A 72,089-nucleotide genomic window follows, 5' to 3' on the forward strand; every position below is an offset into this window, starting at 1 on the left:
TTGTTAACTTTTTCTTCTGTTTCCCTTGCCCAAATAGACATGGTATTTGAAAAGATGCTGCTAAGATCAATGTCAAATAGCATACTGCCTATATTTTCTTCTAGGAGTTTTATGGTTTCAGGTCATTCAAGTTTTTAATCCATTTTGAGTTAATTTTTGTGTGTGGGACAAGATAATTGTCTACTTTCATTCCTTTATTTGTGGCTGTCCAGTTTTCCCAACACCATTTATTGAAGAGACTTAGTTTTTTCCATTGAATGCTCTTGGCTCCTTTGTCGAAGAATAGCTGTCCATATGTGTGGTTTTATTTCTGGGCTTTCAAGTCTGTTCCATTGATCTGTGTTTCTGTTTTTGTGCCACTACCATGCTGTTTTGATTACTATAACTTTGTGGTATATTTAGAACCCAGAGATTGTGATGCCTCCACCTTTGTTCTTTTTTCTCAGGATTTCTTTGGCTATTTGGGATCTTTTGTTGTTCCATATAAATTTTGGGATGCTTTGTTCTATTTCTGTGAAGAATGTCATTGGGATTCTGATTGAGATTGTATTCAATCTGTAGATTGTTTTAGATAGTATGGATATTTTAACTATGTTTTTTCTTCTGACCCACAGGCATGGAATATCTTTCCATTTCTTTACGCCTTCTTCAGTTTCTTTCAACAATATCTTATAGTTTTCAATGTATAGCTCTTTCACCTCTTTGGTTGAGTTTACTCCTACATAATTTAATCTTTGTGTGGCAGTTGTAAATGGGATTTTATTCTTGATTTCTCTTTCTGCTAGTTCATTGTTAGTACATGGAAATGGAAGTGATTTTTTCAATTGATTTTGTACCCTGCAAATTTTTTGTAGTTTTTGATCATTTCTCATTTTCTGATGGATTCTTTACGGTTTTCTATGTATAGAATCATGTCATCTTCAAACAGTGAAAGTTTCACTACTTCATGTCCAATTTTAATTCATTTCTTGCCTAATTGCTCTGGTGTAAACCTTTAGTACTGTGTTGAATACATGTGGCTAGAGTGAGTAAACTTGTCTTGTTACTGTTCTCAGAGGTATGGCTTTCAGTTTTTCCCCATTGAGTATGATGTTGGCTGTGGGTTTGTCATATGCGGCCTTTATTGTGTTGAAGTACTCTCCTTCTATGCCCATTTTATTCAGAGTTTTTATCATAAATGGATGTTGGATCTTGCCAATTGCTTTCTCTGCATCTATTGAGATGATCATGTGATTTATTTTGTTAATGTGATGTATCACATTGATTGATTTGTGGATGTTGAACTATCCCTGCATGCCTGGTATAAATCCCAGTTGATGATGGTGTATGATCCTTTTAATGCATTTCTGTGTTCACTTTGACAATATTTTGTTGAGGATTTTGGCATCTATGTTCATCGGTGATATTAGCTTGTAATTTTCCTTCTTTGTGTTGTCCTTATCTGGTTTTGATATCAGGGTGATGTTCGCTGCATAGAAAGAGTCAGGAAGCATTCCATCATCTTCAATTTTTTGTAATAGTTTAAGAGGGAGAGATATTCAGTCTTCTTTTGAATGTTTGGTAGAATTCTCCAGAGAAGCAATCTGGTCCTGGACTTTTACTTTTTGAGAGGTTTTGATTACTGTTTCAGTCTCTTTACTCGTGTTTGGTATATTCAGATTCTCTATTTCTTCTGGATTCAGTTTTGGGAGGTTGTATGAGTCTAATAATTTATCCATTTCTTCCAGGTTATCCAACTTGTGAGCATATAGTTTTTCATAGTAATCTCTTATAATCCTTTGTATTTTTGCAGCATCTGTTGTAATTTCTCCTTTTTCATTTCTAATTTTATTTATTTGAGTCTTCTCTCTTTTTTCTTCATGAGTCTGGCTAAGGGTTTGATAATTTTGTTTATCTTTTCAAACAAACAGCTCCTAGTTTTGTTAATCCTTTCTACCATTTTTTTAGTCCATATTTCATTGATTTCTGCTCTGAATTTTATCATTTCCTTCTTTCTGCTAACTGTGAGCTATGTTTGTCCTTCATTTTCTAGTTCTGTTAGGTGATTTAAGATTGCTTGTGAGATTTTTCTTGTTTATTGAGGTTGGCCAGTATTGCTATGAATTTCCCTCTTATGACCACTTTTGCTTAATCTCATGAGAATTGGTATGCTGAATTTTCATTTTTGTTTGTCTCCAGGTATTTTTTAATTTCCCTTTGATTTCTTCATTGATCCAATGTTGTTCAGTAGCGTCTTGTTTAGTCTCCACATGTTTGTGACTTTCCAAGTTTTTTTCCTGTAGCTGATTTCTAGTTTCACAGCATTGTAGTCAGAAAAGATGGTTGAGAAGATTTCAATCTTCTTAAATTTATTGAGGCTTGACTTGTTTCCCAATGTATGGTCTACCTTTGAGAATGATCCATGTGCACTTGAGAAGAATGTGTAATCTGCTGTCTTTGGATGGAATGCTCTGTCTGTATTATTAAGTCCATCTGATCAAGTGTTTCATTTAAATCTACTATTTCCTTGTTGACTTTTTCTCTGGATAATCTGTCCATTGATGTAAGTGGAGGGTTGAAGTCCCCTATATTATTGTTGTGGTTATTTTCTTCTTTAGGTCTTTTAATAATTGCTTTAGGTACTTTGGTGCCCCTGGCTTAGATGCACATACATTAATAGTGTTATGTCCTCTTGATGGAAAGTCCCTTTTATCATTTTATACTGCCTCTCTTTGTCTTTCATTGTATTTTTTAACTTGAAGTCTGCTTTGTCTGATGTAACTATGCCAACACCTGCTTTCTTTTATTTGGCATTAGCTTGGAGTATTGTCTTCTATACCTCCACTCTGAGCCTATGTTTGTCTTCAGAGCTGAGATGTGTTTCCCAGAGGCAGCATATTGTTGGCTCTTGTTTTTTAATCCATCTGGCACTCTGTGTTTTTTCATTGGAGAATTCAATACATTTACATTTGGAGTGATTATTGTTATATGAGGGCTTCATGCTGCTATTTATCTCTTGTTTTCTCATTGTTCTATGTTCCCACTGTTTCTCTGCCTTTGTATTTCTGACAGCCATTTCATTTGGGTGTTTTTCTGAGGATATCTTTTCAGTTTTCTCTCTTTTTGTGAATAGTGGCTCTGCTCTGATTTTTTGTTGAGTGGTTATTGTGGGGTTTTTATAAAAGATCTCATGGTTGAAATAGTCCATTTTTTCATAGCGTCTTATTTCCATTGACCTAAGCAGGCTCCATTCCCTCCCTGTTCCCCTTCTGTGTTATTGCTGTTATGAATTATTCTGTTTCTAATGTTGTGTGTTTGGGACTAAGTTGAAGAGTTTACAGTTACTTTTGATGTTTTCTTTCTCTTTATATTTTAAGTTATAATTGAATACTTTCCTCCCTGTTCTGACAGAGAGCTGCAGTTTTCTGATTATGTCTGTTGATTTATCTCCTTGCCTGAAGCTTTGTAGACTTTGCCTTTTGTGTGTGTGTGTGTGGTGTGAGGGCATGTTTAATTGTTTCTCATAGGGGAAGTCTTGCAGCAATGAACTCTCCCTAGTTTTGTTTATCTGGGAAAGCTCTTATTTTTCCATCATATCTGAAGGAGAGTTTTGCTGGATAGATTATTTTTGGCTGAAAGTTTTTGTCTTTCATTGTTTTGATTATATCATTCCATTCTCTCCCAGCCTGTAGGTTTTCTGTCTAGAAATCCACTGAAAGCCTGATAGGGTTTCCTTTGAAGGTTATTTTCTTCTGCCTTGTGGCCCTTAATATTTTTTCTTTGTCATTGGTCTTGCCAGTTTTGCTATTATATGCCTTGGAGAAGGTCTTTTAGCATTGATGTCATTAGAAGTTCTTTTAGTTTTGTGCATTTGTAAACCTACTTCCTTCCCCAGGTTTGGGAAGTTCTCAGCTATTATATCTTTGAACAAGCTCTTTACTCCTTTCTCCCTCTCTTCTCCCTCTTGAATAAGTATAATCCATATGTTACTTTTCCTAATTGAGTCAGATATTTTTCAAAGAATACCTTCATTTTTGTAAAAATCTTTGCTATGTCTCCTCCTCTGCCTCTAGATGTTCTATATTTTCATCCTCTATTTTACTAATTATTTTCCCCATAACATCAGCTCTCTTTCTTAAGGATTCTGGATTATTTTTTATTTCATTAATAGCATTTTTAATTTCCAGATTTTCTGCTTGATTTTTTTTAATAGCTTCAATCTCTTTGGTAAAGAGGTTCATCTTATTCCTGAGCTCATTGAACTGTCTTTCTGTGTTCTCTTATAAATCATTGAGCTCCTTTATGACAATTATTTTGAATTCTCTGTCATTTAGGTTGTAATTTCTGCACCTTCAGGGTTGGTTTCTGGAAAATTATCATTTTCCTTCTGGTCTGAGTTTTTGCTCCAGTTTCTCATGGTGTTTAATGAACTAATCTTTTGTCAGAGCATTTGTGGTAGTATTGGGTCACAGATTCTGCCTTCTAGACTAGGGGGAAGCAGGAGCAGTATTTTTAGTCACAATCTATCTTCTGCAAGCTGTTGGAATACTATGGGCACTTGTGCTGGCCTAGGAAGTGTTCAGGCACTTGTGTGGACTGTGCTTGGTGGGCAGGGCTTACTCTTGGGACTGAGCTAGGGCCACTCCTTGGGGCCTCAGGGGCATGATGGGATTCTCCCCACAGGGAAAGTGATAGAAAGCTAGCTAAGGGCTGTTGCACCCTAGGATACATTTCCTCCTTTGAGGCTCAGCAGTACTATGGGCACTTATGTCGACCTGGAGTGTGCTTGCCCCAGCATGTAGATCTGTTGTCGTTTCTGCTTGGTGTCCCACTGGCTGCTGTGCTTGGTGGGCTAGACTTTCTCACCAGAACTGAGTTAGAACCACTCCTTGGGGCCACAGGGGCACAGTGGGCACCCCTACACTGGGGAAGTGATCACAAATGGGCTAAGGGCTGCTGCCACCTCTTCCTACAGTTGCCCTGTGTGTTTTCTCACTTTCAGGGTGCTCAAAGCAGGCTAGATTACGTTCATGTGCATGAACAGGGCTGCCAGAGGAAGCTCACCTATGGCCACCACTTCCTGCAGGGCCAGTCAATCCACCCTTAGATTTATAGCTGCGAGTGTCTATCAGGCTTCCTGTTGTGCTATGTGGGCTTCCTCCATTGGTCAATGAATGTCCATTTACTTTTACTTCAAAAGGGGGAGAGACAAAGAGAACAGCTCACTCCTCCATGTTGCTGATGTCCTCATGTGTCTTTGCCTTTTTTCACAAGAAAGTAAGTACTCTTTTAACAAAGCACAGTAAAACTTTTCATTTAAGTTGATTTAAATAAACTTAAGTCAGATATGTAGGGAAGTTATTTGACATCTTTTAGTTCTTATTTTGAATTACTGTATATACTCATGGATAATCAAAGGTCTTCATCTCATTATATATTATGTATCATATTATTTATTATTTTCTTTACGTCAGATTATTCATTTTCCCCAGTTAGCTTTAAATATTAACATTTTATGACATTCTTATTATTCATTTTCTGGTTTCCTCCCCATTCTACATGTTCAAATATTGCAATGTGTAATTCCCCTTTATGTTTTATCCAAGTTTGAACAAAAATATCATGAAAGTTGTTTAAATTAGTTCTTGGGATAAAAACAGAATAGGAATAAATAAGCAAATAAAATAAATGCTAATTATATTTGGACTTTTTCCTAACTTGTATGGCATATTTATTTTTTCTCCTTTGGTGTGGTATATTCTTATATATAAGTGAAAGTCTGAAAGAATGAACATTACAGATATGTTGAATCTATAATAATTGTTAAAAACTACCACTAAGATATATTCAACAGAAATATCACAGCTGTTCCCTCTTACATTAGAAAATCTAACAGTGTTAGTAAAACTTGCTCTTATTTCTTGCTTTTGACACTAATGGGAGTTTTCAGTAAAGACTTCAAATCCACTTGGTGCATCAGCCTAGTAGTTCTCTTTAATTGTGTTTGTAAATTCAATAGCCATTATAGAAAGAGACATTCTTGGCTGCACTTTACAAAAGTTATTATACCTCCTAGACCATACTTTGTTCATTCTTAACTTCTACATGTTTTAAAACTGTCTTGTGTTAAGAGTAACTCAGAAATGTATACTTGTCTCTCACTAACTTTGGAAGGCTTGTGCTCTGGCTTTTGTTCTGTTGCATGGTTCTCTGTTAACTCAATACGTTTTGTCTAAATTTAACACAGTGGGCTGAGAGTCTGCTAAGAAGAATGAAGAAAATTCTTTATATATAAAAACACAGTAAGAGAAATAGAAATAAACAATGTGTCCTGGAATTTTTTTTGAAATGAGTTCTTAATTGAAAGAAATGGAAAAGCTACTGTTGCAAATTTATATCAGTAATACTTATTTTTGAATATAAAATATTGACATTTTTCCAATATTGGGGAACATTTTAAGTTCTAGATCCTCCAAAAGTGTTCTCACTGTCTGTATAAACATATATCATGTACTCAAAATTAAGGTATGGGATTTTAAAAAAATCTTGGTTTGTTGAGGAGCAGTAGTCACTTCTTGTACATACACTCCTTTTTGCTATTGCCCCTCGTTGATGCTGCCCGGCAACCTCTGTGAGGCCCACATTACCCTCACCCTGTTCCCCCTGTAGGTTGACTACTAATGCTGTCCTCTCAGCCTCATATGATAAACACTCAGAAATAGCTATCTTTAATAAGGCAAGCAGAAATGGGGAAGTGGAGAGAAGTGGGCAACCTAAAGATACCAGGATTTGATTTCTACATCATGAGACAGGAAAATATGCTGGGCAGTTTTCTTCCAGAAGTCAAAATTATAAGTGGTACTCTCCAGCCCCTATTTTGCTGGCTTTCCTCTGAAACAGTTTATGTTTTTTCTATTCTTTCCCACTTTAAGAATTATCTAGAAGGTAAATGGGAAGAATTGAGGATACTGGCATTTAATCTCATTTAATCTCTTCACCTTCTTTCCCACTTCAGACTTCCATTTTTCAGTAGGCTGGATGTATCCATTAAATCTATCCTTGTTTCTCTCTTCCATATGACTTTGTCTCAATTAGAGGTGCTTTTGGCTATGACTTTTGTCGAGATATTCTAGAAAACGAAATATAAGGCAAATGTTTGGATGATAATAATTTCCTGGGAAAGATTCAATCCCAAGGAAGCAGGAGTGAGGAAACAGGGAAGTGAGGCAGGGAAAGAAGAAAACATATTAGAGATTTTGTTGCAGAACTAGCCACAGCATCAATACCTGCTAAGAACCCATTCTTGTGAGACTTCCACACTGCAAGAAGGTACTTGGTGGGAAGTGAGAAGAGTATAGTATACTGCACACAAGGTGAAGCATGGTTGAATTCTGCTGAGTGACCGAAAATACTAACAGAAAACATAGCAGCAGCAACTTTGTCAGCAGCAACAAATAGGGGAAAAATAGCTTCCAGCTCCACAGCACAAGAAGGGTATTATCCTTTAAAAGCCCTCTCTGTCCAGAAATAAAGGATGCATAAATCTGGACTGATGCATAAACTGAATCTGGGTCAGCCTACTACTTACATAAATCAGATCCAATTGTATACTCTTAGGATATTGGAATTTCACCATGAAGTAAGATGCTCTAACCTTTTCCCAAAGCAGGGAGGGAAGATCCAGTTCTTCAAGTTTGTGGCTAATTGTACTCTTCTAAATCAAGTATTAGCAAATGAGGCCCACAGCCAAATCCAACCCACAGGACTGTTTTTGTGTGTCTCTGGGCAATGGCTGTTGCATATTTAAAGATTATGGCAAAAAAAACAAGAAAGAAAAATCTGTGATAGTTTCCCATAAAGCCTAAAATATTTATAATATATGGCTTTTTACAGAAAAAGTTTACCAACCTCTCTTCTAAAAACACTGTAAAAAGGATGACAGCACACTAAGCTATAGCTCCCATTACTCCAACTAGTGCTGAGATTGTAATTTCTTCCCATCATGTTTTTTCCACCCTCCACTTCAGTTGGTCTGGGTTGCTTCCCTCCTGGGATGACCTAGCCCTTCATTCCTGAGAGTCTGAAATTGATTTTCTAAACAAGGGAACCATTTTCCAGAGAGGACACGTTCTTTGTCCAAGTCCTTCACGGTCCTATATGAATTGGGAACTGGATGGGATGCCACATGAGAGTCATGTTGAGTTTCCATTGCCCAATGGTGCAGATTTGGAAGCTTAGGATTGTTTTAGGAGATAGACACTCATATTTGTCTGTTCTTCAGACTTGAACCTTTTTGATCAACATTGTTTTCTCAATCACTTATTGAGATCCCCAAATATTTGCATTTGGTCAATTTGAAAGCTTAAAGCCAAATGTCTAGATGTAGTCTACAAGACTGATGTGCCTTTTTTATCTTTTACTCACTGGGTTCTGAGCTCTGCAGTCTGCTAGTCCCTCTAGCAATTCTAGCAATTGCCTCGGGTGGGAAGAAATTATCCTTCATATGGTGTTTGCCAATTTTCTTATCACCTTTGTCTAGACGAGAATAATTAACAAGTAGCGTGGGAAAGAATTGGGAATCTAATCCTGTCAGTATTTTCTTCTGATAGAGAATTCTTTCTCTCCTGACTCCTCTTGGATAAACCAGAGTCTGGGATATAGAAGATGGCTCTTGCTTGTTTTTCTCCACAACTTCAAATGACATATTTTGGGGTCTTTGCCTTGAAGGCTCCAGTAGAAAGGTCTTAAGCTGCTACTAGTGGAAATCCATGTACCAGTGACTTAAACGAAATAAGGTCTTTTTTTTCTTACCTAATAACTCTGTACATTGGTCCTTGCTGGTATTTTTATCTATCTTTCCGGTCTGTTTCATTATAAATACTGACTTTTTACTTAAGTGTATTGCCTCATTATGAAAATTTCCACACACAATCACATTCTAAAGAAGGAAATTGAGATATTATGAGATACATAGATTTTCCTTTTACCTGAATGCATTCAGAAATTTTCCCAGAAGTCCCCAACAAACTGCTCTTTCCACATCACTGAACTGCATTGACTGCCTTCCCCCCATCTCCCACAAGGAACTGGGAAAATGAGTACCTGGCTAAGAGGAAAGCAGTTGTCATAATTGGTTAAGACCAATGGTTATTCACTGCCTGGGACTGGGTTAGATGCTACACTAAACAAAACAGGAATATCATTAGTAAGAAACAAAGATTAGGGGTCTCTTATGTAGAGTCTGCCTCAGTAAAACTCTCTGCTGAATTCACTGGGGTTACTTCTTGATATGTAAAAATACGCTCTTAGAATTAGACAAATTCTTTTTCTCTCTGGCAAAGCCTCACTGATAAGGCTATCATCATAGTATGAAATAAGAAAGAGTCAAAATTGACTGTTAAAAAGTGAGTAACGAATTCTTTATTGTAGCAATAAGTTTATTATTATTAAATTAAAATTATTGATCTTTCTGAGATATAGTGAAACCCATCAATTTGGTGGTTGATGAACCAAACAGCATCAAGAATTAAAGAATGAGAACATTTTATTTTATTTTTAAAAAGTATTAGACCAATTACCTAGCCTTAGTGACAGCCAAGTGATAGGCAGTGTTACTTTAAAATGGGAATGATGTTTGAGGACAATTAATTTAAGAGCTCAGTTAATTTTTCATCATTAGCACATCCTCTGAATTGTTGTCCTGATAGAAGTGAAGGAAATGCATTTATTTAATCTTATATTGTCACCTAGATACCTTTATGGTCATTACAAAAAACTCCCTGGGTATAAAGTAACACTCTGTGGACCTGAGACTCATATTGTATTGCGCCAGTTAAAATCTGATCTTGACTTCCTATCTTCAGATTTTGTTCAAAGAGTTCCACGGTAGAATAATGCCAGATTTTAAGAGAGTTCTTTAAGAGACAAGCTTAGTTTGTGTTTAATATTTTAATGAAATTGCATGTTAAAAATAACATATTTTTGGAAGATTTTTAACAGAAAAATTATACTGCATTAATATGAGGGTATATAAAATTAACCTTGCTGCTTGAAAAATATTTTCCAAATATGTTCTATTTTTCTGAATATTTAAAATTCTTGCATATGTCCTATAACTTTTTTCTCCATATATTTATGTGTGTGGGAAACATGTAACTTACGTGTGTTATTGAGAGATATGTAATTGGATGGTGTAGAGGAGGCAAATTGTTCCCTCTACCCTTTCCCAGATTCTTGGCTGAGCCTAAGACTTAAAGTGACATAAGACAGATCAACCGGAGAAAAGCATCCAAATTTATGTTCTCTTACACGACTTGGAACCCTCACAGGGAATAAAGACCCAAAGAAATGGCAGAACCCACATGCTTCTCTAGCAGGTTGAAGAAAGAGAGGTGTTTATGGAAAAGTAACTAGACTATGTGGAGAGGCTAAAGAAAGACAAGAATTACTTTAATAAGGTCTGTTCATATAGAATCCTCTAGGTCTCAACTGCTTGTCCTTGATGATAAGAATGTTACTTTCCTTCTGGTATAGAAAGGACATCTTTTATACAGGAATTTCCTCTCCTGCTTTCTAGAATAAAAAGGAGGGTCAGAGTGCCCTTCTGGCATCTGCTGTTTCTCAAGTGACTTTAACTGAAAATAATCAATATGCCAAAGTGGCATATTTTGGGGTGACATGCTCTGAACTTCTTCAATGTTTATGTTAATATAAGTTGTGGTTTAATTCATACAGGGTGATAGACAAGACTTGAAATGGCTGGAGTATAAAGCTTATATAATTTTCTTACTGGATAAATGCTACCATTCTAACCAATGATTTTATCTAAATTATGTCCAGTTTTTATTCAGTAACTTATTTAGATAGCTGCTATTTTCTCCAATTGCATCTCATGAATTAATTTTGTTTACTAAAACTCTTAAATAATGTGTTCTTACTGATACTATTCATACTAGATATTTTTAACTTTATAAAAATCTCATTTTTAATAGTAAATAAGTGTCATATAATATTTGTCACCACGGTAACTTAATTCAATGGTAAGAACAAATTTTTTCTATTTTGATGAGGCAAAACTTGGACCAAATGAGGGGAGAATAAGGGCCAATGGCCTAACATTTAATTTTTTTTTTCTCAATGAGATACAGGAAAATTCAAGCAGGGATTTTGACTATTTTCTTGGGAAATAATACTAGCATATAGTAGACGATTTACATCAACTTAAAAGCTCAAGTTTCACAAAGTTGAGTTGAAGCACTTTATCTGTTACTATATTATTCTAAATATCATACAAAACACTTTTAGTAGAGGAAGCTTTTTGTTTTTGCTTCAACTTTGACATGACATTACTGGAACCAGAACAAACAGAAGTAGATTATCCAACCAATAAAAAGAATGAATATGGCATGACCATCCAATAGGAGTAAACACCACAAGAAAAGGAAATTCCAGGCATTATATTTTTGGGCGTTGTTGTCTTGTTTTTGTTTTATTGGTGCTGCTCAGGATATTTGTTCGTGCTCTGCTTTAATATACTACATTTTCTAAGATCTATTCTGTAACTTTTGGCACAGATGTTACAAAATACCATTGCACCTAAGCGTATGGATTGTGTGTATATGTGTTCTAATGATCATAAATCCTCACTGCTCCCTCCTCTGAAAGGTGGGGTCTACGTCCCTTCCCCTTCAGTCCCAGTGGGCTTTTGACTGTTTTGAACAATAGAATTCATCAGAAGAGACGATGGGTAACTTCTGAGGCTAGGTCAGAAAAGGCTATGAAGCTTCTACCCAGCTCTCTTGAGAGGCTCACTGTGGGTGAAGGTAGCCACAAAAGAAGTCCAAATAACCTTATGTGCCAATTTCCAGAGGCCACATGAAGTCATCCTAATCTAGTAGGAAATACAGCTGAGGTCCCAGCTGAAAAGCAGCATCAATTGCCAGCCTAGGGAGTGAGCCTGACTGGAAACTAGCTCACTTGTGCCTTCAGACGACCACAGCACAGTGGATTTCTGACTGCAACTCCTTCTCAAATTACTGACCCCAAAATCATAAACAAATAATGTGCTGTTGTTTTGCGCCACTAAGTTTTGGGGTAGCTTGTTAGCAACTGTCTTAATCAGCTTTGGCTGCTATAAAAGCATACCATAGACTGGGTGGCTTAAAGAACAGAAATTTATTTTGTCACAGTTCTGGAACCTGAGAAATCCAAGATCAAGATTCTGGCAAGTTTCAGTCTTTATTTATTATTAATTCAACTTTATTCAACCCTATTAGGTGATCGCTTCTTTATTGCTCCGATGGCAAAGCATTCCCAGTGTATTGATGGGATGGATGAGCCATTGCAACATATTCATCAGGAATGAACTAATTTACAAGTAGAATAAATGTACTTACCAACAGTTATAAAATGAATATGTAAAGAAGCAAAAATAAAAAGCATGGGGTAAAAGAAATTTAGAAATAAAATTATAGAGAAAATTGGAAACAGATAAATGATATCCTGATGACTCAAACAATTCAAATGATCATACTTCTAATTTGTTATTTCTCAGTGAATCTTGCCTAAAGAAAAATTTAAAAACTTCCATTTTCAGAGGATAATTAGTTCATTCAAGATTTTTGTAGTATTGATTCTCTTATTTTGTAATTAAAATTTTTGAAATTAATTTTTTCCCAAAGTCTCTATTAGAGAATTTCAAGCCATAATAAAGGAGAGAAGAAAAGTTGAGCTATTCAGAGAAATTATTATGTTTTCTATTTCTCTTGATTACAAACATATAAATTGAGACTCAATCATCAGAAGCCTGGAACCATCTATCCAATATGCTTCCCATCTTTTTCAATGATCTACTAGTGATCAAATGTCAGCCTGTCAAGTAGATAATGGTGGAAATATAGAAAGATGAAGGTGCATCTTTACACATATTGACACCATTTTATAACTCAGATAATCTTATGAGACAAGAAATATACTGTATTCATTTGGAAAATGTGCATCAGGTGTTATGTAAAATATCCAATTTTAGAGAGCTAGTAGATGAGCGAACTAATTCTGGTTCGAAAACTCAAATGATTTTATTTTGTTGTTGTCAAATGTCTATCATGAGTCAAGTTGTGTGTGTTTATATGTATGTGTATAATTCCATATTTGTTTATAATTAACTCAAAGTGTTACATTTCCTAGGGGTATTTGTAGTTTAGAAAATACCTCCAACTGTGACTATCATTTAAGGAATTTGTCAGGAAAGAAGGACATTTTCTTGGCAGAAAATAAATCCAAGAGCCACAAAATTTCATTAAGTATAACTGCATTTTTTCCACATCCATCCTTTGGCAACTGTAACCTGACTCGGTTAAACTATATCATGTCCTCTGTTTATCACATTGTTTTCACAGTATTGCTATCAAGGCTGTTATTCTCATCAATAATAAAGTTCATTACACACCTAATGTGCAGAGACATTTAACAAGTATTGGAATAAAAAGAAATCATTTAAATATTCTTTGTTTCAGAATGACTTTCCATTTAGTTGGCATTTCAGATCACATACAGGGAAATACAAGTTCCAGCACAAAATAGATGTTACTAGACTTTTCATGGGTTAGATAAAAAAATAATTACAATTAGTGTTAGAAAAAGTAGTGAACATACAGGTTTGGGATAGACAAGGAAAACTTTGAAAAAACTAAGACTTTATCTGTATCTCATTGGAAAACTAAGAATGGAAACGTGGAGTTTGGCAACAAGAATATTACACACAAGGGAAACGTTCTAAAACAAAAGAGAGAGAGAGAGAGAGAATGAGCCTTAACAGCTTTGCAAGTGTTTATTTTGTGAGAAAACAGATTATTTTCTTATTGTTTTGTAAGAAAATAGATCAGCAAATAATCCTAAAATAAAGACAGACAAAAATGTATAATTTAAGTTGCCTAACAATCACAATGTTGTACTTTATCTGTGCCCTGTGCTCCTGAAAAACAAAAAAGGGTGAGAAATCAATCATTCTTCTAAGTTCCTGGAAACACTGCAAAGAACCCCCCTTCCCATATTACATAGTTAAGACCTGCCTGTTGCCCCCTTGTTTCCCATGACAAGGCCAGACACAGACCCTACAAATTCCCATTCTTTGTTCCATAAATGACTGGTTGAACTCTTTGTTCTCCCTCCAATCTGGACAAATGCCTGCTAATTTGACTTGATCAAATTCTGCTTAGACTTCTCTCCTCCCCACAAGCCCTTGCAGTTAAGCAAGCTTACTGGTCCTGCCAAGAATCAACTGACCACAGAGAAAAACATTTCCTGCTCAAGTGTTCTGTCACGTCACCGGCTCATCCCATAAACCCTGTCTTCCTGACCTTTGAGACTTACAGATCTCACGGTGGGAGTGTTCTCCCTGTTGCAACAGCACCCCTCTCCATGTTACAATAGCCTTTCAAATAAAGCTTCCCCTACCTAAGTATAGATTTTGTTTTTTTTTTGTTTTGTTTTCTTTTCTTTTGTTGTTAAGGAAGATTTGCCCTAAGCTAACATCTAAGCCAATCTTCCTCTATGTTTTAGTATGTGGGCTGTCAGCATAGCTTGGCAGCTAACAGAAGGGTGTGGGTCTGCACCCAGGAACCAAACCCAGGCAGCTGAAGCAGAGCATGCTGAACTTAATTAACCACTAGGCCACCAGGGCTGGCCTTGTAGATTTGTTTTTTATTTAACAACAGAGAAGTTCTGGTGTGATCAAATATTCTGGGCTTAATTGACGACGTGATTAGTTCAGAAAAGAAGTAAAATAATTAGAGGTGATACATGTATCATCACATATAGATAATATTTATTTTAAATGTACTACCTATCAGGGCTGTGTTTTATGTCTATTGACAAATCTTAAAAATACATAATGTTCTATTATTATCAACCCCATTTACAAATAAGGAGGCTGAGGCAAACAAAGGTTTAGTAATCTGTCCAGGGTCACACAGTTGTTAAATGTTAAGCACGCCATCTGTACTACATTGATTTGTCAGTCAAATCATATAGTGGGAATAGAAAGATGAAGATGGAGAGAATGACTTAATCTAGAAAAGATTTTGGAATGTTCCTATATTTGGGGTGGTTAAATTTGGAAGAGTTAAATATATATGTATTTCAAACAAAAATATATATCTTTCTTAAAAGTAATATTGAGAAGGCAGGCAGTGAGGGGCAGTGGTTATAGATAGAACTCACTATTGACATAGGACCTCTCCTAATCTTGGGGAAAATATTTGTGTGTGCATTTCAAGAAAGAGCTATAACATGAAAAAGTAATGGTTTTAGTTTTACTACCTAATGAGAGTTAATATATTTAGAATATTGTGAAGATATTCCTTTCTCATCAGCTAAGTAATCCCACAAGCTATTGCAAAATGATGGAATATATGAAATGGATTGGGATTTCAACTATTATATATGCTTCAAATTCCAGGTTTAACTATGCTTCTTTCTTCCATTTCTTTATTCAAGATCGGAGATTATATCATCATGATAAATAATTTTCTGAGTGGGTGTAGCCTTTCTGGTGGATCACAGTGTTGTGGGCCCAGAAAGGAAAGACTGGGAGGCAAACTGCCACAAAAGCAATTTGGCAAGAGCCTCTGAAAATCTCGTTATTTTGCAAAGTCATTATTTTTGAAGCTCTGTGTCCTGTGATAATTAACAAGGGTGCTCCCTCTAAAGGAAGTTTGTTTAATTGAAAGATTTTAGAAAAACTCATCACTGTATGCTCTTTCTCCTTCAGTCGTAGTGAACGTTGAAAACTAGCTTCTATTGTCAAAAATAAACCATCAGCAGAACGGCCCATGAAATTCACAGCAAAAGTGCCATTGATGTGGGCAGTAACTTTGTAAAATGTGAGAGCGCTTCTGTTTGTGTATGCATAGTCTGTATACATTGAACAGGAAGCATTCAAAATCAGAAATTTAATTAGTGAGCATCCTTACTAGAAATTTCTTATATAATTCTAACCAAACGAATTTTTATTTTGTGGGATTTTTAAAGATTTGTCTTACTTTATGAGATTTTATGTATTTATCTTAATTTGAAAGGAAGATCTTTTATTTGTGAATTCAGCTATTTTTCATAAAAATTTTATAATTTAGTGATGATTGTATAATCTAATTCTCAGCAGAAGATAAGATGTCCTGTGTTGTTATGCTGCTTGATGAAGGCAGAATGACTAGAACAAGATGAATAAGAACATATCCACGTATTGTGATATATACTAAGAAAATTCCCTTTAAAGTAATCCTTTAGTCCATATCTTGTGGCGTGTCCTCATTAATGTTCCTCGCTTAGATCATCCCAGGATCTTTTCATCATAGAATCTTCTTTCTGGAAGGGAACTACAAACTTTGAAAATAAAGAATGCAGGTATTGAAAATTCTATTTTAAAAAGAAAAAAGGAAGCACTGGAAATAAATTATGAAGACATAAAATTAAAACTAATGTGTGGAGGGATTGCTATAGTTTTATCTGTCTGTAGAGTTTTCAGGTTACGACACTCTCAATGTGCAAGTCATGAGGCCTGATGTAATCAATAACGCAACATACATTAAATGAATCTTCAATCTGTTTCTTCCTTTTTAACATAATCAAAGACACTGCTGGCAAATTCCATTTAACCACTCACAGCACAGCACATCAACCTACAAATATGCTGATAATTTCCCCAGCCTAAAGGAACAAACGATCTTAACCGCATTTCTTTATTAATCTACTGCCTCATCTCTCTGCTTACAGGTAAAATCCTGACAGGGATGCCATTATTTTCTATCTCCAATTCCTCTCTTGACCCACTTGAATTCAGCTTTTTACTCCACCACTCCACCAGAAGAGGTTGTACCAATATTATCGATGATCTCCTTGTTATCATATCCAAATTCTTGATTCTCATATCATATGAACTATCAGAAGCTTTTAAGATGGATGATTTCCTCTCGGCTCTGATAAAATTTCTACATTTAACTTTTAGGGAACACTGGTCTCTGGTTTTCCTCAATGGCCATTCCACGTGAGCCTCCTTTGCAGATTCATTCTTATCTTGCAGCTTCTAAACATTTAAGTATCCAAGGTCTTAGTCCAATTGAGCATTGGGTTGAGTGTAAGAATTTTGAAATTTTAGCACTTTCTAAATATCAGGTTTCTCATTTGCCCAATGCAATAAAAGCTATCTTTCTAGTAGTGTTGTTATGAAAAGTAAACAAGTTAGCATGCTGCAATTCAGTGTACCTAGGAAGCTGTTAATTTTAAAGAGGGACCACCATTTGTGTATTACTAAGAAAGAAAATACACCTCCAATTAAACTATGAGAAAGAACTTTGAATTTTTATTTTTTACGTGAAAAATAACTTTAGACTAAATAAATGTACTAAACCCCCCAATAATGAATACATTATATTTCTGTTTCCATGATTTTCTGAATACCCTGTAACTTCTCATCTCAATGTAAGCCATAATATACAGTTTTTAAGAAAATTTAAGCAAATGATTTCAACATGTGCAATGTAAATAAAGCACATAATTCAATTGATTTGCTGACAATGTGAACAGCAATGACCAGACTCGGGAATGTGCATTCAATGATAACTATGCCCATGACAGCCACCTGAGCAAGAGCAATAGGTAGACACCAAAGATTTTAGAATACATCCAGTTTCAAAGGGAACAAAATGGATTCAATGGTTTACGGGACAGAAATAGTACAACTCAAAGAGATTACTAAAAAAGTCAGTTCTGGGAATGGTATGAGCATACAACTTTGAGAGCACAACTTTGATTTTGTATTGTGACAATATCCATCAAATATTTATTGTACGAATTATATGTCACATTTGATTATAACATTTATTGAAGGTCTTTTCCATAAATTATCTCATTTAATCCCCTCCCCCTCCCCCAAAACCTGCATTATATGAAGTTATTTCATTTATTTACAAATGAGGAAACTGAGCCTTGTAATCATTAGGTGACTAGGATCACATAGACCTTAAGTAGCAGAAACAGCAGAGCTGTTTTTATTTCTGAAATACCAAAATTTCCCTTAAAATATACATTCAGTTATCCAAAATCTAATATTGTTGGAAAAAAAATTGTGCTTCAGTAGAAAACTATGTATTTTCTAGAGGACACCCCTGCATTTTACCTGATTCTGACTATCTGGGAGCTATTCTACAACTCTGGAAATGATAAAAAACATTAAGCAATGCAAATTGTTCTTACCAATGGACTTGCAAATTCTGTCCTGCCCAGGAGAGGTTCAAATGACTTCCCTCCCTCAATGTGGAAGAAGCTAATTTTGCCTCCATTTGCACATCCTTTTCAATATTCCTTGTCTATACATATGTCTTTTCTTTGGATTCTTCTTTGAACCAGTTACAGCATCCATCTAGTATTCTCAAGTTCAATAACATCTTCCACACATGCTCATTTTGATATCTTTATAATAGTCAATCTTTTTTTTGAAAATTATCTTTTAACAACAGTCAGTAAAATATTATACTATTTTCATTTTTATTTATTGGATAAATAAATTCACTGACTTTTATATCCTGACTTCAACCTATATCTGTCTTTCACTCGTCTCAAAATGATAATAATGACAACTTGCCTGAGGGTGGATGCGGGTTAGGAGCAGAGAGTACAAATATACTTTCTCACCAACTTCGTGACCCTGAAAAACATATGAAATATTTGTGAAAGTAGCTGCTAAATTTTGCTGTTTTTAGCATTTGCACTCTGAAAGTTAAAAGCACGCCCTCCCAAAAGGTCATCTATTTCATTCCATCACAACTTGACCAGGCTTACTTCCTTGTAGACCCACATAATTATTGTATTTTTAAAATTAGGAGCAATAGTAATCCACATTTGTTTTCATTAAATTTTATGAACTTTATTAACCTTAATTTTGCATAAATAATAAGAAAACACTGCACATTATCACTACCATATTAAGGAATTCTCATGCTTATAATGATAACCTTGTGAAACTATTTTAAAACAGAGACATTTAATATTTAGTCTTTATAGAAAGGCATGAATTTCAATGACTTCTTTATTTATCGTTTTTACCAAAAATGAATGTTAAGTTTTGGCACATCATTGGCACCTTTTTCTTGACTTGTCCCTGTGATTTCAAGTTGGTAGAGTGACCGTCACTTAGGATCCACTAAATTTGATTTGAAACCAAGGCTAGAAAAAGGTTAGAGTAAAAAACCTGACTTCTTTAACACTGAAACATGACTAAGTTAATTATATTTAAAGCAGAATTATTTCATAGAAAGAAAATCAGATAATCTTGAGGCTATATTGAAATGAGTGATTAAGAAAATTGTTGTAGTTAAATAAATAGCTACTTCTAGAATCTGTCTGATATTGCTAACATAAATGTATTTAGCAATGAATAGTTTGGATACCCTTCAGGTTCTCTAACAACTTGACTGCCTTCTCCTTCTATATTTCAATATTAACTTCCCTCCATACAAGAAAATTTGTGGATTGGTTACAAGCAGTCTTAAGTACCCTACTGAAGAAAGAAAAACTTATCGTCAATATTCTATACTCTCCATTTCTTGCTCTGCCTGCCTCACTTGTCCAGTCTCCTAATTCCCTTCCCAGATACCTCGGTTTACTGAGGTTGAGCCGTCATTGAAAGCAAAACACGGATTAAAATAAGCACAGGCTTTTATTGCTGAATTCTGTGCACACACTTAAAAGGCAATTTCCCTCTGATCTAACATCCTGAGACTAGTGTGTGTTTAGTGGTCTCATACTAATTTAGGTTAGAATTTACATTATCAGACCATGCGGTAAACAAGACTGCCTTTAAAAAAAATATTTCTGAGCTTTCATTTATAAGATTCATATTCATCCACTTTTCTAGGTGCTACATTTAACAGATTTTATGAGACATTATCTCTCTTATTCCTGGACTCCTATGATGAGTTTCCATGATTTAAGAATATAAGAAAGAATAATGTTGGACTGGACTCTAATCATCTATGAACAATATTTGTCTGGTCCTGCGTACCTTTGGCAAAAAGTAAATTTATGTAAAAATATTTTGAGCCACCCTAAAATAACAACACCTCTATTCTCTTCCTGTATATTAATTAAACCCATCTTAATTTTTATGTAAATTGCTAAATGCAATGTACTATTTACTTTGAGGAGAAAGAAATCTTAATTAAATAGAGCAATTTCTTAATCCCTAAATTTTTGAGAACATGATTCCAGATAAAAGACAAACAAAGGATTTTTAAAGAGGGCCATTCTGATTAAACGTAAGTAACACAAGGATGTATCGTTGGTCATCAGTATGACACAACCAAAAGATCTGTAAATGATTCATCACTATAATCCCTGCACCAATTAGACATGCTGTTTCAATACTTAAATGTCCTTCCCTTTTCTTTTGTAAGCCAATTTCAGAACCTCTCATAAAAACAAAGTTTTTTTTCCTCTTTAGAAATTTTCACATGCACAGAAACTACTGTCTTTCCCAATGTCTTTGATTGGAAAAGTCATTCGCAAGCACTTCAGAAACTACCTGTTAATCCCCCAAAGAGAAGGTATAAGTAAAGCAACATTTCAGGGGGTCACTTATAATCCAAAATGCCAATCCATCATGTTGGAAAGGGTACATTAGGCTTTGTAGTTCTCTTTTTCTAAAATTAGATATTTTATTTCATTTACTAAATTATCACATCAGTCAGGAGATGAAGTTAAGTCACTGAATAACATGCTGTCTGAAGATGGATGTTTCAGGCTACTTATCACTTTCTTGACATTGCAATAAGAACTCTTATAGAAGAATAGGTTAAAAGAGCCATCCCGGATGCTTGGAGCTAATTCACTACTGAAGGTAAACACTCAAAAACATCAAAGGGCAAGAGCTATTCTTCTGATATATTTTATCAATAACTTTAGGATAAAATAATTCCTAAACAACTTTTGAAATTATCATTAAGGAGCACTGTGTTCCCCAAAACAAAACATATCCATGATACGGGAGAGGCACTTCTTAGAACAGACGGGGTCCAACAAAGGACTTGTGTGTTTTCAGTTAGTCCATTATAGCCCGGCAGTGCAAGAGTTCATTTATCAGGACTGTATTCTGGGAGGCTGTTTTAAAATATCCAAATGATAGATATTCCCTTCCAGTTTCTAGAATAAATGGCTTACTGTAATGGTGGAAATTACAGCCCTTGCTTCAAAAACTTCTGGGAAAATGAGCCATCATAAGCCTTTAAACCCATTTGTCTATTTCTTAGGGCTTTCTTTTCCCTCAAAATTCATCTTAGGAAAGGTCTAAACAGTTTTTAAATGTTAAAGATCATGTTTTGCAAACATAATACCTGTGTAAGAGTAAAGATAGGTTTTTAATAATTAAGATATACTCATGTTCAATAGCTAAATTGACTAAATCTAGAATAGGTCACTAGAGATTGATAGATGTGGAAAAGAAATTTCCATGATAATACTACTTACATTGAAATTATGGCAACACATGCTTCACATTTTAAGGGATATTACAAATATTAATTATATAATATTGCTATATGAATATATATATTCATTCATCATTTTAAAAATATTAAATTGTTTGCTACTGTACAGAATGACCTCCACTTTTACTATAATGTGTGAGCTTTTTTTAGAGTAGAAAATAACTTTTTTAGAGTAGAAAATGCAACATTTAGCAACATTTACCAAACATTAAATATTGAACAGTAATATATAATACCTGGCGTTCACAGAAAATATTATCTGTAGGAACTGCAAAATTTTATACTTAATTCGACTCAACTTAAGTTTATGGCATATTTACATAGGAGAACATTAAGATTTAAATAAATGTTTTGAAGCCAGCTTGGTGCAATTCAATGTATACTCCAAGATTTATTTATAAATCTAAGAATAATATTTAAGAAGCACAATTTTTTCTTTTGCTTATAAAATGGTAAAAGTACATGACCCACTTAACAATAAAATGAATAAAAGAACTATAGGTAGTGCAATGACTTTATTTAACAATTAAGTGATTAATTCTTGCTTAAGTATTAGAGACAGTAATGGCTATTAGGCTAACAGAAAAATAAATTACTTTGACCTGAATTTACTGAAAATACTTCTTAGAAGAGAATGTACTTCAGCTTAGTCTTAAAAAGCATAATAAACTTTGAATAAACTCGAATTCTGGATGAGTGCCCACCTTACCTTTTCTGAGAACTCCCACCAACTATGAACTTGTTCCATTTATTTGGTAAAATGAGTCTCACAGACTAGGAACAACTGGTATCTGCTGATGATGCTGTTTCTTTCTGGATCTCTGAAATCGTGTCATACTTATTCTTTCTCTTACCATTGTATTTGGGAGATGCATCCATGACATGGAGTGTAGCAGCACTTTGCTTATTTTCATTACCGTGTAGTATTCCACTGTGTGAATATATCACAATTTATTTATGTGTTATGCTATTGATGACCATTTGAGTTGTTTTCAACTATTTTGTTGTTGTTTTAAATAGTGCTGCTATTAACATCATATTGGCATAAAGGTGTGCACAATTCTGCTGGAAACATACTCAGGAGTGGAATCGCTGTGTATACAGTAGCCATGTGATCTGCATCAGTGGATAATGCCCACTGGTTCCCAAAGTGATGGGAACAATCTACATTTCCAACAAGTAGGTATAAGAGTTCTGGGTGCTCCACTTTCTTTCTAACACTTGGTATCATCAGACTTTTTCTTTGTAGCCAAAGAATATCTTTGTAGCACAAAGATATTACTTTATGCAGTAATATCTACTCACAGTTTCAATTTACATTTCCTCTGAGTATTAATGAAACTGAGCACCTTTTTATATGCTTAATGAACATTTTGTATTCCCTTCAGTGAAATGAGTGCTCAAGTGTCTGCCTATTCTGGGGGTGGGGTTACTTGTATTTTTCCTATTGATTTATAGATATTCTCTATGTGTTCTGCATATAACTCCCTTGTCTTTTGTATGTATTCCAAAAACAGATTCTTCTTGTTGCCTTGCACTTTCATTTTCCTAACTGATTCCTTTGATGAACAGAAGTTTCTGATTTTAATGTATTAGAAGTCATAAAAATTTCCTTTATGGTTATGGCTTTTTTGCCAAAATCATGCGTCTATTTCTCTAAAATGTACTAATTTTTTTTCTATCACTTTCTTTCCTTTCTGCTTCTGCATCTCAGGCTTTCTCACGGTTCATTATTGTTGCTTTTATCTCTTGGATATCAGCTTTATGGTTTGGGCTTTATAGTCCCTTTATGGTTTCTCCAGTGTTGATTTTTGAGGGAAGAAGCAGGCAGCCTTGCAATTTGCCATCTTGTCATAAAGTTTAAAAAATGACATTCATTTTAGGAAATTAACACTTATTGGTCATCCATTATACACAAGATAACAAGGATAGATGATGAAGACATATCATTATTTCAAGACCTACCTTCATATCAATCTACTTACGGAGAAAGACATAAACAGGAAAAGATAAAGATGCAAATGGAACAGAGCTATGCGTATGTGAGTGGGAATTTAGAAGAGCATCATTTAGCCAAGCCTTGTTGAGGTTGGAATGTTTGAAAAGGACTGCTGGGAAATAAGATTACTCTTGACGTTAGACTTGATGATTTTTCTTTCTTTCTTTTTTTTTTTTTTTGAGGAAGATTACCCCTGAGCTAACTACTACCAATCCTCCTCTTTTTGCTGAGGGAGGCTGGCCCTGAGCTCACATCCATGCCCATCTTCCTCTACTTTATATGTGGGATGCCTACCACAGCATGGTATGCCAAGTGGTGCCATGTCCTCACCTGGGATCCTAACGGGCAAACCCCGGGACGCCGAGAAGCAGAACGTGGGCACTTAACCACTGCGCCACCAGGCCGGCCAGATGATTTTTCTTGATATTAGTTCTCAAGCTGGAGAAGCATTGGTGGGGAAGCAGGTGGAGAGTTGCCTTGAGTTGTCAAATACAAACCCATGTGGAGAAAAACTGAGCCTTGAAACATTGAATATTAGGCTTGATTCTTTTCATTTCTATTAAAAAACAAACAAGTTTTCAACAGATATAATTAGTCTAATTGTAATAAGATCCAATAGGAATTGTATTAGAGCAAATGGAAATCAGTTAATTTGTAAATTATCATCTATTCATTTAATATTCACTAGATAACTAGTACTGAGGTAATTGTACATATTTTTGCAATTCTTATTTGGCTTGACTTCCTCTGAAATATCTACCCATTGTACGTATTATTGTTCATATTGCTTCTCTCTCATTAATTAACTGGTAGCCATCAAGAATTTTCACTGATGTTTGATAATCAAACAACATATGAAAGAAGGAGGGGAGGAATTTCTTTGTCCTGATTATTAGAACTCCTGCATATTAGAGTTGGGGCTATGATTTGGGGAATCTCCTGAGTAGTAATGATCCATTATATCCCAAAAGTAAAAGCTACTAACCAGTCACCTAGTCACTACTGCTAAAGCTTTCTTTTGGAGTAATTAGTCAGAAATGTTCTCACACTCTTAGTAAAAACGATGCAAGAAAGATGAACCATAATCTGTGAGTCTGCTCATTAGTTCAGCTCTTCTCTCTACTCTGATATTGTCCAATATGCCCCTTAATAAAATTAATATAAATTCCAATCAAATCTTGAAATTTCAGAGCCATGCTATGTTCTAATGTATACTTAGTTCTCTCATAAGCATATCTAAATACCATAATCTTTCTGGTTTCCATCTTACAGAATACAATAGAAGTGAACAATTTAGTGCTATCACATTGATTGAGGTGAAAGGCTGAGAGATGTTACTTCAGAAGGACAGAAACTGTTAGAAACACGGTTGTGAACGTCTCCACTTTAGAAACAAAAATTGGATTTGAAAAGACATCAAAACATATATGAACACACGAGGGGTTGATTGTGTTCTCTACAATCTTCAGAAACACATCAAAGGAAATCTAACAAGCAACTTCAAAAGGCTGTTAGTCTCACTGCAAGCTGCAGGTCAGGAAAAAAGGGCCTGTTAAAGGCCTTATTGAGGAAAATGACGGTATCCAAGAGAAGATGAGGAGATTGACCTACAAACAATTTTTTGAAAAATATCTCCAAAAGCTAATACAAATTTCACCTAGAAATTGAAATAACACCAAAGTGTACTATGGTTACAGGAGCTATAAAGTAGAAACAAGGAATATATACAGTGAGGGAGAAACTCAGTCCTTTGAAATTGTGTTCACAAATATATAAAATGAGAGAGGTTTAATATATACGTAACAAAGAAGCAAGAGAATGACTGGGGATATTTAACTTGAAATGAAACGGAAATAAGATAAAAGTAAGTCCAAGTTCAATTCCTTTAATTAAAAAGATTTGCTGAATATGTATATATAAACTCATTAGGGTTTTCTCTGATTTAAAAAGTAAAAGCTCATAGGTACTATGCTTTACAGATCTCCAGAACTTACCTTACATGACTGAAGCTTTGTACCCTGTAACCATTACCTCCCCATTGCCTATAGCAAACAAGACTGTATTGTATACTGAAAATCTGCTAAGAGGGTGGAGCTTATGTTAAGTATTCTTACTAAAGAAACAAAAACAAAATGACAACAATGCAAACACCTAATAATAATAAAGGGAGCCAGAGGAAACTTTAGGAGGTGATGGATATGTTTATGGCCTGGATGGTGGTGATGGTTTCATGGGTATGTATTTATCCCCAAACTCATTAAGTTGTATAGATTAAATATGTACAGCTTTTTATGTCAGTCCTATCTCAATAAAGTGGTTAAAAATAAAACCCTAAAAACCTAAAAGCATACTAGAATTTAGTGGAAAGCATGATCTAAATCCTTTGTTGTTTTTTTAATTAAGAAAATATTTTTACAATAAAAATAGGTATATATCACAATCTGATTACATAAAGATTGGTTGTTCATTTAAAAAAAAAAAAAAAGAACATACAGGATATAGTGAAAATGTAAAGAATGCCAGATAATTCTATGGCCTTGAAATAACTAATACTGACATGCATAACTTAAGCAAAAGTACATAGGCATGCTGACGTGCTTTTGTTAATGCTACCGGTGTGCTTTATCATTTGTTGAAAATATGAGGGATCAGATGCTATGGTGCCTTGGTCAGACAGCTCTTTCAAGATCCTGGAACTTTTCTCCAAGCTGTCAGAAGTGTTCCCTTACAATGGCTTGGAGCTGAGTACATCCCCAGGGATTGCTTTCCTTTTAAGGGAGCTTTTTTGCTCAAGGCTTTACCCACTCTCCAAACAAGGGCTTCCCACAGTCATTGAGTGTTTGATGTCTATGTAGGACTGTCTGGATCCCCTCCTCTGCTGGCGATATATCTGAAGGGCCTTCTAGGCTGAAAACTTCACATCAGATCAGCTGAGGCCTCAGGGGTTATTGTATCACAATCCACTTGTTTTCTTCTGTTCCATTCTTCTTCCCTCAGTCTTACTGTTTTTGTTCTTGAGAGTAATTCCTAAAAACCACTGCTATGCAAATCTCTGATTCAGACAGCTTTTCCCGGAGAATCTCCCCAGTATCAGTCTACCAGGAGTGGTCCTTGGAATGGATTCCAAAATGAGAATTTGAGGCAGATCACCTGCTGGCTGGCGACAACGAGGACCCCATCCCTGGGGTACTGATAGCTATTGGAAGAGGGCAGTAGAGCCTTTGTAAAAATGTGCTAGTGGTGAAGCAGGATGGAATGCCTTTGGAAGCACCGGCATTGATGGTGTAATATATCAAGCTTTTGAGATGCTTGAGGAAATAGAATTTTGAATCAAATGGCTGGTGCTGAAGATTATTGATTCATTAGAAAAGACATTGAAAGGCCAAGGAGTATTAATAACCAATTTAAGGCAAAGCTAGGCAGGGTCCTGAGCAGTATGTAAAGAGATGTTAATCTCCTGCAGTTGGAGGGAAGAACAAGCTGAGGATCAGGTCCAAGTCTTAATAATAGGTGTCAAAGCCCCAGAGAATACTAAATTCGGAGCTTGGGCAAGCTTTCCATTTCAAGGTCAGAGCTGCGGGTGAGCAAGATTTGGACTCTGGGACATGGAACGGGGCATCAATTTCAACGCACTTGACGATCTTAAATCCCCAAATCTCTTGAAACTTTGTAACCTACAGAAGTAGCCTACTCACACTCTGATGAAGCTTATTGTTTTGTTTCTCCTTTTTTTCAAGATGATACAAATTTTCCTGCCTTGCAAGAAAGCATTTATCCGTATTAGGAAATAGCCCTACATCTCATCCTAATCACAAGACAAATAAGTAGGATTGAACCACGATGTATACTGCCAGAAATGTGCTGGCTCTGCAAAGGGAAGAAAGAAAATATGTCTGGCAAAAGCTGCAGGAGCTAGACAATATGTTTTAAAAGAAGCCAGGAGAACAAGTATAGGATTAGAACTTAGGGTGCTGCATTGGGGGAGGGGCTAGTCAAACAAAAAGTTAGGTGAAGGAAAGTTTGTTGATATAGAAATTCTGTTCCCTGAAATAGAATGCATTACCCTGGCAAGTACCCCAAGAAACAGTTCTAACATGTCATTAAGATGGCTCTCAGGGGGCCAGCTCTGGCGGCCTAGTGGTTAAGTTCAGTGTGCTCTGCTTTGGTGGCCTGGGTTCAGTTCCCAGGCACAGACCTATACCACTCTGTTGGCGGCCATGCTATGCTGGTGGCCCACATACTGAAAAATAGAGGAAGATTGACAATAGATGTTAGCTCAGGGAAAATCTTCCTCAACAACAACAACAAAAAGTTGGCTCTTAGAATCTTGGGGAAATTTTTGCCAACTATAGATGAAAAATAAATGCTATGACTTCCATAGTAGACAGTGGAGGAAGAGATCAAAATTTTCAAGAAGGTTACATGTTAGAATGGCTATACTATATAAGGTTAGGAAACCTAATAGCCAATTAAATCCTGTGGAAGGCCCACAAAATACTGTCTGTGGAGGGACACATCAAATTGCTAAGCAACACACTAGTAGGAGTTGTACCAGTGCTGCTGAGAATCTCAATGTTGGCTGTCTTTTTCAGGTTACAACTGTTAATAAGAGATATTCTCAAAAGATTGGGCTCCCTAATAGTAATGATAACAGTAGGACCTCAAAACAATTGAGGGTTGATTATGGAACTTTGCATTCAGAAGCCAGGTACAGACAATTATGTATTGAAGAGCAAAGTCAGAGTGGCCGCCAATGGGGTGAGATGTGGTTCACATGCGGAGAGCCATGAAGAAGGTTAATAGAACTTGGCTTCCCTAGAGACAAGATAGAGAGGCAGTCATTGAGAAAATCTCTCAATTTTACAATCAGAAGAAATCAAGGATGAGAATCCCAACAAAAAAGTCACTATTGCTTGCCCAGTTTCCAGATCTGAGTCAGTTTTCAGAACCAGATCTCAATGAATGAAAGAAAATATGGGTCCCCAAGAAGAGAGAGATTGCAATAACATGGCAAATGAATGTGTTAATAATTCTCTCAGTCCTTCCCACAAAGGACCTACAGTCATTTAATCAGGCCCATACCTCAGGAAAAGAAGTATACATAGATGTCCCATGGACCACTAAACACAGTGTCCAAGGTGGCATTGATAAATAGGGACCTCAAGGGCCACAATGGCCTCTTTGAGAATGGTCATTTAGTAAGAAGACTATGTGACATTCTGTCCCAGATCCAACATAGCATAGGTCTCAAAGATACACACATCCAACCAGGGTTCATATCCCCTTTAAATGAATGAATAATTAAAGTCGACTGACTTGTTAGCTGGAAGAATCCCCATTTGGTTCCTTGGTCTATGGTTTAGAGCATCTATAATGGAAAAGGGCAAGTAGAAGTTCCTGAAACTACTTGTATCCCAGCAAATACAGTAAATAAAAAATGATAACAAGGCCAGCCCCAGTGGCCTAGTGGTTAAGTTTGGTGCACTTCCCTTAGGTGGCCCAGGTTCGTTTTCCAGGCACAGAACTACACCACTCATCTGTCAGTGGCCATGCTGTGCTGGTGGCTCACATACAAAATGGAGGAAGATTGGTAACAAATATTAGCTCAGGGAGAATCTTCCTTTCCAAAAAAAAAAAAAAAAGATAGATAGAATGATAGATATTGGTACTGCACACTTAAAGATCTAAAGGCTTCAGAAAGCAGATCCTAGACAATGCCAGTGTTCCACTGCAAACTCCACTTTGTAGTAACCCCAATGACAGCTATGATACCTGATATAGTATTTTGCCCCACCAGGTTTATGTTGCCTCAAGAACATCGTATACATTCATTGAACTATGTAATGCATTTTCCAGAAGCAATTTGCCTTTACCTAGTATAGACAATAGTACACATTTATGGTCTTACCTCAGGGTTATATTACTCTTCCTACTATTTATCATAATTACAATCCAAAGAAACATGGAACATCTGGACATTCTACTGAATATCACATTGGTCTATATGATGTATTGATAACATCATTTTCATCAGACTGGATGAGCAAGAAATGGCAAATATGTTGCAGGCCTAGTAAGACACACATAGCCCAGAGAGAGGGCAATAAACCATATGAAGTTTCAAGGACTTTGTTTCGTCAGTAAAGTTTTTAGGATTAGACTAGTTGGGTCTTTTTGGTAAATTATCCACAAAGTAAAGGACAAAATTATTCATTCCACACTTCCCTGCACTAAGAAAGCACAATGCCTGGAAAACTCCTGTAGTTTCTGGAGGCAGAAACTACACTTGAGAATATGTCTCAGACCCACTTACCAAATGAGGTGAAGGGCTTTCAGAGGCATAGCAGCAATGGAGACCGCAGTGGGTCCAGGTGGTGGAGCAAGAAGCCTCACCACTTGGGCCATACAACTCAATATATGGTATAATTGGCTGTGGTGGGAAAAGATGCTATACAGAGTTTGCAGTAAGCCCCAATGGAAGATATGGGGTTCAACCAACCTGGAGCTGAGCAACAAGGTCTTTCCCTCTATGGAAGAGAATTATTCAACGTTCAAAATGCAAATCCTGGCACTTTAGAAATGGAAAGCCTAGCTATGGGGCGTCAAGTAACCATGTGACCTGAATGTATCATCAACTAATTTTAAGGTTGAATAAACCCAACAACAATCCGTTGTAAGATGGAAGCGGTGCATCTGGGATTAGACACAAGCGGGTGCAGGAGGCACAAGTAAACTGAATTTTCAAGTAACCCAGAATTCCCTGTGGGCTAGTGATTCTCACTCAGCTAATAGGTATAGCTATTATTAATAGTTATTATTATTAAGTTTATTATTATTTAATACTATATAAAATATTCTATAATTATGATTAGTTATTGTTATTAAGTAAATTACAATCCATTGGCAGGAGAGGAAAAGTGCAGAGTTTTTTGGTTCACAGATACATTAACTCAGAAAGTGCAAGCCACATACGGATTCTTGCTCTACTACATTCATACATGGCCCTGAATAGAAATAGTGAAGAGCTGTTCTTCTATGGTGGGACTTTGGGTAGTGTGCTGGATCATCCACTTTGTGTAGAAAAATAAGTGCCCAAAGTAACCATATATAAGGACTGACAGGTACTGGTGAATGGCTTAGTCAGTTGGTGAGAAGTGTGGAAAGATTAAGAACAGAAGACTGAGGACAAAGAGGTCTTGGAAAGAGTCTTGTGGACAGACTTATGGGAGCAGACATAAAGAGTGAAACTCTTTTTTCCACAAATTAACACTCACCAGATAGCATCCAAACAACCAAGTAGACAGGAGCCACCAAGCCCGAAAAGGCACCAAACAACTAAGTGAACAGAATTACTCAGCCAGTTAATGTCAGTAAGTCTCTGCTGACACGATAGGCTTATGAATGGAGCAGCCCCAGTGCCAGGGATAAAGGATATAAATGGATCAACAGCATGGGCTACCATTCATTAAGGCTGACCTATCTCCTGTCACTGCTGGGAGAACAGACGGGCACTAGATCACATGGAGAAACAGACAAGGTCATTCTAATATTTATATGGAAATGCAAAGGAACTAGAATAGCCAAAACAACTTTGAAAAAGAGAAATAAAGTTGGAAGAATTATACTCTGTTATTTCAGAACTTGTTATAGAGCTATAGTACAAGTCGGTATGGTATTCTAGTAAAGATAGACATGTAGGTAAGTGGGACAGCAGAGAGAATAGAGAAATCGAACCACACATATACAGACAATTGAATTTTGACAAAAGGGCAAAAGCAACTTAAAGGGAATAGAATAATCTTTTTAGCAAATGGTACAGAAACAATAGGATTGCCATATGCAAATAAATAAATGAACGAAGGAATAGAACCTCAAACCTTACCTTACATCTTATACAGAAATTAACTCAAAATTGGTCACATACCCAAATATACAGCTAAAATCATAATGCCTCTAGAAGTAAATGAGACAATTTTAGTGATTTTGGTCTGGCCAAGATTTCTTAAGTAGGACACGGAACTCATGAACTATTAATAAAACATCAATAAATTAAACTCCATCAAAATTAAAAATGATTGTTCTTCAAAAGACACTGTTATGAAAACAAAAGGCAAGACACAAACAGGGAGAACATATTTGGAAAAGTTATACCCAACCAAGGAGTTTATCTAGAATATGTAAAGAACTCTTACAACTCAATGACAAGAAGATAAACAGCCTAATGAAAAATGGGCAAAAGATGTAAACAGACACTGAACAAAGAAGATGGAAGGAGAGCAAATAAATTTGTGAATAGATACTCGACATCTCTAGTCCCTAAGAAAATGCAAATAAAACAACTACACACCCACTAGCATGACTAAAATTTAAAAAATTGACCATACAAATGTTTATAAGGATATGGAACTAATTGAACTCTCATACAGTGCTACTATATACAACTACTTTGAATACAGTTTGGTAGTTTAGGTAGGAAAAGTTAAATGTACACCTAACATGTAACCCAGCCATTCCATTACTAGGTATTTACTTAAGTGCAATGAAACCATGGATCCACATGATGACTTTAGCACAAATGTTCTTTAGCAGCTTTATTTATGTTAGTCAAAACCTGGGGAAAATCCAATGTCTGTCGGAAGGAGGATGGACAATCAAGTGTGGTATAGCAATAAAACCAAATACTTCTCAGCAATAAAAAAGAAAAACTATGAGTGGTTGACTGGAGACTGGTGAGGGTTGGGAGAGAGCCATAGGGACAGATTACAAAGGAGCAAGAGGGAATTTGTGTGGGTCATGGATATATTCACTATCTTGATTATGGTAATGATTTCAAGGATGCATATTTATGTCAAAATGTCTAAATTCATCAAATTTTGCAATTTAAATATGTTTAGTTATTATATGTAAATTACACCTCAATAAAGCTGTTAAAAAAACAATAACAATACATTTTAAGATGCTGTCTATTATATAACATGTATCTACTGCTTATTTTCTGAGTAGACTTGTGTAAATTTATCTTTCTAATATCAATTTATCATGCAGAGTATGAAGAATGCTTTTCTCCATTCAGGGAATAAAAAAACTTGGAAACAGGAAGTAGTGTATGAAAGACATAAACGTATATTCTGGTAGTTGTAAATATTTTAGTATGGCCTGTGCACAATAAAAAATTCAGACCAATTGAACTCAACATATATTAAATGGCAACCTTGGGCTGAGAATTTAATCAGAAGCTGGAATAAGGAGTATAGCATTTTCAGTTTTACAGTTATCCACTGCATATATAGTATATTGAGGATATGGCACATAAACCTCTAAATCCACTAGCCTCAAGAGAGGTTCCACATGTGGGCCATGTACCCAACACAAATCAAATATTTTATTAATAAGAAATAAGAGGAGAGCAACAAGATGATCTCTCCCAGAGAACACCCCTCTGGCCAGTTAGATATCCATGCACACTATTCTTTGTACACTTAAAATACGTTCACTATTTTCTAAGGGAAATTCCCCTAAAGTCCCATTATTTACTTTCTACAGTGGAAACTCTAAGTAGAGATGCTCTTCATAGCTTTGTGAACTAAACACCATTGGATAAATATGGAGTTCTTCATACTCTATGAGGTAAATTATCTGACTATAAAATGCCTAAGATACGACAGTGAAGAAAGAACAGGATGCCCAAGGCAAAAACCCCTATCAGAACACAAGGAGACTGGAAAACAAATAGCCATTGGAAGGCAGGCATTATCAAGTCTCATGGAGAGGAATGGAGAGCATCTCCTTCTCTGGCTGTAGTGTAAGCTCCTTATACTGGCAGACTCTGCTTTGCCTTCTTCAAGATTTGTCCTTGTCTGTCATCTCCTATTACCATGACTTAGGTGGACACAGGGTTTATGATCCCCTTGGGGGCTATAGATCTTGTAGATGGCCTCCTTCTGTGTGTGTTTTTTTTTTCTTTTGCTGAAGAAGATTCACCCTGAGCTAAGCTCCACTGCCAATCCTCCTACATCTGTGCTAATCCTCCTCTATTGTTTTGTATGTGGGACACCTCCACAAGGTTGTTGGTGAGTGAAGTAGGCCTGGGATCCAAACATGTGAACTTGGGCCACCAAAGCAGAGCACACAAAACTTTAACCACTCGTTCATGGGGCCAGGCCCTCCTCCTGTGTTTTTATATATTGTTGATATCATATATTAAAAAAACACAGATATAAAGAAGTCATTTATCTAGTGGCTCGTGAGCTTGTATTGGGCTGAATAGTGACCCCAAAGATAGGTCCAGATCCTAATCCCCAGAGCCTGTAAATCTTGCTTTATGTGGCAAAAGAGTGACTATCGTGTTATATGATGAAAGATGTTATTAGGTCAAGGTTTATTCAGGTGTGCCCTAAATGTATTTCACATGCACCCTTACAAGAGAGGGTGGAGGGAGATTAGACACAACAGAGAGTAGAAGACACACACAAGAGGAGCGGGAGATTGGAAATCGGAGGCAGAAATAGGAGTGATGTGGCCACAAGCCAAGGAATGCCAAGGAATGCAGGGAAGCCATTAGAAAGTAGAATTGGCAAGGAATGGATTCTTCCACCAGAGGCTCTGAAGGAAGTGTGTCCCTGCCACAACTTGCCTTTGGACTTGTGGCTTCTAGAATCATGAGAGAATAAATTTCTGTTGTTTTAGGCCACCAAGGTTGTGGTACTTTGTTACGGAATATCCAGGAAACTACTACAGAACTCAACTTTCTCTCTCCATCTTTCTCTCAAACTAATCTTTTTTATTATTTTTTAAGGATTGGCACCTGAGCTAACAACTATTGCTGATCTTTACTTTTTCTTCTTCGTCTTCTCCCCAAAGCCTCCCATACATAGTTGCATATTCTAGTTGTAGGTCCTTCTGGTTTTTCCCTGTGGGATGCTGCCTCAACCTGGCCTGATGAGCGGTGCCATGTCCGCACCCAGGATCCGAAGCGGCAAAACCCTGGGCCACTGAAGCAGAGCAGGTGGACTTAACCACTTGACCACGTGGGCCGCCCATCAACTGAATCTTGAGGTGTCAAAAGCAATAGGCTGGGTAATAAAGTAACAATATGACTTTGAGGTTTTTTGCTGGCTGCCATTGTTTGGCATAGTTTGGGCCGCACTCTCATCTCTGACCCAGGGTGAAGCTTCAAAGACATCACTTATTATAAATTACAAAGAAATTGAAGTAGCTCCTTGCAAAGCTCTACATTACTGAACTCATGATCACGAGTTGCACATCACAAGCAGAGAATGCTCCCCTTAGCGGGACCACGTCCACTGAGATTCTATAATCCTCGCAGAATAGTGAGCTAGCTGTAGCCTGGATTCATCTCTTTATATCTTTGTTTCTCCAAAGCTGCCAAAATGGATCAAATTAATTACTTTACTAGGATTGTCTTGGTTGCCACATGTACTCCTTTCAAGGTACTGTGGGCAGTAGTTGAATGTTTTTCTCCTACGAAGTGTGAGTAAATTTTCTCCCTGCGCTAAGTGAGCTCTGCCTTTTCTCTAACCACTAAGTCAGTGCTGCATTTTTAGATTCTGTCATGAGTAGCTTCTCCCTTCTAAGTTTCAAATTCTGTATTAGTTAGGGTTAGCTTTACTTGTAGATGACATGAAACCCAAAATTTAAGTAGACTGAACGAAATAGTAGGTTGCTTTTCTCTTAGTTAAACCCACATGTTCCAGGGCAGGTATGCAAGGTCTATGAGCTTCAAGGACCAGGCTGTTCCATCTTTTTCACCTAAACTCAGTATCCACCTCAGGACCCAAGGTAACTTCTCTGGTTACAGTCATTTGTAATCATAGGACTGCTTAAAGAAAGATGGAAAGAAATGAGACAGTGCATTCCTCTCTTTGAAAACACTTTCTGGATATAATGCACGACACTTCCAATTACCAACTACTGATTTTGACTTAATCACCATAACCTGGTGGTAAAGGAAGCAAAAAAAAATAGTCTTTCTTTCATTTGGCTATGTGCCCATATAGAAATTTATAATTTATATTGCTTTGGAAAAAAGAAAAATAAAGAGAACAGGATTCAGGGAATGGAAGGTTCTGGTAGCTGGCATTTCTGCTACAATAGATAATAAATGGAGCAAAACAAGTTTTATCTGACTCTGTTACCCTCTACTACCCTCTCTAGTTCATCTGTCACTAATTGGAATAGTAATATGACCTGAAATATCACCAAGTCTGGGGCAGTGTTTGTCAGATATAATGGCCACGGTATATTTATTCCTGGCACTCTCCTGTGACAGTAAAAGTGCGGGGAGCTAGAGAGCAATACATATCCATAACTGCCTTGCTAGACAAAATATATGACACAGTTAAAGTGTTTCTATGGTATGAAAATGTATATGTAATAAAGACAAAGCAACAACAAATGTCCATACTTGATAAAAAGTATGAAGAAAAAGAACTTCTAATGTTAGACATATAAATTTCAGTTTCCCCATAAGGAAGCTAACAGGTTTTCACAACACCATTAACTCGTTAGAACTGCGTGAGAACTAAATGAGTTAATGCAATTAAAGCAATCAGCACTATGCCGGGTACTCAGTATTCAATAAAAGTCCATACAATCAATATTTTCTTTATTAACGGAGTTAGGCTTTGCTTATGTTAAAAAAAAAATAACATCCTTTCTATTATATTTTGCTTTTACAGGGATTAAAAAATTGGCATGCTTAGGGATAATTTTATCACTTTTTTGCGTGGTTCATCTTCAGTGTTTATATTAGTTGAAGGCACCAGAGATTAGCAATTTCGATAGGTGGACATGGGGTTAGTTAGGTCACTTACCAGTTGTGTAACTTTGAGTAAGTTAATTAACCTCCGGAATCCTCAGCTTCTTTATCTGTAAAATGGGGTTAATAAATGTGATGTTTAAATTAGTTAACACATCCATAAATTAGAAGAGTTCCCAATATGCACCATATATCTACCAATAAATACCTGATTTAAGAGCATGAGTTTGCTCTAGGCTATTTGATTTATGTCCGCACATACAAGAGTGTGGTAGGCAGAACAATAACCCTCAAAGACGCTCGTGCCCTAATCCCCAGGACCTGTGGATATGTTCTCTTATGTGGTAAACACGTTGCAGGTGATCAAGTTAAGAATCATGAAATGGGAAGATCAGCCTGGATTTTCCAGGTGGGCCCAATGTACTCACTGGGTCTTTAGAAAGGAAAGAGGCTGTGGGAGAGTCAGAGATAGAGACATCGTGATGGAAGTAAAGGTCGGAGTGAGGTGCTGGCTGGTTTTGAAGCTGGAGGAAGAGGCCATTTGACAAGAAATCTGGGCAGCCTCTAGAAACTGGAAAAAGCAAGAAAGCAGATTCTCCTCTAGAGCTTCCAGAAGGGAAGACAGGCGGGAAGACATCATGGTTTTAGCCCAACGAGATCCAACTGGACTTCTGACCTCCAGAACTGTAAGATAATAAACTTGTGTGGTTTTAGCCTCTAATTTTGTGGTAATTTGTTGGAGTAGCAAGGGGAAACTAAAACAGAGACTATAGAATGCTTAATTAACCCTCTCCACTCCAGTATCATCTCTTGAAAATGGAGAAGCATAATAGTACTTGCTTTCCCAAGTTTTCCCTAAGTTTTCTTACCGTCCTTCTAAGGCAACTCTCTAGGCAATCCGATATTCCTGGAAAGTGTGTGACATGCCGCTCTTAATGCTAAAGTCAGCCCCCGCCGCTCTGTGGCCTCCTCTTGATGTCTTGTCACAGTTTCTCCAGGTGGCTCCAAACCACCAGCCCCTAAGTATGGGCAAAGCTATGGCCTTTTTTTCAGTACAAGAAGCTCGCGTATGTAGCATAGGTTACTGAAGGCTTGAGCATCGTGTCCTGGCTGTGCCCTCTCCCTGGGGGTTGCATCCTGCCTCCCTTCTATCTCTGTCTGTTACTACAATGCTGAAACCCTCTTTCAGATCAGAAGTTTTATTCCTATATTTATCTATTCTTAAGTTGAAGACGCCACGTATTTCTGTGTAACCCTCGAGAGGAAAGAAAAAACAATCACTTAAAATAGATTTGCAGTGATGCTGCCATGTCTGAAATAAAGAGTTCATTTTATATTTTATTGGGATCAATTTTTTTCCTTTTTGTCTAGGCTTGCTTGATAAAATACAGGATGCCAAGTTAAATTGAATTTCAGATAAACAATAAATAATATTTTAGCCTAAGTATGTCACATACAATATTTGGGACAAACTTAAAAAACCCTGTGTTTTTGAAATTTAAATTTAACTTGGCATCCTGTATTTTTGTTAAATCTGGCAACCATATTTTTGTCAGAACCTTCTGATTACAGGCTTTGTTCTGGTATTTAGCTTCATATAATGAAAACCTACACTAAATTATTTTGTCAGTTGAAGGAGCAGTCCTTTTCCAAATTTGATTTATCCACAAAAACTTAAATAACAATATGTGAAATAAGATCACTGTCTTTGTGACTTCCGCCATCCCTGCCATTGTTAATTGTGATACAGTCAGTAGTAATAGCAGTAGGAGCAATAGCCTTAGTAACAGAACTATTAGCATTTCTGATTTCAAGACGCTAGTAATTAGAAACTGCTGGTTATTTAAATTTCCACTGCTTGTCTCTGAAGACTTATGATAGTTTTTTTTAACTGAGATGTAGTTGACATATAACATTATATTAGCTTCATGTGTACAATATGATTAGATATATGTATATATTGCAAAATGATCACCACAAAAAGTCTAGTTAATATCCATCATCATCCATGATTACAAATTTTTTCCTTGTGCTGATGACTTTGAAGATCTACTCTCTTAGCAACTTTCAAATATGCAATATAGTGTTATTAACCAAAGTCACCATGCTGTATATTACACCCCAGGACTCATTTATTTTATAACTGAAAGTTTGTACCTTTTGGCCACTTTTGCCGCTTTGTCCCCACCCCCACCTCTGACAACCACAGATCTATTCTCTGTATCTATAAGTTAGTTTTTACCTTTTTTTTAAAAAAAAATTCCAAATGAAGGTGAAATCAAATGGTACTTGTCTTTCTCTGTCTGACTTATTTCACTTAGCATAATGCCCTCAAGGTGGATCCATTTGTTGCAAATGGCAAAATTCCCCTTTTTTATGGCTGAATAATATTCCATTTATGTGCATATGCTGCATTTTCTTTATCCACTTAGCCACCAATGGACACAAGTTGCCTCTGTGTCTTGGCTTTTGTAAATCATGCAGCATTGAACATGGGGTGTAGATATCTTTTCAAATTAATGTTTCTGTTTTCTTCAGATAAATACTCAGAAGTGGCATAGCATGGTTGGATCATATGGTAGTTAGTTCTATTTTTAGTTTTTTTAGTAACTTTCATGCTGTTTTCCACAGTGGCTGTACCAGTTTAGAATCCCACCAACAGTGCATAAGGGTTCCCTTTTCTTCATGTTCTTGTCAACACTTGTTATTTGTTGTTCTTTTGTTAACAGCCATTCTAACACATGTGAGGTGTTGTCTCATGGGGGTTTTGATTTACATTTCCCTGATGATTAGGGACTTAAGCACTGTCTCATGTACCTCTTGGCCAATGCATGTCTTCTTAGGAAAAATGTCTCTTCTGATCCTCTACCAATTTTTTTAACCTGATCTTTTTTTATTGCAGTAAAATTGGATTATAACATTATATAGCTTTCAGATGTACATTGTAATATATTTCAAATTCTGTGTAGATTACATCATGTTCACCACTCAAAAACTAATTATAGTCCATCACCACACATGTGAGCCTAATCACCCCTTTTGCCCTCCTTCCTCTGTGGTAACCACCAATCCAATCTCTGTTGCTATGTGTTTGTTTGTCCTTGTTTTATCTACTACTTATGAGTGAGATCATACGGTATTTGACTTTCTCCCTCTGAATTATTTCACTTAGCATAATACCCTCAAGTTCCATCCATGTTGTCACAAATGGCTGGATTGCCAACAGGCATATGAAAAGATGTTCAACATCATTAGCTATCAGGGAAATGCAAATCAAAACTACAATGAGGTACTACCTCACTCCGGTCAGAATGGCTATAATTAACAAGACAGGAAAGAACAAGTGTTGGAGAGGATGTGGAGAGAAGGGAACCCTCGTAACCTGCTGGTGGGAGTGCAAACTGGTGCAGCCACTATGGAAAGCAGTATGGAGTATCCTCAGAAAATTAAAAATAGATCTACCATATGGTCCAGCTATTCCACTGCTGGGTGTTTATCCCAAGAACTTGAAAACACAAATGTATAAAGATGCATGCATCCCTATGATCATTGCAGTATTATTCACAATAACCAAGACTAGGAAGCAACCTAGGTGCCCATCAAGGGGCAAATGGATAAAGAAGATGTGGCATATATACATAATGGAATACTACTCAGCCATAAGAAATGATGAAATATTTTTGTTATTGAGTTGTGTGAGTTCTTCATATATCTTGGATATTAACCCATTATCAAATATATGACTTATGAATATCTTCTCCCATTCCATAGCTTACCTTTTCATTTTGTTAGTTTCCTTTGCTGTGGTGTTGCTTTTTTTCCTTTGATGTGGTCCTAGTTGTTCAGTTTTTTTTGCTTTTGTTTCTTTTGGTTTTGATGTCAAATCCAGATGTAGTTTTATTCAAGGGTATTTAGAGATTTAAAAAACATCTATTTTTAAAATGGATGCCATTCACAATAGTTTTCCAGGTTTTTCTCAATGGTGTATAACCAAAATGGAGCAGATAAATTGAATGCTGAGTTTTAAAGAGGAAAGTAATCCTCATTCGTCATTAAATTAATCATCAAATATTTTGATTCTATTCAATCTTCAAATCAATCATCAAAAGTATTTATCAAAGTCTATTATTCTAACTGACTTAAAGTGTCACACACCTTAATTTATAAAATCCACTTATGCCAATTAAATACTAATTTTGATTTACTTTGTCATTGATATTATAAAGTTTTTTGTGTACTAAAGAGTTCAACAACTTCAAAGCTGTGAAAAACAGTACTTCAGAAAACAGACTTCCTGAATGAAGTTCCATTAAAATCATATTGAGAAACTGTTAACTATATTAAAGATATAACGTGATCATTTGTAGATCAACTTATAAAATAATTCTCCTAGCAATGCTGCATTCAGTCATTCCTCAGTCTCTAGTCATAGGCTTTATCAAGCACTTAGGATTCTGGGCAATTATAAACTAATTTTTAAACACAGCCAATTACTTCACAAAAATAAGACTAGATTTAGGCTCATATTTGTTACTAACTTTGACTATGAAAGCTGTGTGCCAAAGTTCATGATATATGTACTAATGTATGTCCATCTCTAATATGTGGCCAACGCAATCATTTTAAACCATCTTATATTGTCCATTATCTAACTTAGTCATTTTATCATTCAAATAAAACCAAACAGAATGATAATGCACTTGGACAGCTTTATGCTATAAAATTTCCACCAACTAAGAAACTTTGCTCTGATACAGATTTTTATAGGAGCCTTGAGTAAACATTTGCCCCCATTTGCTTGACATACTTAATAAGCTCATATCTAACTTTTCCTGATATAACAATTCTTACTTCAGTTTCATAAAACTATAAAAAATAGAAAGATTTCTTGCAGCCTGGGCAAGATCTCCAGAGTGTTTGCTGTGGCTGAACGACGCTTTACCTCATCAGCACCCTTGAGTGCCTCAGAAACATGTTAATCCAGGCATTGTCAACACATTTCGAATTGTATCAGTTTATGATCTGTCTATGCACATTTCAAACTATAGTTATACTAGTATAGGGCTTATACAGCCTTTAAATGACTATTATGATACGCCACGTGCTTTTCTGATAGTAAATTTGAGTCTGTAGTTTTTCCTACTTGCAGTTTTTCTGTAAGATGTCTGTGATATTCCAACTCAACACGGGTGGAAGTGCTGTGCAGGTTGCTGTAGAGAATCTGTACCTGTATCTAGCATCCAGTTGCTCTTAATGGCCAGTTGCAATACCCAGGCCATGTTTCTGGTAAGAAGATGAATTGAATCATGTATTGTTTTGTTCGGCAGCTAATTCTTCTCAGGCCTTCGGTGATCCATTAATCTTTTTGTATAAGGAATTGAATGGGGCTGTGTAATCAATTAGATGACATTCTATGCATCATAGATGCAGATGCAATGCATTTATCATTGAGGGCAGCTTTGGCAAACACTATCCTGTATTTTGCATGTTAATCAAGATAGCGGGGAAGCCATTGCTGTTATCGTTTAAAAACCCAGCAATGAATCTAAGTATATGAATTACTTCCAATCTTGTTTCTAAATCCCTTCTTTTATTGCTAGAGTGCTATAAGCAGGTGCACACATAACTTTTTATGCAATCATTCACTTTCTATTATCCAAATTAGATCTTTTTCCATTTAAAGTAAAAACAAAATGAAATTAAGTTCTTTTCCAACTTTGCTAAAATGTACGAAAATGTATTGCAATAGAAAACACTAGGTAAATAATCCTAAAAGAACATATTAAAAATAAAACAAAACTGAGTAGTTTCTCCCTCCTGGAATTATTTGCATGCTAACTGAAATGCTTTCTTGGATGAGAAGAACTAGCCTCTCAATAAGTCAAATACCAGTTTCCACGTCAAGTGTTCTGTCTTTGTCCCAGATGTAAATTTGGCTATAATCTTTGAGCACTGTGTGCCACATTTCAAATTTGCCTGAGTTGCGCCCGTACCTTACACAGTAAAGTGGCAGTGAGTAGAATGTAGAGAAGGCACACTAGTGCAGTGACACAGACGACAGGCTTTGCAATTGGCCAATCTGAATTTGAATATCAGATACTTGTGTTCTTGAGCAAACTTCCCAGCCTCCTTGTTCTGCAATCTCCTCTTTCATGTACTGGGAATGGCAACTGTACTATTCCAGAGGGCAGATTGTGAGGCTTAAATAAGATTCTGCAAATGTAGTGAGCAAATCAGTTTCTGGATTATTCAGATGAGATGTTTTCACTGAGAACTAATGGAAATACCAAATTAAACCTGACACAGACTGTCTAATGTGATAGAGAGCCTCGGGTGCGGTTTATTTAGGGCCTCAACTGTGAAAGAGATGACAGTTCCCTTCCTTCACTGTTCTCTATTGTCCTCGGCTTCTGTTGCGTTTACACAGAGAGAGGATGAGAGAAAGCAAACCAGAAACATGTTAACCACTGGGGAATCTAGAAAGAAGAGCTGAATGAACATTAGCTCTTACTAGAAAGAGTGAAGGAGAAGAAAAAAAATAACATGTAGGAGAATCGTCCGTCTCCTTCAGCAATTTCTATGCTGGCAGTCTATGAGATGATGCCTTTTTCAAGTTCTGTTTGAATCAAAGTGAGAGTAAAAGTTTTTTCAAATATTTTCTGTGAGTATATAATAACATTAATTGTTAAATAGTAAAATATGATTTGTTTTTGGTAATATGTCTTCTTTCTAATATAACTTAGGGGATTTTTAAAAAAAATTTGGGATTGAAACATAACTAACCAACTGTTTTGAAAAGCATAAGTACATGGAAAAACTTGTAGATAATTCTTACAACATTTTTCTTGAGCCATGTTTAAAAAAATTTATTATATAAGGTAAACATTGATCTCTATTGAAAATGCATTTTTAACTATTTGCCAGTTTTCATTTTTAGCAGATTATTTGCTTATTAAAATAAGTGGCAAAGGTGTTGAAACATTAAGGAAGGAGAAGTTATACTTATAAAATACATTTTGATAAAGAATATTTTTTCCTGAGAATAGCATTGATATGAATTAATATTGCATCATCTATTCACACCACAAACATTGCCTACAGGAATATGAAATTTACACATACACACACATATTTGAATTTGTGAACCACTTCATATTCTGTATGGAGTGTATTTCTGTTCTGTTATTGTGAAAAAGTGGCAAAGAACCTGCATTCTGACTGAGTTTTTAACTGGGAAATCTTGATAAATATTCTTATTAGAATAAAAATTTGCCGTAATAGTTTTCAAAGTCATATAATTCAAAATATCTTTTCTACTTGGCTAAACAAACTATTTTGGGTGATTTAGAAACCAGTTTTATGTTAGCCCTTATAAAATGAGCAATAGAAAAACGGATGTGCAATTGGTAGAACTTTTAAATGACAGTATTTATATTTCCTGAAAAATATTTATTTAAACTTAAAGGGAAGCAACATTTGCAGAAGTATCCTGTATCTGTACTGAATATTCCAGATTCTAATTACCTATTTATATATATATATTATGGGTTATGGAAAGCCGTCCTCAATTCACTGTATCATGCATTTTTTGAGTTTGTATTATGTGGCAGGACTTGCAAGGTGAGGAGAATACAATGATGAATAAGACCTGACCCTAACTGTGTCTTTAATTCTCATTTTTCAACATTTAGTTTCACTTGATAAAGTCGTAAATATGAATAAACATGAATAAACTATTTTGATCTGTTTTTTCAGGCCATTTGAACAAGGAATAAAGAACAGAGCCATCTTTGCTTCATGGAAGATCAGTTATCTTAGAGAAGTGTACTATGAACGGTAAGCCAATCATTCCCCTACACTTTCCTGCTGGATGAAGGTAGCAAATTATTCATTAACGCAATTAATATTTGAGAGTGTCTTATAAACAAACAGCAGAATGACAGAGCTCTTAGAATGAGTGTACATCTCAGATAACAAGATTAAATTGGTTAAACATGAAACGGAATTGACAGCAGAGAGCCTTATTTCCTTTCTAAACAAGCAATGAAATCTGTTCTATTTATCTGCAGCAAATTTCTTTAAAATGCTGTAATCGTTACCCAAATACAGACTAAAAATTACTCAAAATACAAATTGGGCTATTTTGTTTTATCATAAATACTACAGCATCCAGCCCAATTTACACTCACTCTCTTCAAGTACTCTTTAAAAAATAAAAGGCCTGTTTTGTATGTGCAGTGACTTCTGATGCTAACTACTTGGAATTAGGACAAACTTCAAAATTGGGGACAGAGTCTTCCACAAGGTGGCTCTCCCTTCACACACCAGCCATAAACTTGGGGTTCCTGGGCCACCCTCAGTTCCCACTACAAATTCAGCAGTTCCTGCTAGCTCTTCGGGTTCGATGATTCCCTAGAAACAATTCACAGAACTCAGGAAAGCTATACTTACTACCTTAGTTTTACCACAGAAAAAGATACAAATCAGAACCAGCCAAAAGGAGAGATGCATGGTATGAAGTCTAGGAAGGTTCCAGATGTGATGCTTCCTTTGTCTTCTGCTGTGGAGTCAGGATATGTCACTCTCCCAGCACATTGATCATATTGATGTATAACAATATCTACAAAGCATTGCCAACCAGAAAAGCTCACCCAGTGACCCAGTGACCCAGCTTCAGTGTCAAGAGCTTTTCCTGGAGTTTTAGTACATAGTCATAATTGATTGAATTATTGATCATGAGGTCGAACTCCACCTTCCTCTCCCCTCTTCAGAGGATGGGCTGACATCATGTAAGTCAAAGTCCCAACCCTCTAATCACACAGTTTGTCTTTCTGGCATGGGCAGCTCCCACATCTTAGTTTAAACTATCTAGGAGCCAATGACTTCCCTGCCTGCAGAATACTTTTCACAGCCATTCACATTAGCTGCTTCAGTTCTTATTACCTATATCCTTGCCAAAGATCATAGGCTTATAATTCATCTTCCATCTCTTTAATCTCTTTACTTCAAATAGCCAAGTACTCTGCTGCCAGAAGAAAATGTTCTTGTCTCCTCAAAAATCCTTAGTATCTCCCTGTTGACACATGAAATGTCAGATTTTTTTTTCCTGACTTTGAAAATTCTTCTTTGATAGGTCCATTAGAAGAACTCTCCACATATGCTTAGCATTCCACAACTTCAGTCTCTATATGTTGTTAATACAAGGTAGATACTTGTCCTGTATTAAAGCTAATTTGACAGGGCCAGCCCTGTGGCCTAGTGGTTAAGTTGGGCATGCTCTGATTTGGCAGCCTGGGGTTTGGTTCCCAGGCACAGACATACATCACTTGTTGGCAGCCATGCTGAGGCAGTGACCCACATACAGAAATAGAGGAAGGTTGGCACAGATGTTAGCTCAGGGTGAATCTTCCTCAGGGAAAAAGAAGATGATTGCCAACAGATGTTAGCTCAGGGTGAATCTTCCTCAGGGAAAAAAAAGTTGATATTTTGTACTTTTCGTTATATTTGGTGTCTGGAGTTCATGCATCTTGCCATCTTATTCTCCTTGACTTCTAATAACTTCCAGTAATTATGCTATATATGTGTCTAGAATAGTGTCTGGCACATGGTAGTCCCTAAGTATAGATGTCTTCAGTTACCACTTCTCCAAATATCAAGGGCCAAATGTCTTTTAAATTCACTAGATGAGAGAATTTTCCAAAACTCACCACACTACAGGGTCTCTAAACATACGAAGAGGTCTCAGATACTAAGCAGCAGCCAAAAATTATAAATGTCCAATCAATCTACAGTTGTAGCTACAAATATTAACGTACACCTATCTTTCCATGTATAGGGTTCCAAATACAAATAGCTTTACATATCGTCTTTTCCTTGAACTATTGAAAATTTCCCCCACAGACAGACCAAAATTTTGTCACTTATGTGTCTAGCTGCAAGCCAAGGATCTCTGAGTGGTATCCATTCCTTATCACTTATGCATCTCAGTAGTCTATGCATTAAATGATACAATTAATTAATACCAAAAAGTGTGTATATAATAATGTGTTAATAGGAAAGAAATATATGGAAAATTTCAGTCATGTAGAAAATAGACACATCACATAGAAAAATCCAATAGAAGTTATAGCTTTTGTTTCTGAAACTGGCTGTGAAGATTTGCTGGCTTTGTGTTTTCTCTTCTGGCTTTATTTCTTTGTCTTTCTGCCTATACTTAGCATCTAGACTGGTCAATGTCTTTTAACCAATGAGTCTTTGAACATTGTGCTTTAATATGGTCCCAAGCTTTTTTGTTACCTTTTAATGTTGGGTATGATGGTACAAGTAGGCATGCCAGTTAATTATCTACATTCTACCCATTATTCTTTTTAGCATACTAGCACTTGAATTTTCCCTTGATTGTCATGGTCAAACGCCTTACGGACACTGAATTTTTTTGTTATTGATGGATTCATTTAAAAGAGAAACTAAAATTTATCATGTGGCCTCTGATAAAGGGGTACCCCCTCTCATCACCATTGATACGATGGAGTCTGTGAAACTGCATCTCCACCTGGTATCAGGCCGAAAAAAACAACAACAAAACAGACGGCCATAAATCCTTTTTAAAGAGACTGGTGCTCCCCTGACCAATGCATTTGAGAAGAAATTCTGAGATATAGCTGGCATCCATGGGTTCTTGTCTGAGTAGCTCTTGATAAATCCAAGCCAGAAAACTGCCTTCATAAATAAATAGATCACTTCTTTTATTGTAGACCAAAGTTTTTTGGATACAATATTACTTAGCATTTATTCTGTGATTGATATAGCCAAAAGCACTTTTTAGAAAACATAATAAAATAAAACTGGTCCTAGCTTCTTGAGCTAGAAGTTTCAATCCATTATCTAAGTAGTGAAACCATATGGATAATTTTATCTCAGTCTGGATTCAATTCCTTTTATCAATCGTACATATTTCTTAGATTGTTGGCAATTTAAACTAGCAAATCCCTGCAACTCTGGTAGAATGAAAGACTTCTACAAGTCTCTCCAGGACACTTGGTTATCTAAATCTAAGTCTGAGTCTATAGGACTATGGGCTTGCTGTGGAGATAGCAACTAGTTTTCCATTGCAAGGAACACATTTGGGTGGTAAGTTACAGCTTATTCAATCAAGGCAAGAACAGAATTGTCACTCAAGGAAGAAGGGACTTCTTTGGTTGTCAAGAAAACATCACTAGGGCTTTGGAATGAGGAATATTCCATGTCCTTAAAAATCTCTTTTGGAAGCCAGCCCAGTGGTGTAGTGGTTACATTCGCACGCTCCACTTCAGTGGCCCAGGGTTCCCCCTTTCAGATCCCGGGCACAGACCTACGCACTGCCCATCAAGCCATGCTGTAGCAGGTGTCCCACATATAAAGTAGAGAAAGATGGGCACGCATGTTAGCTCAGGGCTGATCTTCCTCAAAAAAAGAAAAGTCTCTTTTGTACTTCTCAGAGTCTCTTACCTGATACCCAAATTTCCACATAGGAGATCTGATGAAGCTGCAAATTACCTTTCGGCTTCCCTTGGGAACAAATTTGTGCAGGCATTTGCATAAAGAATTATAACTCTGTAAATGTTATGAAGTTTCTTTTAGAACAATTATAGGAATCCTCTCTGACTTAGACTGTTCTTTATGTGAAGAATTTACGAATTTAAGTTTGTTCTTCATATTTATGGTTATTCAGCCACATCATCCTGCAGCCATGAAATACTTGATGGATCTCAAAGCTTGGCCTTCAATGAAGAATTTATTCCAGGCATCCCCAAGAGATACTCTAGTTGGCCATCAAGCTGTTGCACATGTGTGTGCAATATAGCAGTATTTGATTAACTGGTTTGTTCTTGTCTAGCCCCAGTTAGATCAAGTATCCACTTCCAAACTTTGCCCATTTCTTTGAACCTCACTTCTAACAATCTTCTGATCAGTCAGGTCTTCCTAAATAAACTGATTAATATAGAGAATAAATATATTAGATGGAGAATAGGTGCCTCACAGGACTTACTGGAAAACTAAGGAATTAGGCTAAAGAAATAGGAAAAGAGAATACTAGGTGCCAAGAAGTAGCTCCAAAATACCTCTCAAAATATGGGTTATTTTGCTGTTGCCTCTGCTGCTAACTACTTGATGTCCCCAAAAGGGCTGGCAGCACTTGACACAATATCACTGTGTTGAACTGGAATGAATTCTCAATAATATTTAAATATCTTTCTGGTTTAAAATATTTCTATATCTCCCCCTGTTCCACATCTAATGGCATTAATAACCTTAATATAAGAGCAAAAGAAGGGAAAAATAGAGTACCTTTTACATACAGAGGACTAGTTTTAGAGAGAGAACTCAATGCTTAATTTTATTAAATGATAAAATATTACTGACAATTAGGCAAAATATCTTAAAATCTATTTGAAGCAAAAAACAATCACTGGAATGAAGTTAGTTGTTGAAATCTCCAGATATGATTTCTTATATATTTAGAAAGTACTTAAAAGAACAGCTGATTGGATGTTTAAATACTTCTTAAGCCTCTGATTTAACTGCCTGGAGGCAAGTTCTAATGCCACTGTATTTAATATGGCATGTTTTTCAATATTTCACTAGAATCACCTAAAACTCCAGAGAAATCATATTCTTTATGGGTTCCATAAATGGTGTCATTTTTAAGAGCACAATTTCAAAAGGCACATGAGAATATAGTGATATGACAAAATCTGTGTGGGATATTCAAACAGACACCTAAATCTCCAAAGGGCTCAGTAGAGGTCAACATTTACACAATATTTATAATGAAAAGCCCAAGAAACATCTTTCCACTATTACATTTCATGTGCATCACTACATTATCCAACATGAAGCTGACACTTTTACTGGCTGAGGTATTACCACTTCAAAATCAAACTCGAAATCAAAAGCTTTTTTTGGTTTAGAACAGAATACCCTGCAAAGACTGTCAGATAAGTATATTTCAAATCACACACTATTTTTATTAGAAATAATTCAATATTCAGGTGACCCAGCTAATTCACTGAAAAATCAATGATAATTAGCTAACAATTGCTAAATTACACACACAACACTTGGACAAATCATCTTGTTATTATAAAACAGAGAAATTTGGGTTAGCCTATGAATAGTCTAGGGTATAAATAATGATATGTGTGTGTATGTACACGTGTGTGCTGCATGTGGTAAGTCATGATAATAGACTAAAAACTGCACTTTAGGAGTGAGGGTCAAATTTAAACTTTAACTTCACCAAGTTTTCATTTTACTCTTATAATCTAGACCTAGTAACTTTATACATGTGTACACTAGTTTCTCAACTATAAAAGCAGGTTATACCTATTCATAAAAGCAATTTGAAAACTCCAAAGTATTATGAAAATGTCATTTATTAAGGAGGAAGCTGTACTAAAACTAGAATGGAAAATCTGGGTTTGAATGTGTAGGGGAGGAAGACATTTCCTCTACTCGCTCTGGGTTCTTCCAGCCAGACAACAAATTAAATTCACGTGAGACAGAATAACAGGAGAAAATTAAACAAAGCTTTATAACATGTATACATGGGAGATGCTCAGGCAAACTAAGCAATTCACCAAAATGACTGAAGCCCTCACCTTAAATATCATCTTCAGCTAAAGACAAAGGAGGATGTTGGGGGAGGTTACCAGATAGTAAACTAGAATACGATTATTATGCATATTTGAGTCCTTACCTTCCCCACTAAGAGTTTCTAGAGCTAAGGTCATCCCTCCTTCTTTCTGGTACAGAGAGGGAGACACTTTTACAGATGGAGATTTCCTTTACAAATATAAATGTCTCTAAACAAAGGGTAAATAAATTCTACTTTTCAGTTTTTTTCCTATCTGCAGTTTTGTAAAAGTAACCAGCCCCAAATAATCCACATGCCAAAGAGACATATCTTGGGGTGGCCAATTCCAGTCCCTCACAAATTCCATGTTACAAAGAAATATAAGAAACAATGTAAATCTCCTAGTATACTATATGGCATATAGCAAGTATTGGCAAAATATTCTCTTTCCTTTTTATTCTATCATTACAGATAAGTCCCAATCCCATAGAAAATTTAGTTTCATTAACTTTTTTGAAGATAATTATAAATTACTCATATATTTACTATAAGGATAAAAAAATTCCAATCAAATTAGTCTAAACTACAATGAATCCTGAAATATGAGATATTATTACTGAAATTAAATTCAAGAAATAGTTATGGGAAAATGGCAGCGTAGGTAGCTCTGATAGTCTATCCTTTCACATAAACATCAAAAAATCAAAATTGTTAGAATCCTCTTTGTCAGACTCTGGAAAACAGTCAAAGGCTACAGCAACCAAGTGAGTGGTTGTCCAGGGCTGAGTGGAGGAGGCTGGGGAGTGAGTGCTGAATGAGTAGTGTTTCCTTCTGGGGCATTAAATACTGTGGAACTAGACAGTGGTAATGGTTGCACAACATTGTCAACATGCTACATTCCATTGAATTGTATACTTTAAAATTGTGTTATGGAAAATTTTATGTACTATGTGTTTTCCATCATGAAGAAAAATCCTAATACCATATGAAACAAATGTAAATAACCCAACATAGACTAAAGAAATTAAATTCTGATACAAACTCCAATTCCAGGTGGCTTTTCTGGTAAACTTTATTAAATATTTAAGGGGAAAAAATACCAAAATTAAGCAGGTTTTTCAGAAGATAGAACAGCAGGGAAACAACTTAACTTGTGTTGAGATGCCAGCTTAACCTCGACACACTATTTGATATTGAAGGGGACCTGGATATGCTACCCCCAGACATACGTCTTTGGTACATGGATTACTTTGAGCTAAAGAAAATTGAGAACCAGCATATGTAGGAAAAGCTCTTTATCTTCTCCTAAACTGCCTGAAAATAAAATGTAGATTTCCCCTTTTGTAAAGAAAGTCTCCATTTATGAAAGAAGTTTCCATTTGTAAAGATGTTTCTGTACTAGGAAGAGACCTTCTCTGGGGACAACTCCTCACTTAAGAGACTATTATCTGCATAAAAACACAAACGTTTACCAAACCTTTCCCCCCCTACCCAGAAGCTCAAAAACCCCTTTCCTTTCTTTAGCCCACCTGAGTACATAAACCTCAATCATCTGGCCACTTCCTTGAGCCACATTTTTCTTTGTGAAGTGCCTTGCATAGGTCCATAATTAAAATCTCTCTTTTGTTAATTTGTATTTTATCAAGTTGAGTCATGAGCCCCAGCAATTGAACTTAGAAGGATAAAGGGAAAAATATTTTTCTTCTCCTATAATATTATATTAAAGAGCATATTACAGACTAATATTCCTCATGAACATACACCCCAAAACTCTTAAAATATTATCAAAAGAAACACAACAATATATACAAAGAATAATAAGCCATGACCAGGTAGGATTTATTCTAAGAATGCTTAAAATTAGCTTAATATTCAAAAATCATTCAATAGAGATCATCTTGTTAACAGAATACTAGGGAAAATCCATATATTTTCAATAAGTGCAGATAAAAGCACATGGGAATACCCAACATCCATCATGAAACTAGTGTCCTGAAAAGACACTCTAAGGCTGATGTAGGCAACGTTGTTTGATCTCAGGATTTAGGTGTGTGTACACTTGGGGGTCAAGAAAGCAGAAATGCTGGTAGGTAGGAACTGACCACAAAAATGTATGGGGGCCATAACCAGAAGAAAAGCTAAGATACAAATCTCAGGTACATATCTCTCTTTCCACAGAAATATCAGAAGCAGGCTACCTTACATAAAACAGACAGATAAATGAACATAACAATCAGCATTAGAGAATCATTATGAAAGGTGGTGGACAAATGCAAAGACCAAAAGAAGTAAAAAGAGAAAATTTAAATAAAAGATGGTTTAAAAGTGTTCTAATTACCATCTTCTGTGCAATGCATGTTTTGTCAAAAATACTTATGAAATTGTTTTTGATTAAATTATATATATTTTTAAAATTTAGTTTTATATGTTAGGGTTAGTTTCAAAATACACTAATCATAATATGGTAGAAAGTATTAATAAATTATTATAAAATGATAGTTCATATGTCAAATGTCATTTGTTAAACATCAATTCAATAATCAGAATTTAAAGTCCACAAATTGACTGTGAACAACAACTAATGTTGATCACTACATCTATTTTTTCTAAAAAAAATCCAGTTGATATACAGACAACTGTAAAATCAAAACATCTCAGTGATATAGCACAGATCAGGTTTTAATAGAATCACAGGTGTTAGACTTGCTAAGAATGATTCTGAAGGCTGACGTGACAAAGCTGATCAGAGTATACAATAATTGAAAATCTCTATATTGTAAAACGCAGGAACAAACTTATAAGGCAAGTGTATCTGCGTATGTATAGATATAAACATACACACACATACATATGTATGAGAGAAAAAGGTTTTATGCTTGCCTCTTAAAACTGAGACCTGTTACTACTTCCTCTAGCATCTGAAAAAATGTATGCTTTGTGTATATTCAACAATTCTATATGCATTGTATGTGTATACACAACATATTTTGTGTCTGTATATATTATAGTGTATTTTACACATTCCTTCACTTATGCTGGCCTCCAGTTATGTCATTCTTTAACATGGATCAAAATATAATATTTTCTGTCACTTTACATGACTTGAATGTAACAGCTTTAAAATAACAATGAAAAAGAAAATCAGTTTAATATACAAAGATTATTTGGGATCAACTGCATTATCAAAAAGTAATAAAGAATCCATTTTCCCCTACAGCAGTCTCATCCATAAATCTGTATTACTTCTGGTAAATATCAGTGTGTCACAGTAATAGATTTCAATGAACAGGTGCTACAAACATATGCAATTTGACTGTTGCTTTTCTAACTTTCATATTTCTTTATCTCAAAAATACTTTCCCAAAAGAAACCAGGCTGGTCTTAAAGTCAAAATTCAAGTATTCTCACCAACATCAAGCACTTATCCTGTGACATTAACCTATTAACTCATTGCAAACCCACTGTTTGAGCTCCAGATTATTAGGAGACAAATTGTTTTCCCACATGGTCACGCTAAAGGAATTGTCTAGTTTATTTTCAGATTTTATATTTTCCGTATGGTGAGATTATATTCATTTCTGCCTACAAAAGAATTGAGAAGAATAATCCCAAAACGCAAAGTCAAGATAACTCTATTAAGTTTTAAAGGCTATTGCATGTCTAACGCATAGATTATTTCCTTAATCTTAAAACCAATAAATCCTTAATGTGCTTAGGTAGAGCATCAGCAGCATACGAATTCTTTGCAAGCATTGTTAACTGATCATCAAAAGAGGGGCGAAGAGAGGGAAGTTTTCTATTTTAATAATCAAAACCTAGTCTGACTGTGTTTCCCACTGATAAAAATGTAGCATCACATTTAGAGTAAGACGGGCATAGAACTAAATGTTATCATCCAATGGCACACGGCATTGACAAGCCAGAAGAAAGGCTCCAGTGGAGCTAAACGGTGTTAGGTTTAAAAAATTGTCAATCTTCTCATAGCCCCAAGGATTCCTTATATATTAACTGAGTGGTCTATCAGTCAACATACTAAACTGCAGGAAAGAAGGATATTTTGTAAAATCTTGACCACTACAAAATAAAACAAACATGCACAGATTTTATTGTAATTGTGAAGTGACTTTTACTGCTTTGAAAATTCCTTTGTGCCTTTACTCTTACCTATCGTACTAGAAATCCAGCTAGTACAAGGCCCTCTTGTTGAATATCATTGTTCTGACAGAAACTGATTGGATTCACATACTCTTATTACATTTCATATTCACAACCACCTTGTTAACCCCACTTGACAGGTAAGGAAGAAGGTCAAAAACTCTTTAGTGTTACACCTTAGGTCTAATAGCTGGTGACTACCTATTGCCTCTTTTGTTCGAACTTGTTAGTGAAAGCATTGCGTAATCGTATAAGCCATTTGAAGCACTGCATAAGTATTTTTAAAAGCTCATCAGAAAGCCTGTAATGCCTCCATATGCCTTCTGAGTATGTTATGTATGCCATCGTATCAATACTCTGTGAGAGCAGCATATGGTTCTTTGATGGAATGTAATGGAAAATGACAGGCTGTTTGAAGATGCTCTATCACCAATTTCATGAATAACGCATTAGAGTAACAGGTATAATCAGTGTCATTTAAGCCTGCAGCCTCCAGAGAGACAACAGCAGCATGCAGAAGAACCAATTATCTGTTTTGATGTTTTAAGCAGGAATTTTATTTCAAATATTATTTTCTTTTGAAGCAAGATTATATTTTTCCATGCAAAAATACTTATAGTATTTTAATAACTGAAGTTAAACTTGGTTTATTCTCCTTGATTTAAATGCAGGGAATTTAAAAAATAATGCTTAAGGTACACATTTTAAAAAATTAAATTGTGAAACTTTATTATTCAAACATTTACTGGAGAAAGAAATGCTTCACAATGAGTTATTGATGTGATTGTTAGACTCCTGAAGATATAATACTTCATAATAGGTATTAATTTATTAGAGTAAAACTTTCAAATAAAATATAGCATAACTCTAATTTTGTTATTGCATCTATTTTCTGACTGGCTGGTTCCAGAAAACACCTTTCAGGAATCTGATGAAATTCATATGATTATACATTTTCATAGAAGAATAGATAACTATTTTTAATCTAAAGTTGGTTAACATGAATCATGGATTCTGCTTCTAAAATGATAGATCAGTAACGTTCGCCTCACAGCAAACTAGGCACTAGCTAAAGCAACCCTGAGAGCTACTGCAGGCTTTTTCATATTTGCCAATTAGTCAGAAGAAAGAAGGGGTTGATTGTTTTTAAGGGATCTCCATGCAATTTATAAAGTTAATCTTCTGGGATAAGAATCATTGCCTTCTCATTTCTAGATTCCCCCACAATGCGTGCAAGGCGGTGTATGTAAAATACAGCACAAATGCTATTGCATTAAATCACATTGAATGTAAACGTAAAATATCCTTCTAAACTAGAGAGAAAATCATACTTTTTGTACATACTGATAGCTGAGTTCTTGGGATGGGTGTTTTAGTATTAACATGTGGCTTAAAAAGCAATATTGCCATTCCCATTGTTTCAAATGGTTCCAGTTTTTTAATAGTTAACCATATCCTAAAAAGAAAAGATCATATTATTGTAACCATTTAGATCCATTCCACAAAGAGACATCTTTTGCCAAAAGACTTGATATTTATGAATTAAGTTGGTAATAGATAACAGAAACCATTGAATATAAGGTTTTATATGAATCTTCTGGTCCAGCCTTCCTACTTAAATACGACTCCCCTTTAAATATCTCTGAAAACAGACTATTTGAGCATTTTCAGTGACAGTTGCTTTAGGCCACTAAGTTTGTGGCAATTTGTTACAGCAGCAACAGGAAATCAGTACACCTTCTGCTTTCCTACATCCACCTAAAACCGTCTTTCTTTGCATAGCACTTGATACAATTCCACAGGTTTACTCTTCTTTGAATAAATATCACATCATAGATGAAATAGTGAGCAAAATATACATATACTGTCACCATGGAGCTTGGAGTTTATTATCAACTAAATATCATGTATTAATATTGAATGAGTTATTGTCCCAGAAGCTTTCAAAAATAATTCCAAATATTTTTATGTAAGGTAAATAAGATAAATAAGAACATTATCAAAGTTGCTTTCAAATGTTGATTTGAAGGCAAAAGATTTATAAATTTGCTGTGGTACGGTTGATACATTAGGTGAAATGGTGGTAGGCAATGAATTGGATTTGATCTCTACTGAAAAGCAACTTAATATTTTTAAATTTTCCTACAAGATAATTTGGTTAAAGTATATGTTAGTTACAGTGAAGACTTCAGATTCTCTCACAGTGTTTCATAAATCTTAGCCAAAGAGGATCAGAAGTGTTTCAAATTCTAATGATCTCTCCAGAAATTATTCTTAAAATGTGTGCAATCCTTTTGTACTTTTAAACATTAGTCTTCAATAAATTTTATTTTGAATTTTAAATTTTATTCCTGAAATAAAGCACTCTTTCTTTCATAGTCTCAACGTGGTACTCTGTGTATAACTATAAGTAACCTTGGATTTGAATTAAGAGATGCTGGTCTAATGCTGCTCTATCAAAAACTGATTGGCTCGGATTTACAAACTAAATTTTATAAGTTAGGGCCGCATTTTATTTATCTTTAAGAATGTCAGAGTAAATAACCTCTAAGCCATATAATTAAAAGGATATTTTTATGATAAATTTAGACTTCTAAAACTTTACTTTTACTGAATTTAATGTCAACCTGGTATCTACCATTTTCTCCAACATGTTGTACTAAACTTCCCCAACAACTGCCTCAGAGAAAACTAAAGTTGGTGTTGATCTTGACACTGCTATATATTTGTGAATATATTCCAGAGCAGGAAAGTTGAGGGCATTACCAATAATCTGGGAAATAGCACCATCCCAAGCTACCATGTATGTACTAATGACGTGGGCACACTGCTCATTTAGTTCAAAGATTGACCTTGCAATGAATCCCATCAATATGTTTTTTTTTTTTAGATTTTATTTTCTCTTTTTCTCCTCAAAGCCCCCCGGTACATTGTTGTGTATTTTTAGTTGTGGGTCCCTCTAGTTGTGGAACGTGGGATGCCACCTCAGCATGGCCTGATGAGCGGTGCCATGTCCGAGCCCAGGATTCGAACCGGCGAAACCCTGGGCTGCAGAAGAGGAGCGTGCGAACTTAACCACTCGGCCATGGGGCTGGCACCCCAACAATATGTTTTTGATGCAAACATTTGACTGGAGACACATTTGATAATGTAGTAGCCCAGGCAGCTATGAAGCCTTTTGTGGTGAGGAATAATTCAGAGAGGCCAGCCAAAGATCGAAAGTATAGGAAGGAGAAAGAAAGCTGCTATTTTACATTTATGAAAATAATTGCAGTCGCCTAACTTAGGGAGACAATTAACAATGCTATTGGCATGGTACCAACTTATTTCAATGACTCCCAGGATCAAACCAAAAACGATATTGAAATCATTGCTGAATGAAATCTACTAAGAATCATAAATGAGTCAACTGCTGTTGCCATGATATAGCAACAGTTCAGTTTGGGTAAGAATTTTGGAGACAAAAGAACTATGATTGACCTGTGAAGTGGTGGTTTTAATATATCCACCATTACTATTGAGGAAAGAATCTTTGTGTAGAAGTCTAGAGCTGGGAACAACTGCCAAGAAAAGACTTTGACAATTAAATGATAAAAAAATTTATTGCAAAATCAAAAAGTTAAGAAGGACATCAACGAGAACAGTAAGATGGTTTATAACCTCCATTCAGTTGTGTTAAGTGTACTCTCTATTCCAATGCCTAAGCCAATAATGAGTTTGAGTACCACTATAAAGAGAGAAATTTGTATATCTCCCTTACTGGTACTGAATTTGAAAACTGAATGCTGACCTACTATGTGGTATCTGGATTTTCTAGAGAAAGCCTATTAGAATGTCAGCCTAGATAAGCTACAGTTTAAGACATCATCCTAGTGGGTAGCCTGACACAAATAGCCAAGATTTAAAAATGACTGTAGGAATTCTTCAAGGTTCTAAATTTGTAGTCACTTTATTCATTGGTACTTAAGAACATTTGAGCTGTTATATTAACGTATTACTGAGCAATCAGAATACATAAAAACGTCTGCAGAAAAAGTAACCACCAATATTTTTTATAATACTGCATGTAAACAAGTTGAAGACAATGAATGCATTAGAGAATGAAGCTCTATTAAAACTGGCCCTATGAAACCTTTTATTCATTTGCGAGTCTTAATGTTACACATTTTGTGAAGCAAAATAAAATGCATCTGTTAACAATCAAAACTTAAAGAGTATCTGCCCGAGCAAAGCTGTGTTACATTTAACTACGTCCTATGGCAACTAAACTGGTTGTAGGAAAGGAAAGGTAAGACTGGTAGAAACTTTGATTTAATCTTCTAAAATGTGTGGATTTCCCTCTTGACATAACACTTATCCCAAAATTTGAAGCTGATTCAAAGAAAACGTGTTTCCCCTTCACAAGAGAGAACTGAATCTCAGACAAAGCAAGCACTTGACCAAGGTGACACAAGTGGTTGGTGACAGGTCAGATTAGAACCTTTAAAACATTCAGGAGAACTTCAATGAAAAGCTTTAACGAGTGAATATCTAAAGTCTTAGTGCTCTTTTTGTGTATGTAATATAGTAAGCGTCAGGATTTTCTAAAAGAAGAAATTATTTATATTTCTTTCAATTTTTTTTTTTTTACTTGCCTACCAATTATCGTCACTCTACAGTATGTCTCCCCACCTCCAACATTGGGATGGTCTTTTTTACCTAATTTGCTTCTTTCCTTTACATCTTGCCTAGACAAACATTTTCTTAGTTATTTTTCTTTGTGAAAGATTCAATACTATGTCTCCTTCCCGTCTTCAATCTTTTCTTAAATCTCACCTACTTGTTTAACATTTAGTTTATCTTCCATATCTACTCTTTCCTCAGTGAATTAAAAAAATGAGTAAACAGAAGTGTAGAGATTGTTTCTTAACAATGAAGCCCATGGAAAGCATCCATTAGTTTTAGAGTCAGTGAAGTTGTCACACTGACAGAGAATGCCACATATGAAAGGAAAGAAAAAGTGGTTACAAAAGACCAATGTTTGAAACATAATCTATTTTATTTTCTATAGTGATAAGATAACCAGTAGAATCAATTAATTGATTCTCTAACTCAAATAGTCAACAGCACATATAGTACAAAGATTTGTATGTGCAGACATTTTTTAAAACTGATTTTAGGTATGATTTACATAAAATTAACATCCATTGTAATTGTACAATTCAATGAGTTTTGACAAATATATGCACTCCTATGAACAATACATAGTTGAGATATTGAACAGTTCTATCAATACAATACAATATTGAAAATATTCTAAAACTTACTTGATAAAAGTCCCCAGAGGTGGTGAAAAATAAGCTTCTGTTGACAGTTCTTGGCTGATTTTTATTGTGATAACCATTTCCCCTTACTTCTGCCTCTAATTCTGTATTGTGAGTCTACAAAATGATTTACTGCGCTAAGTCTAAAAAGGAAAAGTATTTTAAAAGCACATTTCACTAGGCAAACCACTTGAAAAAATATTATACAAAAGCAAAAGTGCCAAGTTTTATTCATATCTCAAATCCTTCGGGTGAGGTCGTCTTATCTTCCTCCCACTAGTGGTAAGAATGGCTTCTTCTCATATATCAGGTTAGATTATATGTCACTTACATAGAAACCCTGACACCACAAAACAATTTCCCTTGATATTCTCTGCTATAGCATTCTGATCATTCCTACACAGCTGAGATCATAAGCTCTTATAAATACATGTTCATGTCTTGTTAAGCTCCTTTCTTCCTGATTAAGATTGAAACTCCATTTTCTATTTACATGCAATACAACTTTGGCAAGTTATTTAACCTACATATAACATAGCCTTTATCAGAAAAGTGGCAATCAAGTATTTATATTTCTGAGAATTACTATGAAGGGAAATGGGTTAATGCAGGTAGAGGGGTTAAATCATTGCCTGGCCCATTTAATAGTTCAATAACTGTTGGGTGGTATCATTATGGTTATTATTATTATTAGATAATTTCCATGAGAACAGACACCATGATCAAGATTGTGGGCTCTGTGCCTGTCTGATTGTCACAAATCTTTGGTGGTTAAGTAAATGAATTATACATAAAACATACGGATATATATAAATACATATTTGAACATCATTATTTTCAGCAATCCTATTAAGAATAAAATATATATATAAATATTTTTTAAAGCTGCAGTGAAATTGCTATTCAAATATTAACGCTATTTTTGTAAAATTGCACCAACCTTTCAGAAAATATATTGCCACGTGTCCAACCTTTTAAAAATAAAATTTTTAACCTGACACCGTGAGAGAAATCTAGTCTATAAAAGGTATAAGTGTTTATGTACATATTATATATATAAAGTTCTAAATATGAAAGGTTGAAGGAAAGTAGGTTTATACCTACTTTTCTGGTAATAAACACATCTGTTGCATTTATAATACAAAAACCATATAGTAGATACAATAACAAATATAGGGGAATAATCCATTTGGAAGAATATTCTCCAGTGATTCTCTATGGTGGTTATTGAGGCTATAAAATATCATATACATTGTAAATAAACATTTTAATAGTAAGTTTGAAAAGAAAGGGAATGCACACTTCTACTTGCTGAGCACTTAAAATGAACTTAGATAACATCAAATTGAAAGGCTATAAAGAAATACATCAAAAACACTAAAATATTTCAAATTAGAGTATTATGATTATGTATAGTTTTATTCTTTAAGTTCTCTTTTTAGTGTATGGATAGTATTTCAATATAGAAGTGAATAAGCATGCTATATTTGAATTTATTTTAGTCAAACAACCTGTCAGCATCCTGTAATGTTCTTCGAAATTATAAATTATTTGACAATTTCTAATTTTTCAGAAATGAAGTATATTTCAGACACACGCACCTAATTAGTCCTTAATTTGACCCACCTGTTTGCATTTCATCTTATTTGGCAAAAATAAGCCTTCTGTTTAATACAGGGGCTGTCTAATGAGGAAATTCGCTTGCGTTTGGTGTAGTTTGTCTGCTCTGCTCGCTGCTTCCTTGACTCTTGATTGATGGTTGTGCCTCAACTTACATTTTCTCGATTTTCCCTTTTACTGATTAGGCACCTGATTTAGCTCCAGTTCTCCGTTCTGACAGGGAAATTTGCATACTCCCTGACCACTGACTGCTGATTTCGTTTTAGACTTGCTACTGCGTTTAAACTCTTGTGCTCCCTTTATTAAGACACTGCAATTGTGAATATAGAATTCATTTATTATAGAATAATATGTATTGAATATAAAGAAATTAAAACCACAACAAATCATGTGAACAGTTTTATAAATTTTTTCCAGTTTTTTTTTCTGGAAACTCACATACACTTTCTATGTATTTAATACCCTAATATTTTCCATTCAGCATATTCCACTTAGCATGAAAATATAATTACTTTCTGATGCCATCAATATTATTTGAAAACTTGTCTTTTTAATCATATTGTATATCTCATCACATGGGTATACAATAAATTATTGGATTGTTCCTCTTTTATTTAGGTTATTTTCACCAATTACTTTTTATACATTACTTTGTAATTAGTGAACATCACGGTGCAGGAAATTCTAGAAGAATCTATAATTATGTCAATAGAGGATATTTAAAGGGGATTTCCTGACTTTGATCTTGTCCAATGTCCTTGACAAAAATGACTAAATTGTTTTTTTCTTTTCAGAAAATTTATTTCCATATATTATCTTTTTAAAAACATGTTTCCAAATCAGAGTATTAGCTTTTGTAAAACACTGTTTATGCTATTTTTTTTTAATCTCCATCTCTTTGTATACCAGTGGATACTTGGTATACTAGAGAATATAAAAACATCTATTAGCACTTGTTTTTGAAGTAAATTATCTATTCCTCAGCTTAATTTATTTCTAAATAGGACTTTCATAATGTTTATCTTGGTTTGTATAAAACAGGTTTATATTAAGGATGGCAAATTTTTAAATCTCAAATTTTATATGAATTTTTCCTATCTCATACGTTGCATCTTAAATGATACTTATTATTTTGACACAAAGATTTTTAAAGTCTTCATTTAGCCAGTTAATCTCAGTGATTGCTCCATTGCAGTTACACAGAGAAAAATTTCAGAATTCCAAGGATAATTAGGTATTTATTAATACACTTTCTAGAATTTTATGGCTTTGTTTTATACAATTCTAACTTTAATCCAAGTAATATTTATTTGGATATAGTATTTTGGCAAAATCAAACTTAATTTTGTATCTAAATATTTTGACAAATATTTGAATGATTTTACCGAGTGGGAAAGCTGCTTTCTCCAGTGATGTAATGCTATATTTTCCCTTTCAAGTCTATCTGCTAAGACCCATTTCTTTTATTAATATTTTGCCCCACTTTAATACTTTCAATACATAAAATTCAAACTATATATTTTAATTGTATGATAAATTTCTCGTGTATACTCCTCCTTTCCAAAATTCTCTTTATTTCTCACTTATTAATTCTCCCATTTGAAATATTATCATTTTCTGATTAAAATAATTGCAGTAATTTTTAGAAAACTAGAAATATACAAAAATATGTAGTCTGTATCCTGCAAATAATTGCCATCTTTCATTATTTCTATATTTATTTGAAAGATTTTTTTTTTTTTGAGGAAGATTAGCCCTGAGCTAACTACTGCCAATCCTCCTCTTTTTGCTGAGAAAGCCTGGCCCTGAGCTCACATCCATGCCCATCTTCCCCTACTTTACACATGGGACGCCTACCAAAGAATGGCTTTTGCCAAGCCTTGCCATGTCCACACCCGGGATCCCCACCTGTGAACCCTGGGCCACCGAGAAGCAGAATGTGCGCACTTAACTGCTGTGCCACCGGGCCGGCCCCTATTTGCAAGATTTGAAGGTATGCCTTTAATTGATATGCATTCAAAGAAATTATTCCAATTAAAATGAAATGTGATTTTCCCTGACAAAGGGATTCTCACGTTACTCAGAACTACAAATTATTAGGAAAAGCATTTTTTAAAAGACAATATTTTAATGTATTTTATTATAATATTAAATGTTTTGCTAAAGCTCAAGAGACAGATAATGACAAAATAATAGACACTGCAGAAATAAGAGTTGGTATGTATGTGTTTTAATTGTTGTAATATATGTAGTAAAAAGGCTAGCATCCTGAAGACATTTATTCGTAACTAGTGAGTCAATAAACACGATCCCAAGCAGTTTTTATTATTTATTTATTTGTGGATAAAAATTAACTTGTAATTCATTACTGTGAATGTATTTAAACTCTTATTGTCCCCTAAAAGGCTTAAGGGAAATTGAGATTGCAAAAAACTTAAAGTGTCTAGATAAATTACATTTTAGCATGCCTATCATTTTCATGATCTCTGTAGTTGTGTCCCCATTATGACATCTTTTAACTAGATAATTCCAAATTAAATTTAAGATGTCAACTTGGAGCCTTGCAGCAAGGAAAGGTAGAAAAGAAGAGAGAGCTGAAAACAGCTTTTAGCCATATTTACATGATTTTTTTCTTTGTTTTATATGTGCTAAAGGTTAAAATGGTGCCTATTTAAGCAAATTAGTGAAAACAGTTAGCAGCTTAGAAAACACAAGAGATATATAAGGGAACCGGAAATGTTATCGTAAAAGCAGTAGAGTAGGTTTCACGTTACATGTCTTACGGCAATAAAATTTTTTTTTAATAATTAAAAAGAAAGCGAAGAAGAAGAATAATCCAAGGGTATATCCTGAATTACTTCTCTATTCACGGATAAAACACTAAACCTACCATAATCCATCAAGCAGTCAATTTTTAAAAAAAATCTAATTTGAAACAACTCTGCTCTAGTTATGCAGTCAGACCTCCGTGTGTGCGGAGCGCAGTTCCAGAGGACTGACAAGGGCCTTGAGCATCCATGGGTTTTGGCATCCGCAGGGGGTCCTGAAACCAATCCCTTGCAGAAACCGAGGGACAACTGTAGTGTCATTTTGTTAAAATGAGAAAACTAGGATCCAAGACGGTCAGGATTTTTTCGGAGTCATGAAGATGGAAGCTGCAAAATGAGATGCTAAGTCTCTGAATTGTGGGAATCTCCTGTGACTGGGGAATACGATCAAGCGTGTAAGAGCAAATTTTTAATCAGCACAACATCATTAAGCAACTATTATATGTGAAATACTTATTTTCAAACTGAAAAAAAAAAATTCTAGCTTTATTTATTTTTTAAAATGTGAGCCTAAATATAGCCAGAGAGTTTCACGATCAGACCCTCCTGTGTCGTAAATCAAAAATGGTCGTGAATAACTCTGCAGCTAGCATCAAGGTGAGGTTCTCTTGCTTATTTCATGCTGCTTTTCTCTCTCTCTCTCTCTTTTTTTTTTTTTTTTTGGTAACCTAAAAAGGAGGAGGGAAATCTCCATGGACACAAAGTTCTGGATTTCTTATTCTAAAGTAACTATTTTATTAAAACTAAATCACAGATTTTCTCTTTTAAATTAGAATACACTTCAGATATCTAAAATGATTTTAAAAGAATATAATGACAGTTATATCTATCAACTATCTAAACAAATAGAATACTTAAAATATAATTGAGGATGTGATATAACCCTCCATCTTACTCAGAGATAAAGATGATGCTGGTTTTCGTGTCTATTTTTCCTATACATGATTTATATTCTTACTAAATATATCCCTACACAATATAAAATACGGTTCATCGGTGGGCAAATTTAATTTAACTAATATTATGTTGCGTGTATCTCCACCTTTCTTTTTAAATTTAATTTTGTATTTCTGAGTACTTGCCATGTTAGCACATGTAGCAAAGTCCATTTGTTTTCAGTATTATAGCAGTTAGTTGTATGAACATAAAATAAATTACTTCTCCAATTTCTCTTGAAGGAAATCTAGGGTACTTAGACTCTTTCACTATTAAAAGTAATGTTGCTTTTAAGAAGAAGAATCTAGAATTGCAAAATAAAACATCTGAAATTAAGAATTCATTGAATAAAGCAAAAGACTATTTTTCTAGCTTCCTACATTAATTTCCTTGCCTGAAATTCTGTCCCAAAGTAAATACCACATATTTCAGATTTCTTACCTTTTTTTCTGTTTAACAGCAACACTTTTGGGAAGCAAATGTTATATCGAATGAGTTTTTCCTTAATAGTGCTGAATATCAGATAACAACTCCCCACCCCAACACTCAATAGTTTCACACAATGATCGTGTATTTTAATATGTGCCCCTGTTGGTTGGCAGGGGTTGAGCTGACCTCGACCTTGGTAGGTTGGATAGCTCCACGGGTAATCTAGGCATCTCTGCTCCATGTTTCCCATCCTCCTCCTGAGACAGTGGGAGACCTGTGGCATGTGTTCGTCCAAGTTATGACAAAGATACCAGATGGTAAGCACGCACGTGGCCTCCTATGGCATGGGTGTGCCACTGTCATTTTTATATGTATGACATTGGCCAAAACAAGTCACATGGCAGGGCCCAAAGTCAAGGGATGGGAATACGTTGAGCATGTGATGAGGTCATGGATGGAAGAGGGAGTAAAAAAGTATTAATCTCAGAGAGCACCAGAAAGGGGGTAGGACAGTGTTAAGGAAAGGATATGGGACTTTGATATATGATAAAAGCAATTTTACAAACCTGTGTTGGGGGTAAGGGCATTAATTGAATAATTAAATAAATTAAGTGTAGAAATAATTATATAGGGGAAAAAAGATTCTACCTTAAAAGAATTAAAAAATAAACTTCATATGGTGTTTAAGAGTAATAAGTGAGAGCAAAGATATGTTAAAAGTTAAAAAGAGTAGATAAAATTGAATATTAAAATTTGCAAACATATTTCCAACGGCATCGTAAGTAAAATTAAAGACGTATGGCAGATGTTGAGATTATATTTACGACAACCATAGTAGACATGAGTTCCTTTTATCCAAAGACTTTCATGTCCTCTTCACTTCACATGTGTGCTCTGAGGAGTACATTCTCAGGAGTGACTCACCTCTGAACTCAATCCCTGTTTCATCCACTCTGTCACTAGTTCACTTGAGCTAAATGTTTCTTAATATGAAATACTGCTCTATTGATTTATCTCCTGGATCTATTGGTTTCCTTTCAATTCCCTATTCAGGCTACATTTTCTGATCCAGTATTTTAACAATTCCCTGGCCAATACCTTCAAGCATCATGACATTGTTTCCCTTTTTTTCACTACTAAGAGTAACTGTATCTCTATATCAATGTAAATGTCTACCTAGGGTCACTTATTTTAGCTTCTTGCCATAAACTCAGTAACGAGTGCATCATACTTTATAGGTAACGTACAAACTATCAGACAGGAAGGAGAGAAATTTCAACTCATTCAGTTTCCTTCCCATAATTTCATATTTCGTCTGTATCCATATTTCCTATCTACTTTCCATCTACCCATGTCCATCACAATTACCATCTAGGATAGAAGCAAAAGGCAGGAGCTTTGGAACAAACCTGTCTGATTTCAAACCATGGCTCCATTTTACCCTTGCTGTATTCCTTCGGGCCAGTTTTATAACTCGTCCACACCTCTGTTTCCTCATTTGTAAAATAAGAACAATAGAGTAAGGCTGACATGGGCAGGAAATGAATAAATCCAGGCTGGGGACTTAGAACAATTTCTGGCAACAGTAAAAGCTTAATTTATATTCTCTTTTATCTACTATTATTGAGTCCTGTACAGTTATTTTGTGAAGTCATTCTTTCACTCTAATGCTCTCCCTTTATGCTGTAACCTGGATCTCAGTCTCTATTTTCCTCCCCAGAAGCCTCTCTAAATTATTCTCCCTCTCCCCTATTATCTTCCCTTTCTTCCTTTCTAATTTCTCATCAGAGTTTAAATTCCTGCAGTATAAAGATCCTTCCCTTACTGAAGAAAACCATCCCGCAGTCACACACCACCTTCCAGTTTCCCTCTTGCTCTCATCGTTCCTTTCTCAACAGCCTGCATGCAGTTTTTATTTCCTAGCTTTCTAAAACCCATTGCAATTTTGCTTTTTATCCCACTGCTCCATTAAAATTACTCTTACCCTGTCATTAGTAACCTCTCAATGGGTAAAGTTGTCATGAGTTTCAACATACCCACTCAATAACTGTGGCTCATTTCAGGTCATTGGTGGAATTAGTCAAACTGGGAGATAATTAGAAGGATTCTGAGCATAACCTTCCAAGCTGAGAAATCAGCTTCCTCAGATGTTTAGTGGTCTAGTACCACCTCCCTTGATCACCATAACAACATCTATCCCATAATTATCTCTGACATAGGGATTAACCATCTAGTCTGGCTGTGCCTTTGGGAATATGGTTTAGAGAGGTAAGAGGAAATCTGGCACATTCTCTGGCAGTAATAAACTCCAGTCAAATCTGGTGGTTACACTTCCAAAGTGTCCGGGTGTGCTATGATAGGAGTCAGTAGTGTTAACATTTAAGGATATGATGCAGATTATATTGTGTGTATTCAAAAAAATTTCAAAAAGCATCAAAATTACAAGTTGTACAGAATTGCAATTGCATACTGTTAGCAAAAAAAAAAAAAAAAAATCCCTCAATCTCAGCAATAGATCCAAAGGGGGAAAAAAAAAAAAAACAAGGAAATTAAGTCGGAGGATAACAGCAAATACTTATATAACGTGAATAATTGACTAGGTCTTGCTGTAAATACTTTGTGTGTGTGTGTGTGTGTATATGTGTGGGTACTATTTGTTCCTGATAGGAAAAAAATTCATATAGTACACGAACTATTTTTATGCTATTTTTATAAATTGAGGCACAGGCAGCTTAAGGAATTTTCCCAGATAGAAAGAACTCATGTTCGTTATTTGAACCAGTTTCATCTCTGGATAGCAAGATGTCTTAAAGCTCTCTTCATTTACTGCTTTCTCTACAAATTCAATGATCTTGATTTTGCTCTTTCTTTTGTCAATGCTGGTTTTTTTTCATTGAAACCTTCTCTTCCTTTGGCTCTCATGACATCAGTCTCACTTAATTTACCTCTGTCTCTATATCTGCTCTTTCTCAGAATCCTTTTTAGGCTTCTATTTTTGTGACAGTTATCTAAAATGCTACCGTTTCTTCGTATTTTTTCCTTGGCCAACTTCTCTTCTCACAATCTTCCTATGGGACATCATCATGCCAAAGACTTTGGTGACCATGATATGTGCTCCAAAATAGACTTCTGCCATCCAGATATCTTTCCTGAACTCCAGACCTACATGTACAATTGCCTAGTGACCAGGAGCCTCAGGTTGTCGTGGTCTCTATGTGAGCTCATTGTCCCTCCCTCTCCAGGTCAGTGATTAGCACCTTTATATGCCAAGTTCCCAAAGCCACAAATGTGGGCACCGTTCTAGATTTATCTCCCTCTCTTTCGCTCATCCACAAATCCCATCTCTGATGAAATATTAATTTTTCATTTCCAAATTTAGCTACAATCCCCACAATCTGTGCTGTGTTTCAACCTTTGGTTATTTCTTTCAGATTCCTCCAATAGTTTCCTTACTGAAATCATTTTCTTAAGTGTGACTTCTTTAAATTCATCCTTTAGTCAGTCACCCACAGAATCTTTGAAAATGAAAACATAATGTATTCAAAGCTTATGCTGGAAATTCTTTAATGAGTCCCTGAAACATTCAGGTGAGCATTTAAAGTCTTTACTATATAAAACAGACAGGTCTCCTGTCATTGCTTCTTTTGAACTTTATATTTCAGTCAAACTGAGCATTTTTCTAACCATGTCGTTTTTTTTCTTTCACTTAAATACCTTGAAAAACTTTTGCTACTTATTTAAAACATCTGACTCTAAACTTCATCTCCTTCCAAGCTTCTCCTTTAAAGTTCACTTATGTACTAGCCCGTCAAGAAAGATGTTTCAGGTACTCCTGTTATTTAGAAGACTATGTGGTATACTTCCCATATAGAGGAAATGTGCCTGTGTGTGTGTATTTAGTAAATATACCACTTACTAAAAACATTGCAATTCTATAACCATACTTACCTGTTTTCTCCAATAGACTCTACAATATTAACGCCTCTATAACAGAGAAAGGAAAATAATATTATCTAGAATTCTACATACAGCAAAAGTATCCTTCAAGTAAGGATGAAATAAAGTTATTTTTTAACGTCTTTATTTTCTTGGACCAGTTTTAGGTTCCCAGAAAAATTAGGAGGAAGGTAGAGATATTTTCCGTATATCCTTCTGCCCCAACGCATACATAGCCTCCCCTGTTATCAATACCGTCTACCAGAATGGTACATTTGTTGCCACTGATGAACCTACATTAACACATCGTAATCCCCCAAAGACCATAGTATGTGTTACAGTTCCCTCTTGGTGTTGTAATTCTACGGGTTTGAACAAATGTATGACGGGTATCCATCATTATAGTATCATACAGAGTTTTTTCACTGTCCTGTAAATCTCCTGTGCTCTGTCTATTCATTCCTCCTCCCCAATCCCTGTCAACCACGGAACTTTTTACTATTTCCTTGGTTTTGCCTTTTCCAAAATGTCATACAATATATAGCCTTTTCAAATTGACATCTAACGATTACTAATATGCATTCAAGTTTCCTCCATTTCTTTTCATGGCTTAATACCTCACTTCTTTTTAGTGCTGAATAATATTCCGTCTTCTGTGTGTACCACGGTTTAGTCATTCATTCACATACCCAAGGACATCTTCGTTGCTGCCAAGTTTTGGCAATTATGAATAAATAGGGTATAAACATCCATGTGCAGATTTTTGTGTGGACATAAGTTTACAGTGCCTTTGGTAAATACCAAGGAGCGCAATTGCTGAATCATATGGTAAGAGGATGTTTAGTTTTGTATGAGAAACTGCCAAACTGTCTTCTGAAGTGGCTGTACCATTTTGCATTCCCATCCGCAATGATTGAGAATTTCTGCGTTCCACAGCCTTACTAGCATTTACTGTTGTCAGTGTTCTGTATTTTAGCCATTCCAATGGGTGAGTAGTGGTATCTCATTGTTTCCATTTGCGTTTCCTGGATGACTTATGATGTAGAGAATCCCTCATATGCTTGTTGGCCATCTGTACACCTTCTTCGGTGTGATATCTGTTCTAATCTTTTGCCCATTTTTAAAATTTCTTTTCTTATGGTTAAGGTTTAAGTATTCCTTGAATATTCTGATACAAGTACTTTGTCAAATATTTGTGTAAAAATATTTGAAAGTATTTTCTTGCAGTGTGTGGCCTTTTCCCCCATTCTCTCAGCAGTGACTTTTGCAGAGCAGAGTTTTTTATTTAAATAAAGTCAAGCATATCAATTTTTTCCTTAATTGACCATACTTTTGGTTTCGTGTCTAAAAACTCATCCCAAAGTCATGTAGGCTTTTCCTTATGTTTCCTTCTAGAAGTTTTATAATTCTGCATTTTACGTTTATGTCTATGATCTATTTTAGTTAATTTTTATAAAGGTGTAGGTATGTGTCAAGTTTATTATTTTTTTTTTTTGCCTATAGACATTTAATTATTTCAGAAAAACATTTTAAAATTATCCTTTCTCAATTAAATTTCCTTTGGATCTTTATCAAAATCAATTGACTATCTTTGTGTGTGTTTACTTCTAGACTCTCATTCTCCTTGATTAATCTATTCGTCTATTCTTTTACCAACACCCTGTTGTCTTGATTACTGTGGCTTTAGAGGAAGTCATGAAATCATATACTCTGAGTCCTCCAACTTTGTTCTCTTCATTTTTGTGTTGGCTATACTGGATCTTACGCTTTCTGTGTAAATTTTAAATTTGTGTATATCTACAAAAACACTTACTGGAATTTTGATTGGGATTTTATTGAATCTATAGATCAGACTGGGAAGAACTGATATCTTAATATTGAGTCTTCCGATGTAATGCATGTACAAAAAGTATTTCCCCATTTATTTAGATCTTCTTTGATTTCTTAGTGTTTTATAGTTTCTACATACAGACTCTGTGCATATTTTGTTGGATTTATGCTTAAGTATTTTTTGTTGGTGCTATGCTAAATGACAGAATTTTAAAATTTCAAATAACAGTTGTTCATTGCTGAAGTATAAGAAAGCAACTGACTTTTGTATATTTATATTGTATCCTGAAATGTACTATATTCAATTTCAGGAGTTTTTGTGCAGATTCTTTCAGGTTTTCTACATAGGTTGTCATGTTATCTGAAAATAAAAGATTTATTGCTTCTTATAAGTATTGTTTCTTGTATTATTCTTATTACACTACTAGAATTTCCGGTATGGTGTTGAACAGAAATGATGAAAAAGAAGACATTCTTGCCTTGTTCCTGATCTTAGGAGGAAAGCATCAAATTTCTCACCATTTAGTATAATGTTAGCCCTCGGTGTTTTGTAGATTTTCTTTATCAATTTGAAGTTCCCTTCTATTCCTAGATTCCTGAGATCCTTTTTAAAACTCATGGGAGTGCCACAACTAGAAGGACCAACAACTGTGTATTGGTGGGATTTGGGGAGAAAAAGCTGGAAAAAGAAAAGAAGATTGGCAAGAGTTGTTAGCTCAGGTGCCAATCTTTAAAAAAAGAAAAAAAACACACATGAATGGGTACAGATTTTGTCAAATGCTTTTTCTGTCTCAATTGATAGAACTATATGATTTTTATTATTTAGTTTATTGACATAGTCAATTACTTTGGTTAGTTTTCAAATATTGGGTGTGCCATGCATAGCTGGAATAAGTCCTTCCTGGTTATACTGTCTATTTTTTAGGCATTGTTGGATTTGATTTGGTAATATTTTGTTAGGATTTTCCCATCTATGTTCTTGAGAGAGATTTGGTTGTGGTTTTATTTTCTAGTAATATTTATCTGATTTTGATATTAGGGTAATGTGGACTCACAGAAAGAGTTAGGAAATGTTCTTGCTTCTATTTTCTGGAATAGATTGCGAAGAACTGGTAATATTTCTTGCTTAAATGTTTGGTAGAATT

The sequence above is a fragment of the Equus asinus genome, chromosome 7 (assembly GCF_041296235.1).
Source record: "Equus asinus isolate D_3611 breed Donkey chromosome 7, EquAss-T2T_v2, whole genome shotgun sequence".
NCBI classification, from domain to species: Eukaryota; Metazoa; Chordata; class Mammalia; order Perissodactyla; family Equidae; genus Equus; species Equus asinus.